The sequence below is a fragment of the Leuciscus leuciscus genome (assembly GCF_965113295.1).
Source record: "Leuciscus leuciscus genome assembly, chromosome: 25".
In the NCBI taxonomy this organism is placed as follows: domain Eukaryota; kingdom Metazoa; phylum Chordata; class Actinopteri; order Cypriniformes; family Leuciscidae; genus Leuciscus; species Leuciscus leuciscus.
In genome coordinates, this window is record NC_138724.1 from 26197399 (window position 1) to 26269487 (window position 72089).

At 42.8% G+C, this 72089-nt stretch overlaps 3 protein-coding genes and 1 long non-coding RNA gene across 10 annotated transcripts in view; 2 read left to right on the forward strand and 2 right to left on the reverse strand.

Moving 5' to 3' along the window:
- Positions 1-23501: 23501 nt before the first annotated feature.
- On the reverse strand, positions 23502-27081 carry LOC309490114 (N-acetylneuraminate-9-phosphate synthase-like; the record flags this gene model as incomplete). Its single annotated transcript, XM_082159140.1, has 6 exons — positions 23502-23909; positions 23996-24262; positions 24377-24531; positions 24995-25094; positions 26287-26502; positions 26950-27081. The coding sequence occupies 6 exons, from the start codon at positions 27079-27081 to the stop codon at positions 23721-23723; spliced, it is 1059 nt and encodes a 352-aa protein (XP_082015266.1). The 3' UTR covers positions 23502-23720.
- LOC309490129 lies at positions 24543-41151 on the forward strand. 2 transcript variants are annotated; one of them, XR_014202590.1, is made up of 4 exons: positions 24543-24936; positions 25017-25103; positions 40326-40454; positions 40946-41049. It is a non-coding gene; the product is annotated as an uncharacterized lncRNA (long non-coding RNA). The 2 variants fall into 2 exon arrangements; XR_014202591.1 differs by having other exon boundaries at positions 24548-24936; positions 41013-41151.
- Positions 36942-48966, reverse strand: LOC309490106 (N-acylneuraminate cytidylyltransferase B-like). Of its 4 annotated transcripts, none has more exons than XM_082159128.1 (8): positions 48608-48966; positions 48004-48146; positions 42666-42821; positions 42253-42386; positions 41236-41330; positions 40992-41163; positions 40280-40445; positions 36942-39578 (listed from the first exon to the last, which is right to left on the reverse strand). In XM_082159128.1, the coding sequence occupies exons 1-8, from the start codon at positions 48937-48939 to the stop codon at positions 39364-39366; spliced, it is 1413 nt and encodes a 470-aa protein (XP_082015254.1). In that variant the 5' UTR covers positions 48940-48966; the 3' UTR covers positions 36942-39363. The 4 variants fall into 4 exon arrangements, with proteins under 4 accessions (XP_082015254.1, XP_082015253.1, XP_082015252.1 ...); XM_082159127.1 differs by having other exon boundaries at positions 42253-42395; XM_082159126.1 differs by having other exon boundaries at positions 40992-41330.
- Positions 48967-70867: 21901 nt separating this feature from the next.
- The window catches only part of LOC309490108 (N-acylneuraminate cytidylyltransferase B-like), a gene marked incomplete at its 5' end in the record, with an annotated part of 6953 nt that continues 5731 nt past the window's right edge, over positions 70868-72089 (forward strand). The window contains 3 exons of one of the 3 annotated variants that reach the window (XM_082159132.1): positions 70868-70993; positions 71143-71358; positions 71626-71768. In XM_082159132.1, coding sequence (XP_082015258.1) covers positions 70992-70993; positions 71143-71358; positions 71626-71768 — 361 coding nt within the window. Of the gene's footprint in view, positions 70994-71026; positions 71359-71625; positions 71769-72089 lie in introns of those variants that run through there. The other 2 variants (XM_082159130.1, XM_082159131.1) reach the window with 2 other exon arrangements.

The following is a 72089-nucleotide window of genomic DNA, read 5'->3' on the forward strand; positions in this document are numbered from 1 at the left end:
AGGTCAATACTAACTGTCAAAAAGACTTCAAAACCCCTTTGATCTCTTTGATATCCCTTTGTTCTCTGATGACCCCTTTGATCCTATGCCAAAAGGGGCGGGTACCTGTCACCGGAAGGGGCGGGGCACCTGTCAATCAATCATTTTTGACAGGTGGCCCGTGGTATTCACTACTCACATCCTACGCATGCCCAAACAACAACACCCAAACACAGTGATGAAGTGGACACCGCCAGGAGGATGCAGGAGACAGGGAAGACCAAGGAAGACACGGAGACAGATGTTTCACGAAGACCTGAAGAATGTCAGTGTCCCATGGGAAGATGTGGAGAACTTGGCCACGGATCGAATACGTTGGAGGACACTTGTTTCCCAACGTGCCCAGCACAGCACTTGATGATGATGATGTTGTTAGTTTATCCATAACTGTGGGATATGTTTTCTGTAAAGAGTGTTGCATAATTAAATGTCAAAAGCATTTTTATATAATAAGTTCACTGATATGTGGGCATTTCTATGAATAAAAGTATGTCTTTAATAGCAAGCAATAATCATATGAACTCGTTTAAAAATAACATGCTTAACATGCAAACGGGACAGTTATCAGCAGTGTAACTGATCTGATTATGACAAAATAATCGAGTATCTGATGTCATGTGACAAGTCAGATAAGCTTTTCCACTCTTGCAAACAGAGGGAGATTATGAGGTGTGGAGACACATCATGTATCATTGGAACATGAACAGACAGGGACCAAATTGTAATAATTGTAATAAATACAATGAAATGAATATAAACTTTCTGACAGTGTGAGGGACATCCGACTACTTTCCAAGAAGGGGCGCAACTGATTTACAAATATTGCGATAAATATGTACGGGAATTGAGGCACTAGCCAATGACAGCACTAGGAGTAAAAGCTGCAAGATTGTGTACGAGTATACAAATACGTACGAGTATCGTACAAATCTTGTGAATTATTAAGGCTTTCGGACTATGTTTGTACTGATTGGGCTATGGGTTTGGTGAGAAAAGGTGTAAGAAACAACAAATGCTTGATAAAATGTTTGATTTAGGGTTAAAACCAACACATACATACCATTGTGAATATTTGCAGCTGTCCGTCTCCTCCGTTTACTTGTCATCAAACAATAATGGGCTGACTGAGTCCGAAAGGTCCTTTTGGTCTTTTCAGCTGAAAAAAGAGAAAATAAAATATCATTATGTATAATATATAGGATTATTTAAAAGAAAAAGTACTGATTTACCTTACAAATATTGGATGTTACATTATAAAGCATTGAAAGCATGATAAGTGTTGTGGTTACTGTGTATTTACAATAAGTGTATCACATTAAAACTACAAATAGTGTGGTAAAAGCATAGTAAGTTTTGTGATTACTGTCTTTTTACTACACTTATCATAGTAAAACGTCTCGGTTACGGATGTAACCCTCGTTCCCTGAGTGGGAACGGAGACGTTACGTCGGATGACGACGATTGGGGTTTCGCTTAGAAGCCTATCACCTTCGAGTATATAAAACGAGCCAATGGCAATGAAATGCCATGGGTCTGCGGAATTTGCATAGCGTAACTCCGCCCGCCGCAGGGGGTATATAAGGAAGTACGCTGGCAGAATGCAGATATGTCTTCGCTGAGGAGTCGAGACTGGACCCAGGCGTTTTTCAGCGGTACAGCGGAAGTGGCAGGAAGACGTAACGTCTCCGTTCCCACTCAGGGAACGAGGGTTACATCCGTAACCGAGACGTTCCCTTTCGTGGTCACTCTGAGTTACGTCGGATGACGACGATTGGGGTTCCAGTCTAATCACGCCACCTCGGTTGTCTTCCAGTGCCCTGCTTAAGTCTGAGCTCCCTGTTGTGTGACTAGCAACGAACGAAGAAGTCCTACTTAACACAGGGATACCAAGGAACACTGGGAAGCATATCTCCAGAGAGAGAGATATGCAATCATGCCCAGCCATTGATGGGGGGGACTTAGAATACACATATGACCCGGAGGGATGCATATGGAATAACGCTGGGGTGTCCAGCCCCAGGTGGAATATTTAAACCCCAGGGGAGGCAAGGTGGCTTGCCAAGGGAAAGACACACGCTCACGAAGAGACTTACAGTGGAATACACATGTGGGGGTCGCCCAGAGGGGGGACCATACACATGGAGGCACCTAGTCAAGCGCAAAAGCTGCGTTATGGCAAAATGGCATAAGTCAGGCGTTGACGTACCAGTGCTGGAGGAACTCAGAGCTTATCAGACTCACCTGAGAAGAAAGTCGCACGTATCCCGTCCGTGGAGAGGAATGGCGAGCAAGCGAAGACACCTGAGCAGAATCTAGCACCGGCTGGTTGAAGCGAGTACATTAGAAGAAACTGGCTCTACTCGGAGATTATAGAATCTCGCAAATGTGTTGGGTGTCGCCCAGCCTGCAGCTCTACAAATGTCTGTTAGCGAGGCGCCATGCGCTAGAGCCCAAGAGGAAGCCACACTACGAGTGGAGTGGGCTTTCACACCAAGGGGGCATTGACGACCTTGCTGCTGGTATGCCAAAGCAATGGTATCCACTATCCAGTGAGATAGCCTTTGCTTTGAGAGAGCCTTTCCCTTCAGCTTCCCACCATAACAGACAAAGAGCTGGTCTGAGGTCCTGAAACACCGCGTTCTGTCTACGTAAGCACGAAGGGCGCGTACTGGACAGAGCAGTGCCAAGGCTGGGTCTGCCTCCTCCAAGGGCAGCGCTTGCAGGTTCACTACCTGGTCTCGAAAGGGTGTGGTAGGAACCTTGGGCACGTATCCAAGCCGGGGTCTCAGGATCACGTGAGAGTTAGCCGGCCCGAATTCCAGGCACGCTTCGTCAACCGAAAATGCCTGCAGGTCCCCTACCCTCTTGATGGAGGCCAATGCAACCAGGAGCGCTGTCTTCATAGACAGGAACTTAAGCTCCACTGATTGCAAAGGCTCAAATGGAGCACTCTGCAGGGCAGTTAGAACCACTGAGAGGTCCCAAAAGGGTACGAGGGGAGGACGAGGAGGATTCAGTCTTCTCGCTCCTCTCAGGAACCTGACGATCAGGTCGTGCTTCCCCAGAGACTTACCATCAACTGCTTCGTGATGTGCGGCAATGGCGGCAACATACACCTTCAGGGTGGAGGGAGACAGCCTTCGCTCCAACCCTTCTTGCAGGAAGGAAAGCACGACACTGATGGGGCATTTCGTGGGTTCTTGATGTTTAGAAGAACACCAGTTGACGAAGAGGTTCCACTTCAACGCATAGAGATGTCTCGTGGACGATGCTCTAGCGGAAGTGATGGTAGCCACCACCGCAGGTGGTAGGGTACTCAAACCTGCCTCGTCCCGTCCAGGAGCCACACATGGAGGTTCCAGAGATCGGGACGAGGGTGCCAAAGGGTGCCCCGTCCCTGAGAAAGGAGGTCCTTCCTCAGAGGAATTGGCCAGGGAGGTGCTGTCGCGAGGAGTACTAGTTCGGAGAACCAGGTCCGGTTGTGCCAATACGGGGCAACCAAAATGACCTGCTCCTCGTCCTCCCTGATCTTGCGCAAGGTCTGCGCAAGAAGGCTCACTGGGGGAAACGCATACTTGCGTAGGCCCCGCGGCCAGCTGTGCGCCAGTGCATCCGTACCGAGCGTGCCCTCGGTCAGGGAATAATACAGGTCGCAGTGGGACGAGTCGTGGGAGGCAAACAGATCTACCTGTGCGTCCCCGAACTGATCCCAAATCAGCTGGACCGACTGGGGATGGAGTCTCCATTCTCCAGCGAGAGGCCGAAGCCGAGACAGCTCGTCGGCCGCCTGGTTCAAGTCTCCCGGGATATAAATGGCTCGAAGCGACCTCAGATGCTTCTGACTCCATATGAGGAGGTGGCGAGCGAGTTGCGACATACGGCGGGAGCGTAGACCACCTTGATGGTTGATGTACGCTACTGTCGCGGTATTGTCTGATCGGACTAGTACGTGCTGACCCCTGAGCAGCGCATGGAAGCGGTGCAGGGCGAGACGTACAGCCAGCAACTCGAGGCAATTGACATGCCAAAGGCGCTGGGGTCCTGTCCAGGAGCCCGCGGCAGCATGACCATTGCACATGGCGCCCCAGCCCGTGTTGGAGGCATCTGTTGATACAACAACATGCCGGGAAACTCGTTCTAAGGGCACTCCGGCCCGTAGAAAACTGAGGTTCGACCACGGGGTGAAGGTCTGACGGCAGGCTGGAGTCACTGGGACTTGGAGCGTGCCATGTTGCCATGCCCACCTCGGGACTCGATCGCGAAGCCAAAGCTGAAGCGGTCTCATATGAAGCAATCCCAGCGGCGTTACTGCGGCTGCGGATGCCATATGCCCCAGGAGCCTCTGAAAAAGTTTCAGTGGAACCGCACTCTTGCCCTCGAACTGACGAAGACAAGTCAGCAGTGACTGCGCGCGCTCGCTCGTAAGCTGCGCGCACATGACGACCGAGTCGATCTCCATACCGAGAAAAGAGATCCTCTGCACGGGGCAGAGTTTGCTCTTCTCCCAGTTGACCCGAAGGCCCAGACGGACTAAGTGCCGGAGCACTAGGTCCCTGTGTTCGCAAACCTGGTCTCGAGAGTGAGCTAGGATTAGCCAGTCGTCGAGATAGTTCAGGATGCGAACCCCGTGTTCCCGGAGGGGAACAAGGGCTGCCTCGACGACCTTCGTAAAGACGCGAGGAGACAGGGCTAGCCCGAAAGGGAGAACCGCGTACTGGTATGCCTGCCCCTCGAAAGCAAACCGTAGAAACGGTCTGTGTCGAGGTAAAATGGAGACATGGAAGTAGGCGTCCTTCAGGTCGATCGCTGCAAACCAATCCTGCGGCCGCACACACTGGAGGATGTGTTTGGCCGTTAGCATCTTGAACGGCAGCCTGTGAAGGGAGCGGTTCAAGACGCGCAGGTCGAGGATTGGCCGTAACCCACCGGACTTCTTGGGTACAATGAAGTAAGGGCTGTAGAAGCCGGACTTCATCTCGGCTGGAGGGACAATCTCGATCGCACCCTTCGCCAGTAGGGTAGCGACTTCCGCTCTCATGACAGGGGCATTGCCACCGACCATAGTGAAGCGGACTCCGCTGAAGCGGGGAGGAGATCGCGCGAACTGAATCGCGTAGCCGAGCCTGATGGTTCTCGCGACCCAGCGGGACAGTCTGGGAAGCTCTAGCCAGGCCTCCAGAAAGTGCACCAGCGGGGTCATACGAACCACAGACGTACCGTCGGTGGGGCAGCGAGGCGGAATGACCGGCACCGACGAGGGTGGCATAGCGGCCTGCCAGAGCGTCCTGCCAGAGGAGGCCAGGGGAGGGCGCGCGTCCCACGGGGGCGTGCTCTGGCAGGGGTCTGGCGACAGAGGGGGATGAGAGGAGCGTGGCCCGTGGGCGGCGCGTGCTGTCATCCCGCACCTCTGGAACAGAGGAGGGCGGCGGTGGCGGGACCCGAGGGTGGCGCGTACTGCGGCTCTCGGACTCTGTTGGCTCAGGATTGGGGGACTCAATTCTGTCTTTAACCACATTAGGGTACTGCTCGTCGTGGGACGAGCAGCGGGGAGTGGAGAACAAAAGATTCTCCCCCGGCCCTCCACCGGGGGAAGGAGTGGCCCTGCTCCCAGCTCCTGTACAGAAAAGAGTGCCAAACCTGAGCTGCCCGTCTCAGGAGCGCCGCTTAGCCTGGCGTTTAGCGGGCTGCGGGGCTGGAGAGGGCTGTGGCGCCTTCCTACGGCTTCCTCCACGACGCGGCCCAGATGAAGGCTGCTGCTGGGGCCGTGCGGGAGGGGCGGGAGCCGCGGGAGGGCGCCCTCGGCGGCGAGCAGGCTGAGGATTCTGTGCCGACGGCTGAGCAGCAGAGCGTCGGGGCAGAATGTGCTTAATCGCCTCAGTCTGCTTCTGAGCAGTCGAGAACTGTTGGGCAAAGTCCTCGACTGCACCGCCGAAAAGGCCGGCCTGGGATATGGGAGCGTCAAGCAGACGAGTCCGCTCGGGCTCACGCATATCAGCCAGGTTCAGCCAGAGATGTCTCTCCTGGACCACAGCTGTGGACATCACCAAACCCAGGGAGCGCGCGGTCACCTTCGTCGCCCGGAGAGCGAGGTCGGTGGCGGCGCGCAGCTCATCGGAGAGCCCTGGGTCTGTCCTACCCTCGTGCATGTCACGAAGCATCTTGGCCTGGTAGACCTGTAAGATGGCCATGGCATGCAAAGAGGCAGCTGCCTGTCCCGCCGCTCTGTAAGATTTCGCCACCATGGTGGACGAGAATCTACAGGCTTTGGACGGGTGCTTAGGATCACCACGTGATGAAGCGCGTGCCGGACACAGCTGCATCGCGACAGAACGTTCAACCGTGGGAATGCCAGTGTACCCACAAGCATCAGCTCTATCGAGGGGAGGAAAGGCGGAGAAAGCCGACGAACGATCGCGGGAAGACATGGGAGCCTTCCAGGACCGCGTGACTTCCTCATGCACTTCCGGGAAGAACGGTATTGGGGTTGGGCGGCGACGGGTGTCAGCGGCCGCTCCCAAAAACCAATCATCCAGCCGCGAGCGCACCGGATCGGGTGGCGGGGACCACTCCAGCCCAATGGCCGCGGCTGCCCGGGAAAGCATGGCAGTCAGCTCGGGATCAGACTCGGGCAATGCTGACACGCCCGAAGGCGGCAACACAGCCGAATCCTCACTTCCCGAGGACTCACGCCCACCTTGTGATGCCGCGATCGACATCGTATCCTCTTCTGGAGCGCCAAACGAAACGCGCGGGGCCTCCGTAGAGGGACCAGCGGTCTCAGTTTGAACACTCGCGGGTACCGATGCTGAAGAGGGGTGTGTGGACCGTGGACGTGTCGGCGGTATGTTCCGCACAGTCACCCTCAGGTCACCCTGGCCACCAGCCGAAGTACAGCCTCTCGGGGAGACCGTAGATCGGGGTGTGGATGAGGGGACTCTCGCTCTGACGAGCTCATTGAGTCTCGACCGCAGCATGGAGATGGTCATGTTCCCGCAATGGGAACATGAGTCATCCACAAACGCTGCTTCAGCGTGAGCAACGCCCAAACACGCTAAGCAGCGATTGTGCCCATCAGAAAAGAATATGTCGCGACCGCAACCAGAAGTGCACGGGCGAGGCATCTTTAAAAAGACGTGCCGCGTGCAATGCTCTTTTTGTGAGAGGAAAAACTCCGCGGATGTTGAAGCAAACAGGGAGAAACACACTATCTGTCAGATCACTGAACAGATCAGCAGGGTAGTGAGCACTCGCTGAAATCGCCGTCACACCAACACCGGAGAGTTCGCTCGTCTCGAAGGGATGAGAAGAATAACTCAGAATATTTGGCTTGCAGGAGTGGAGAAGTTCTCGGCTCCGAAGCGAAAACATATCTGCATTCTGCCAGCAAATTCCGCAGACCCATGGCATTTCATTGCCATTGGCTCGTTTTATATACTCGAAGGTGATAGGCTTCTAAGCGAAACCCCAATCGTCGTCATCCGACGTAACTCGGAGTGACCACGAAAGGGAACTAATGTTACTGTGGTAAAAGGATGGTAAGTGTTGTTTTTACTGTGCTTCTAATACAAATACAACTTTGGAACTAATTGTACTACTTTAAATCTGATATGAATATGATTAACTGATTTAAGGTATAGGCTTATATTATAGCACGTCACGTGACAGACCCTGTTAATCACCCTGTTTTGAATTAGAAAGCAATGAAACGCAAATCCTCCGTGGCGATGACAGATATAATGCAGTGACTGAACGTGAGCTAATCTGATTAATATCGACAAACAGAAAAGGCATTGTATCAAACATTATTAGAACAGCGTATTTACTACTTACCAACATCTGGCACACGTGAACTGATGCCAAATATCGCGATGAATCGGAACGAGACTTCTTCAGCGCGATTTCCTACTGATAAAATATAATTAAAAAAAATACATAAAAATACATAAACCATGATAACATAAGATCTCGTGAATAAATGTTGATTAAACAGCTTCTCTGCTGCAGCCCGACAGGCAGAAAGAATCGTGCTGTGATCACGAAAGATGCTTCACACTGAAATATATTAGTTTAAAAAACATCCTGATATCACGAAAATAACTAAATAAACGTGTCCGTGTCACGAATCAATAGACTAAATTACGTGTATAAAGAAGGTGTCGGGAAGGAGACCCAAACTTGTGACCTCTGAGAAGGACTGTACTTAGGGTTGATACAAAATCCTCAATCTCCCCAGGTTGTCCGGTCAGAACAATAATGAGGACGAATTTTACACTCTCATGCCACTCTTTAATGAAACAATTTGATATAGACGATGTGAGTTTTGTTCATGGTTTCTAAAATAAAACAGAAAAAAAAATTGACTCATGAATAATAAGTATTCATACACAATTGTAACAATAAATGCAATTGAGGTATGAAAAGAAGATTTCTAAATCACTACAATGAATATAATATAACAATAAACAATATATCTCAAAAGTGCAAAATACTACACAACTGGTACAAATGCAAATGGCACAATACTGTCTTGAATTGCACAGGCATAAATGATTAAACTGCCTGGTTGGCTGAAAACCACCAAACTCAGCGCTATAACATTTGGCCGAGAAGGGGTTAAATCTAGCCTGACTACGTCAGACTTCGTACTTCCGCTCAATTTCATTTCGCTTCTGTACTCAGTCTGAGACAGCGTCATAGCTTTCCGTTTTCCTCCGGCCTGAAAACAGCCGGGCCAATCAACGAACAGAGGGCGGGCTGAGAGCCGCGACGTAGACGCTGATTGTAACGTGGATGCATAGATTTACTTCACATAATCTGCAAAAGTCGTTCACAGCCATGTTCACTCCGGTATTTCGCTCGATGGTTTTTGTTTTCGCATCATACATGTGTTTACAGTGGAAGTTAGATGCGGCTGAGCATGCGCATAACACACGCCATAACCAAACGTTATGTGATTGGCTTACGGGTAACCAATGATTTTAAACTTCAGTCAAGCGCACCCCCACGAGAGAGAAAACACTTCTCTATTATGCCATTCCAGACTCTGTCTACGAAGCAAAGCGAAGTAGCAGAGTTTGGTATTACCAGGCTAGGTTAAATCGGCCACATCTGAAAACATGCAGAGAGCGCATGCTGGTGTCACGTGATCAAAGTTAAAGCCTACGATGCAAAAACACGGTATAAATCGCTCTAAACACCATCAAAGATATGGGAAAGTGTGAAACCATCATGTAGCCTAAATTTGGTTATTTAGCTCCAGGAATGCACACATCGATATAGGCAAAGTAAAGTGTAAGGAATCGTACACATACTACATTAATCTAAGCAAGGAACAGACAACAATATTTACATAGACTCACATTCTCATGGACGCATGAAGCAGAACTGAAGAATAAAGATATTTCCCCCTAGATATATCGGATCGGGAATGGAGCGAGTGTCTCCGATGAAAGTTACATGCATACTGACAACAATTCGGGGTTGCACTAGTGGAGACTGTCTGATTGGTGGAGAAAAAAAGGGGGATTGCTGATTGGCCTAACTGTTGCTGGGCACATGTAAAATAGAAAGTGACACTACAGTAAACTAGATAATAACTTATAATAACACAAACACAAGATAAAGTCAGAACCTTATTAACAACGTGACCATTTCAAGAACTGCCGTGAGACTGGGTTGTTGGAAATAATTCCTAATTTATATTAAAATGAGTGTATACTGAGAAGTCTGAACATAATTTACTCATATCTTTGCTTTTATAACCTTTTAATAAACACGCATCTGGAACGGAGAAAAAATGATACCCCTTAGCGCCTCTAGTGGACGTTTCACCCGAAAAGTGCAGGGAAACGTACCAGGAGGTACGTATTTCAGGTTCTGCAAAAATGTAGTCAGAGTAACGTATTTCCAATGAGCCAACTGACTCCATAAATGAAAAGGTTTTAACAGGGACGTGGGAACTATATTGTGAGAGGGGGGGCGGGATTCTTGAGGGGGGGGGGGGTGTTAGTGTAGGCCTAGTAGCCTGTGTTATGTATCCTGATTGACTTTATGATTAGTTAAACCTGTTTTGCACATGCATCCCCACAGAGTTAACCATTTCAGACAGTAGGCTACCGGACAGCCTCTGTCTCGTTCACTTCACGTCTGTGGGCGTTACGCACAGCTCAGTGTGGCCGCTCCAATTTACCTTCAATGAAATCTATGTCAAAACGCGTCAAAAGAGGCAATGCATTTACGCAGAGCAGGGTCATAAACGCGCAGAAAACGTGGCCATGTGTGTCTGGAGTTCAGCGAGCTCCACGGACCACTCCTTCAGTCTATCCACGGAGCGCTCTAAAGTCAACAGCGCTGAATGAATGATGATCTGCTTTTATGTCATTTTTCCTTTTTTATTCAGAATATTCACAAATGTGTTAGCTATGGCATGAAATATCTGATATTCCGATTGTCAAATATATGCAAGTGGAAGTGTATTGTTGTTTAAACACCTTTATAACGATCGCGTTAGTTGAGCTGTATGCGCGATGGGCGCCGCCGTGTTAGTTTGTGCCGCAGACGCAGTTCAGAGAATCGGATCTGTTGGATTTACAACACGTGTAAATTTCACATTCATCCACTTCTCCCGAAATACATAAAAGTAAGTGGCTGGTGAACTGGGAGAAGAATAGAGTAAACATTAAAGTTACTTACACAATGTGTATCTGATATGAATAAAACGTGTCGAATTATAATGGAAAGGATTATTATTACCTCCGAAAACAATACATTTAGAATTTGTAAAATACACACTGATGTCTATAGACATCAGTGTGTATTTTACAAATTCTAAATGTATTGTTTTTTATAGCCTACTTAGGCTATGTGAATTTATATGTCTGAAACCTAAAATAAACAGTATGTGGTTGAAAACACTGAAAAGTTGTGATATATGACAGCTCTGAGCGCGCCTGTCTCTGGCTAAATTCAACATTTGAATTTAGCAGTTGATCATGTGATGCACTGACCGTTCTGATCACACCGGTGTGAAACGCTCCAGGGACCAGCCTAGACTGATCACAACGGTGTGACCGTACATGCGAAAGGCTTAAAAACAAGAAATTTTATGACACAAAATGTTGAAATGTAGGCTTAAATCAAACACATTTAATTCAGATTCTGTATATAAAATGGAAACCAAAAACAACGAAAAAAACAGCTGGCTGACCCCTAGAGGGGTGGGGAAAAGGGGTGGTGGTGGTGGGGGGGGCGGCCGACCCCCCCGCCCCCCCTGTTCCAACGTCTATGGGTTTTAATGATATCTGTGCATCATTAAATGTGAGCGAATGTTTGACTATTCCTTTTAACTCTTTAATGAAAATAATGTGAAAGTCAGTTAGAATAATCAAATGTAACAATTTATTATGTCAGGTAAATGTATCATGCCAATTTCATAATCAATTCAAAGATAATCGATATAAAACATCAAATGCTCTGGAATAAAGATAAGAGATACAAACCCAACATTATACATGAAGCTGAGAGTCTTACTCTCAGCCTCACAGGCTAATCTGAAATACAGAAAGGCCCCGAACCCTTTGCTGCATTCCATTATATAGACAGAACCTTTTTCACATGGAAACGTGCTAACAATGGAAATTTGCATTCAGAGGTTACACCTTTTGGGGGTATGAGATAATTTGCCAGGAGACCACCTTCCTTTCTGTGCCAGTTATCTCTAAACTCTTAAAAACCTTATTACCTGTTGTTTTACTTATTTGGAAATGAGACATTTGTACCAGATGCACTGAGACATTCCAAATGATACTAAACATGTATAATACTCGATGATAATCATTCACATTAAACCATAGCCTATATTTTCTTTGGTGAATTCAGGTGATTTGAGTATGACTGTAACGATGAGGCAAGAACGAAGCAGAGAGAGAATCCACATGCAAGCATACTTTAATGAAACAAACAGGTAATGCAGGGCAAACAACAGAACATGGAACTCAGGACAGGAACAAGGAAAAGTTAACAGCAAACAGCTACAACGACCGACAACAACTGAAGCACAGAGGTTTAAATACACAGGCAAACAAGCTAAAGAAGGTAACAAGGGGGCGGGGCTAATTAGAAACACCTGGAGAGACTAATAAACAAGAAAAACTACAAAGGACTACGAAACATGGCACAGAACAGGAAATAACAAAAGTCCACACAAGACAAAGAGAACACAAGACAGGAATCATGACATAGCCCCCCACTTAAGGAGCGGATTCCAGACACTCCTCTATAGCGTTATTTCCCTGTCAAATGTCGAGAGCGCATTATTGTAGCGCGAAAGTACATTAATATAATGTGCGAGCGCGAATCTCTCTGCTCGCGCACGGGAACTGGGCGCGCGCTCTCAGATACACGCTGACGCTGCTCTTGTAATAATTTTCTCTGGGCTCGCTCAGATAATATGCCTGCACTTAAAACGTGTTCAGGGCAATCGCGAATCTCTCCTCTTCGCTTAAAGTAAGCGTGTATGTGCTTAGACTGTGTACCGTGCGTTCGCGCATGCCTAAGTAGCTCTTCTCTTCGATTTCTTTCTCTTTGCTCTTGGCATAAACGCTGTCAAAACGGCAACAACCAATCAGAAATAGGCTTCAACGACTGACCAATGAAAACGCGACATCGTACATGGAATCTTGTGAACAATAACAGTATCAAATTAACAATAAAGCTTTTAGCAATAAATAGTACTACCTATCACTGATTATATGTTTATTTATTTATTTTCATGATATTTAGTGGTGGACTGATTGACTTGCTGATGACTCTTAAAACATGTGTTTCCATTGCAGTCTTTTCCTGTAGCCACTACTGCTGGATTGTCCTCAGCAGAAGCCAGCACTAGCACTAATAAATCAAACAATGAGGTATCAAATGAACAATACTGCCAGTATATAGAGTTCTTTAATCATTTTTTTGTGTGTGTTTGTTTTTTTGTTTGTTTTTTTGCACCACTGTATGAACATACAGACAAACTCAGACTCATTTGTTGTGTGCAGATGGACAGGTCACTTAAAACAAATATAGCAATAATAATATTTATTTAGCAATAAAGAGACAATGTGTAGGGGAGCGCGGGGCACAACGTAACACGGGGCTAGTTGTAACACACTTGTTTTAAATACTTCCACACATGCTTAGATGACGAAACTTGGTGTATTTACTAGTTGCCATATCAACACTATAGAGAAACAATTGCGCCAATATATATATATATTTTCTTTGGAAGATATCCATAGACATTTCTTAAACCATAGCAAAAGTACATTTCTTAAGTTCATTTTTCATCTCTATTTTTTGTGTTTATTTAAAATTAGACAAATCTGATATTATTTGAATCTCCAATATGTTATTTAACAGTTGAGATAACTAGCAGAAGACACTCGCCGGGTTTAAATCCCAGTTGTGCAGGCGGGGCATGTTGTAACACTGCGTTACAATGTGCCCCTATTAGAAATATGCTGTTATATTCTATAGTTTTATTCATTTTACTGAGAAAACGTGAGAAAAAGGTGAATAAAGACTGAGAGTCAATGTTCAGAAAATATTAATTATTTATTTGTTTTGAACTATGTTGTATAGCTGTGTTTTCCTGTGTTTATAGTCAAAACTCAAAAATGAGTTTAGATTGAATTATTAAAAATTGCCATTATTTTATATGAAAACGTTTTTTAATTGTATTTTTTAAGAAAATATTTTAGTTTGTCTTGTATATTTTTTTTTATTAGATCAGATAACATTTTAAGCTGTCATATGTCATGTTACAATGTACCCCTCACATGTAACAATGTACCTATGGGGAATGTTGTCACATTTCACTTCCATTCTTTCGGGGTATATCCAGAAAAAAGTATATACTGTATTAATAAAACAAAACCACATAATTGTACTAGACATGTGGGAAAAAATAAATACTCTGAACCATAAGATTTACACAAACTGAGAAAGTCAAAAAGCGTTACTTTGTGCCCCGTTCTCCCCTACAGTTAGTAAAGAAATCAGCTAATGAAATTCATATTTATAGTTTCTACATATGACAATGTGAGTATATGAGTATTTTAACATCGAAAATAATATGCACTTTAGCTTTAAAGGGGTGGTTCGGGATTTTTGACTTCGGACCTCATTTTTAAGTCAGCCTGGTTGTTATTCAGAGCAGAGCAGAGAGATGGAGCAGAGTGGAGCAGGCAGTGCAGGCGGCCAGGGCGGAGCAGGCGGACAGGGTGGACCAGACAATTTGGGAGGCCACAGTTCAGGTTGCCAGGGCAGACAGGACAGTTCGGGTGGCCAGGGCGGACCGGACAGTTCGGGTGGTGCAACATTCTTGGGTGAATTCAGGTGAGCTGAGTATGACTGTAACGATGAGGCAAGGACGAAGTGGAGAGAGAATCCACATGCAAGCACTACTTTAATGAAACAAACAGGTAATCCAGTGCAAACAACAGAACATTGTAAGACTGAAAATACTGGTCGAGGCCTGGTCTATGGACCTCCCCCATGCGGCCTCACTTCCTCTTGGAAAACAACTAGGAACTCACACAAGAACATGGTTTAATGTGAATATTTAACATTGACTGTTATGTTTTTGGTGTCATTTGAAATGTCTCAAAGTGAGTGGTACAGATATCTCATATCCAGATAGATAAAATAGAAGGAAATAAGGTTTAGAGAAGTTTAGAGAAAACTGGTTTAGAGATAAGGCCAAATAAGGCAACCCCGCTTTCGTTGAATAGAAGCCATTTGAGGGTGGTCTCCCCCATCCCCCATGTCACCTGGTCAAGAGAGGATAAAGGAAGGTGTTCTCGCTCTCTCTGGGCGCTTCTTTGCTGGACGTGAATGGAATGGGTGGTCGGTCTCTCTCTCTCTCTCTCTCTCTCTCTCTCTCTCTCTGTTGCATGCTGGGAGTTGGGGATAGTGGTGGTGGTGAGAGCTGTTGTGTGAGGGTGAGAACTTTCTTGTTTTATTATTTACATTTTCTTTTTCCTTCCAGAAAATACATGGTCTAGGAAACAAATTGTAAATATAGTGGTGGTTGTGTGGCAGGTAGGGATGGGCATTCGATTAAATTTTCTTAGTCGATCGTCGGGAGAATTAACGATCGATTATCGACTATCGATTAATCATTAATATTTTTATATTGAAATTCATTATTTCTTTAACTTTTTATAAATTAAAAATGAAATGAAAATACAAAAATACAGTTTGTTTGTCCTCGATGAGATCTTTATTACAAGAAGATCAACTTGTGGCAGTGAAACTGGACATTCGGTAACTTAGACTTGAAGATTCCTGCGGTGCTCTAAACCAGCGGAACCTGCAGCTGCGAGCCGGCGTTCTTAAACAGAGACCCATGGCCACTTCATCCGTTTTCTGTGATCGGATAGCTATCCGGTCGTGAAAAGACCAAATCTAAATGCCCTCCGAAACGCATTCGAGACGGATTTAAATCCGATCGCTCACTTCAGGAGGGGATCTGAGACGCATTCCAGACGAAACTGGACAAGAGTAAATGCATCTGGTTGTTGAAACCACATATGTAAATTTGACTTATCCCAAAAATGATAAGAAATAAACGTGTGAGAGCGTGTTATAGGCTATATGTCATGTTATATCCAGATATGACGACGCTACTTCAACACGCATCACCACAGATGAGCATCTATTCATCAAGCCAAAGTCATCGCAAATCAAAGTCAAAGTCATTCATCAACACACAATCATCTTCATTAAAAGTAAAGAACCGAAATGATCTTACCAGGGCTGTTGCCGCAATATCTTGTTGCGGTCTTTGATTTAGAAATTTTCGCTGATGATCAATAAAATGCAGCTCATATCAGTTGCTTTCGATGACGTGCAACAATTTAAATATGCATATAGCGCGGGAATTCAAGATCGGATTTATATCCGTTTTGCAAAAACACATTTATGTGACCAGGTGTAAATGGAATCGTTTTGATAAATCAGATAGCTATCCGATCTGAGAAAACGCATGAAGTTCCCATAGAACTTCTGCACCAGTCTACTGATTTCTGTTGAGAAAGATAAGCATGTTGACATGATCTGGGATCAGACGCGACCGCAACCTGGTGACAGCCAGTCCAGCCGCCGAAAACACCCGCTCTGAGGGGACTGACGTTGCCGGGATGCACAGGTACCTCCGCGCTAAAATTAATTCCATTGCTTCAAGACTCACACTACGCAACGCAACCTGCATTAGTTTAATCGATAACAAATAAACGTGATCGACGAAATTCTTAACGATCAATTATCGATCGTCGATTAATCATGCCCATCCCTGGCAGGATGGCGTCTCTTGATGAGACGCCGTCATTATCACTCCGCAATGGTTTTAGATGTGTTCCTGAGGATAATGCCACAGTGGAGGATGTGTTAATTGCAGTTGGTGATCAAATTGGTCACGAGAACATTGTATCTGCATCTCGGATGAATCAGGCTGTTGTCGTTTTTTTGAAGGAACAAAATTTAGTGAATCGTTTGATAGTAAATGGCCTTACTGTTGAAGATGCTTTTGTGCAACTTTCTCCAATGTATATATCGACAACAAAGGTAACAATTTCAAATATCCCGCCTTTCGGATCCAATGACGTTTTGCAACGTGAGTTAGCGCGTTTTGGAAAAATTGTGAGTCCCTTTAAAACTGTTGCGCTTGGATGTAAACATCCGGCTCTGAAGCACGTTGCGTCTTTTAGACGGTACGTTTACATGGTTCTGGAATCGCCTGAAAATACACTGGATATTAAAGGTGGTATCAGTGATTTGAGGCCCAAAAATATTTTTGTCACATTTATCTAATCTTTCCTAACGATCCGCTAGCTGCCCGCACCATAAGCATGCCGTCAAAAAAACGCGTCTCTGTAGGCAGCCTAGGCTCAGGGGGAGGGTGTTGTGAGGTTTTGAGCCAGCTTTTTCTTCAGCTCTGACTTCGCGTGCAGCCGTGCACGAGCACAAAACCTCACAACACCCTCCCCCTGTCGGTGATTGGTTGGAACACTATTTGTTTTGGTTTTGAATGTTTGGCTAAACCATTTGTTTTTGTGTGCAGATCTCAGAGCCTAGGCTGCCTAGAGAGAGACGCGTTTTTTTGACGGCATGCTTATGGGGCGGGCAGCTAGCGGATCGTTAGGAAAGATTAGATGAATGTGATAAAAATATTTTTGGGCCTCAAATCACTGATACCACCTTTAATTTTCGTGTGAAACACGAGGGAAGATTATATATGGTGTATGCAACTTCTGGTAGCATAAGATGTTTCGAGTGTGGAGACATCGGACACAAGCGCCTGATGTGTCCACATAAGAAAACAGGTGCAGAAAACGCGACAGGAGCGGACGAGGGCGAAAACAATTGCGTTGATGCGGCCCAAGATGAGGTTGTTCCACTAGTCGAGGTGAGTGATGTGAATTCAGATGCTGTGTTACCGGCTGTTGACACTGGAAATGAGGATGTTGTAGCATTTGTAGCCCCAGAGATTAGCATAACTGATCTAGTTTCTGATGTTAACAAAGAAACTCATAGTGACTTGATGAATGAAGTTGAGTGGAATTTGTGGTGGAAAGGACATAAAATACTCAGTCATGGTACAAATTTAAGTAGAGGTGTGGGCATCTTTTTTTCTTCAAAAGTAAGGGCGGATATTATAAGTATAGAGGAACCAGTGAAGGGTCGATTGTTGGTGGTTAAAGCTCAAGTTCAAGAGATGCTTGTTTTTCTGATAAATATCTATGCACCAACTGTGGGACAGGAGCGCCTACAGTTTTTAGATATACTTAGTGAGAGTCTTAAAAAGTGTCTTAGTGAAGGATGTGTTGTTATTGGTGGAGATTGGAATTGCACTATTAATTTTACTATAGATCGTAATACTGAGGAACCTCATATACAGTCCTCAAGTGCATTGTCAAAACTCATTAAAGATTTCCAGCTATTGGATATGTGGAGAATTAAACACCCAAATGATAGACAGTATACATGGATTAAGGCTTTTAATAATCGAGTTAGTGCTGCCCGACTAGATAGATTCTATGTGTCAAAATCTTTTAACAGTAGAGTAATTGAGTGTTGCATTTGTCCTGTGGGGTTTTCTGATCATCATTTAATTATTATGACAATGAACATGTCAAATACACCTAGAAAATTTGTTTACTGGCATTTTAATGTAAAATTGCTGCAGGATGCAGTGTTTTGTGAAAATTTTGTTTTCTTTTGGAATGATTGGAAAAAGGAAAAGAGTTCTTTTGAAAACTTGAAACAGTGGTGGGATGTATAGGTAAGACTCAAATAAAAAAAAATTGTCAGCAGTATACAGTTAAAGCAACACTATGTAACTTTTCAACCTTCATAATATATTTCCAAGATCCTTGTGATGGTACATCAACTTACAATAGGTTGAATGACACGTCTGCCATAGCCTGACAGGGTCTGTATCGCTTTTACTGGCACTATGTAACTTCGGGGTTCGGGTAGTAACAAGAGCACAAAAAGAACTACAAAATTCGACTGCTTTATGGCATACGTCACTTCCCCCACCACTTCGTCAAATTTGGACGTGAGAGGCCAACCAGCGTTTGTTTTCGGCTTTCGTGCGTATGTTTTTGTCATGGGGGTTGTTTACACCTGGCCACTTCATGCATTTTCTCAGATCGGATAGCTATCCGATCGTGAAAAGTCCAGGTTTAAATGCTGTAGTAGTAGAATAAAGGATGTGATTGAAACACTTGAAAAGCAAATTAATTTAATGGAATTGCAGTTGGTTGATGCACACAATTCTGTATTATATAATGATTTGCAAACAAAAAAGAAAGAGCTTGGTCTAGTCTTAAATGAGAAAGTTAAAGGAGCCTTGATAAGGTCTCGTTTCATGTCATTAGCAGAAATGGATGCCCCAACTTCTTTCTTTTTTAATCTGGAATATAAGGCGGCTCAACAAAAACAAATGCCATGTCTTAAACTCCCTGATGGGAGGATAACGTCTAAGACTGTAGAAATGAGAACCCATGCTGTGGATTTCTATTCAAGCCTTTATGCTGCAGAGAACTGTGAAAATAGTGACTGTATGACACAGCTTCTTCAGGGTCTTCCTCAGCTGGACTCTGGTTCTAAAGCTGTCTTGGATGGTATAACATTTGAGGAAGTTACTGCTGCTGTGGGACAACTTAATTCAGGACGATCCCCTGGAATAGATGGACTGCCAGCAGACTATTATAAAAGTTTTTGGAACTGCATTGGGCACGATTATTTTGATGTTTTATGTGAATCGATAAGAGAAGGTGTTTTACCAACTTCCTGTCAATATGCGGTCTTATCACTGTTACCAAAAAAGGGTGATTTAGCCCTTTTAAAGAACTGGCGTCCTGTTGCCCTTCTTACAACAGAATATAAAATATTCTCAAAATGTCTGGCAAATAGATTAAAACATTTTTGGGGTTTGGTTATAAACAAGGATCAGTCATATTGCATTCCAAAACGGTCCATTATGGATAATTTGTTTTTAGTGCGAGACATTGTGGATATTTGTAATGATTTCAATGTGAATGTTGGGTTAATTGCCTTGGATCAAGAAAAGGCTTTTGATCGTGTGGATCACAAATATCTTTTTAATGTATTGAAGGTTTTTGGTTTTGGCGAAACATTTTTAAATTTGATACAGTTGTTATATAATGGTGCATCATGTATGGTGAAGATAGGGGGCACTTTGAGTCGGCCAATTCCTATTTTAAGGGGTATTAGGCAAGGCTTTCCGGTTGCAAGCAGCTCAGAGACTGTTGTATCACACGGATGCTTCATGGTTAAAGACGGCTTCTGCTCTTCTCAGGAGGGTCAGAGGTATGGGATTGGACAAACATCTGTTCTTAATGGAGCTCCAGAATGAGGAGCGTGTGAATTTGACTGTTTTCTATAAGTCAGTTCTGGAGGCATGGAAGGTGTTTACCATTTCCCATACACCGAACACACATGCAGGATTATGGCTTTTTGAAGAGCCACTTTTTCTTAATGACTTTATACCGTCAGGACTTGTGTCTGGACCCAGTTTGCGTGCATGTTTCACTGCGGCGGGATGCACAAAGCTGGGACATATTTTGACCAAGAGCTTAGAGGAATTGAGTGAAAGGACTGGAGTGACATCTCTGAGGCTGCTGAAACAAGCTACAACTGGAATTTTAAAGTCTTTGCATGCGGACCATAATATTTTTACAAATGACTCTATAGCAACTGATCAATGGAGAAAGGGGGTTCCTTATGTTTTCCCTTCTCTGAATGTGACTATTGCCGTGGGAGAATGGCAAGATGATGAGAATTGTCTTTTGTCTTTTGAAACCCCTCAGCTTGGAGTTTTTGAGGAAGTGGGGAAGAAAGCCCTCTATATCTCCTGCGTGAAGGCATCCAATGCTGGTCGCTTGCATGGACTTGCTTCCAATAAATGGACTGATTTTTTGGGAATTCTTTCCTCCCCTAGAGGCTGCTGGCGGTCCTTATACAAACGCCCCATTGACAAAAGAACGGGAGACCTTCAGTGGAGGATCGTTCATGGGGCGATAGCTACAAACAGATACGTGGTGCACATTGATCCTTCGGTAGGGGTGGGCTGTCCCTTCTGTAAAGAGGTTGAAACGGTTTTTCATCTATTTGTACAGTGTGCTCGGCTAAACGATTTGTTTTCATTTTTATCTCAATGGTTCATTGAAATTGGTGAAGCTTTCTCTTATGAAATGTTTATATATGGTCCAAGGTATACAGAAAAAAAGAAAAGTCAGTTGATTTTACTCAATTTTTTGTCTGGTACAGCAAAACTTGCTATATGGAAATCCAGAAAGAATAAGTTGTTAGGACAGGGTTCTCTGGATGCGTTGATGATTTTCAAAGGCTTGGTGGCGGCTCGGCTTAGAATAGAGCATGCCTATTATAAAATTGTTAATTGTGTAGAATGTACATTTGGGGGATAAATGAGGTCCTTTGCACAGTAGATGATGATGGTTTGATGCTTGCTTTTTAAAATGTTTCTCACTTTAACATGAATAGTATATATTATATTTGTTCTTGTTTTGTGAGTTTGTAATATTGTGAACACCTTTATTTCAATATTATTGTAAATAAAGGTCTCTCTCTCTCTCTCTCTCTCTCTCATTTGGTGTAACCAATGTATAACCATGTTCTAGATATTTGAATTGATTGTGGAATTCATCTCTGATATCTGAAACATTAAATTGTTACATGTGATTATTCTAACTGATTTTGACATTGTTCATTTAATGGTTAAAAGGAATAGTCATACATTCGCTCACTTTTAGTGAGGCACAGATGTTATTAATGGTGGCCAAAACCTACTAAAGTAAAACGATTGAATTAAGTTCCTGAAGGGCATCCAAGGGGGCTATTGAATATATCTTTTTGATTGTTGCGCGTGGGAATTACAGCAAAATCCTAGATATTTAGCCATTGCCTCAGCTTCTGATCTTCGGGACTGGCCACCTTTTGCCGGAGACCTGGTGAGGAACTCGAAGCAATATAGTTTCCTGATCTATAAACGGAAAAATATAAAGTAAGAATAAATAGAATAATCAAACGTTATAATGGCCATTTAAAAAGACTAAATGAGAAGAAAAGGTATTTGAAACCTTGCAAAGAAAAAAAGAGAAACAGCGAATTTACATCTTATCAGCCCTGAGGCAAAAAGCCTTTTCATATTCAAATGAATTGACATGAGAACAAGTAGAGATTTGACCATGCGTTAAGTTGTTCCAGAGACTCTTCAGAGACCGAAAACAATATAATTTGACTTGTATTGTTAAAGAATATTATATTATAACTTGAATTATAATAAACAATATAATACACTCGCCGAGCAGGACAATAATTTGAGAAGTGTGACTTTCGTCATTAAAATTGAATTTCTGAAACAGAATTTCATTTGTGTGCTACCCAGTGCCAAAAAGGGGAGGGGTATGCCTTTATTTTTCGCTAGAATTGGGCACAGGTAATAGCAAACCAAATTGTGCAACAACTAAAATGTAATCTAATCAGAGAAGTAAATTTACGAGGAGGGTAAAATGAAGTAAATTTACGAGGAGGGTGTGAAATGCTAAACAGCAGACAGAAGTACCACAGTTTTTTGCAGGTCAAAAAATATCTGTACAAACTAAAATGTGTGAACGACACCATAGACAGCAGATGCTAACCAGACAACCCACAGATCTGGCTGTAATGAGAGAAAGCAATGAGCATTGCACATGCAGCGGACTGAAGGCTGAACTGAAAAAGCAGCTTCAGGTGTCACAACACACTGAAACAACAGCAACAATTCAGACTTGGTCAATGAAACTCGGTTTCATTTGACATCTGGAATTAAAATGGCCACTGACATAATAATGGAACAAGTAAAAGAATTCCACACGTCTGAATTTAATGTTTTTGAAATATTGGAATTATCTGTGGTTCGCTCTCCTCTGTTTTCGGTCTCAGGCTTACTTCTGCAAATTCCTCGGAAGACGGATGCCAGGAGGGGCCGGAGCCCACCTGGAGCAAATCCAGGACAGCGGAATTGTTAGAGCATAACCTGAGACTCGGGAGATGGGTGAAAAGACACTACAAAAGGCCTTTTCACACGTCACACTATTACATTACTGCATAAATATGGCCTCCCAGTTTAGAACTGGATCGAAATTTGCAACACAATTGTTATAGATTAGATTCCACCCATCTCCTAGACATGAACACTGAACACACACCTCCATCACTACACCCTCACAACATCATCACCTGGAGTAGATAGAGTCTATCCAGGCTGAACAGTACACCGCATACGAAGATGTGTCATCTTCATACTAACAGATCCAGATAGCTTCTCACACACAGGATGGACAACATGGACCAAGGAAAAGTTAACAGCAAACAGCTACAACGCCCAACCAACAACAACTGAAGCACAGAGGTTTAAATACACAGACAAACAAGCTAAAGAAGATAACAAGGGGGCGGGGCTAATTAGAAACACCTGGAGAGACTAATAAACAAGAAAAACTACAAAGGACTACGAAACATGGCACAGAACAGGAAATAACAAAAGTCCACACAAGACAAAGAGAACACAAGACAGGAATCATGACAATGAGAGAGACAATGTGAGAGATGAGGGAATGAAATGTAGATTAGGATGACTCGGAGGTGAGACTTTTGTCTCAGATGGTGAGTTCAAATGGTAATTTCCAGCAAGATCCTGTCTTCTCAGGGTCTGGTCGCCCCTTAATCAGACTGTCCGGCATTTTCTAATTTCTCAAGTCTTACACAGGCATTATGTGGTTTGAACTAATTATAGGACAAAACATCTTGCTTTTGGGAAACATAGCTTGAGAGACCAATATGAACAAAGACCCAAGAGTCAAAGTTGAGCTGAAATCAATTGAGAGAGAGACATTTTACATTTTATTGGATAAAGTGTTTGTTCACAACAATGACAAAAGCAATAGTCTGTGAGACAGGTTACAACAGAGCAAACCTATGACAGGACATTAGGCACTTGCAAAATCAATACAAGATGCCATATTTAAATATTTTTGATGTCAAAACAATAAGAATGCAATTAAAAAATGTTTTTAATAATGACTGATAAGATGCATAGATAGATATCATCAGTCTTTTATCATGGCATCAGTAATGGTGGCATCTTCCTCCAGGTCCACATTGATTTTCTTGCCAACCAGTTTGAAGATGTTCTCTGGTCTCATGCCGTGCGGTTCGGCCACTTTTACTGTCAGCATGTCGAGAGTTAATGTCTCACCCTTCTTCAATGGTTTCCGGGCCACCACTGACTTACCCAACTGCAAGAAAGAACATAACCATTGATTGAATGACGTTTGATTATTTTTTGGTTTTATAATCTGACAGAATGAGCGTTTTATCTGACCTTGCTGTGACAGGAAGCCTCACAGGGCAGCATCTGTTTGACCGGTGAACCCATTGCCATCTCAACCGTCCTGATGGCTTTCACCAGCTCCGCCAGCTCCGCCGGCTCCAGTGATGCTGCGTGGTCACTGCCTTTCCAGCTCTTGTCCAGGGTCACATGACGCTCCAGGACCTTTGCCCCGAGTGCCACAGCGGCCACAGACACATGGATGCCCGCCTCATGTCCAGAGTAGCCGATGGGAATGTCCGGAAACTCCTTCTGGAACTCCTGCGTAGGAAAAAGGAAACCAAAAGATTCTAAGCAAAACCGAAACTACTCAGCTAAAAATACGTTAATAAACAATCATTTTATGAAGATGCGAGTAAAGTGATTGTGTCTTACAGGGATCAGGCTGAGGTTGACGTGCTCTATTGGCAGCGGATAAGCGCTGGTACACTGCAGGAACGTGAAATTGGGATTGTGCTGCTTGATGGTTTGGTAAACACAGCGCATGGTCTCCATAGATTGCATTCCACTAGAAATCACCATGGGACGACCTACACAAATACACCAAAACATCAGCTTCAAGACATGGCTGCTTCTGGGAGAAAATCAGGTCAAAGTTTTAGTCATTATCACATTACACACATGCCAATTTCTCTAGACTCAAAGAGAGCCAGCAACATGAAACTCCACACCAGGATTTCTAGGTTTCATTGGCTCTGCTCTCTGGCCAATCAGCACTGTCAATACCTATTTCTCAGTGCTCCAGAATAACTGACTTCAAGTGCACAAGAGAAGCTTCTCAGATTCAGTTCTCGGTTGGGCTTGTACTTTTCTCATTTGCGAGTCGCTGGATAGTGTCTGATAAATGTTGTGTAAATAGAGGAACACTGTGACCTTGGCAGTGAATCTGACAAATACATAGAACAAGTTTTCAGCAACAACACTTTTGAGATTATGTAAGGACAGCTTCTGGACTTTTCATTTGAAATGTGTGTCAACGTCAGTGAGTTTTACCTTTTTTGGCGGTTTTCTCCAGGTAAGGGATATTGTTGGTGTCAGCTGAGGCAACTTTAAAAAACGGCACATTGATTTCATGAAGAAATTCTACAGCCATCTGATTGAGGTAGGGAGAGGAAAAGTTATGAAATGCATTTCAATCTACTGGGTTTAATATGCACATATTCTCTTGATATATAATAACCCTTACGAAAAATAAGTTTATTCAAGTGTTCTTGTTTCTTTTAAACAAAAAATAAGAAAGTATACTTTCAGTCTACATTTTATATACTTCTCAAAAATATACTTTATGTACTTCTCAGGAAATATACTTAAAATTACACTTCAGTGTACTTGACTTATACTGAGAGAAAAGTCCTCAAGTATATTTGGCCTGTACTTGTAACCTACTCAATCTTTTGATCGATATATATTTAAAAGTATAATAAAGTATTCAAAGTATACTTGGCTTGTAGTTGTGTTAACCCTTTTGATCGAGTAGCCTTTTAAATATACTTTTTTTTTTACATAGTTTTTCATATACAGTCTTATGAAACTTACATTATTTGAAAATATTGATTAGAATATTGATATAAAACAGATAGGCTATGTTTCTAATTCTGCGTATCTGAATTTTTGTATAGGCTAGTCCACTGGTAGTGTACATAGGAATTTACTTTAATTCTACTTTACTCTTTCCCCACCATTGACTGAATTTTCCAGCTATCCATGTTTTCACTGTTATACGGTAGGGGGCGTTATGACACATCTTTTAGTACAGAATCTCTGGATCAAAATACAGGAGAAGGAGCTGAAACAAGTGATAGAAGATTACTCACTCAAATGTAAAATAACGTGATCATCAAACATTAAACAGTGTGTAAATCAAGTCTGCTTAATATTACCAAATGAAATTAAGCGTAACTTACAAGTATACTTGCGGTAAAACTACTAAACTAGTAGTTTACTGAGAGTAGGCCTACAATTCAGTGTGTACTTTCATAAACTAAAAAATTTACTACTTGTATTAAAATAGTAAAGTAAGTAGTTTACTATACTCTTACACTTATAGTACACTTAAACATATACTTTTATATACTAAAAGTGGTCCAATTTAGTCCCAAGCAGTATTGAAATAGTACACTTACAAGTTTACTACAAGTACACATTGATATTAGTATACTTACTACATAAAGTATACTTAAAAATATACTTGAACATTACTTAAGTAGCCTATACTTCATCAAATTAACTTGAAGTATACTTCTTTTTCGTAAGGGAAACGTTGAGACCCTCTTTCATTTGTTCACCTCATCCATCCCTGATGCAGTAAAGAAAATGCCAACTTCATTGGCGAACTGTTGCAGCTCTCTGTACTGCTGGTGACTGAACTCCAGATGGTGTTTATGAGCCCCGTAGGTCGGGCCCCAGGCGTGAGGGGACGTATAGAGACGCTCCAGAGCGAGCTTGGTGAATCTGTGTTCGATCTCGCTCTTTTGAAACTTGGCACAATCAGCTCCACAGTCCTGTGTGGAGTTAAAGTAGGAAGCAGAAGTGGATTTGGTTGACAACAAAAATGAGTTTCACCATTAAAAGTTAATTTAATGTGATACAATGTGTGAGTTATAGCTCAGGAGCTGTATTATAGAAACGTCCCCTCTTAATTATTGACCTGATATTTGAAAAAATTATATTTCCGGAGTGAAATTACCATGGTTACTAAACAGATGGGGTTCTAAGTTTGGGCCTGTTCACACAGAACACGTTTTTATAGTAAAAAACGCTGCAAATGGGCAAACATGTCCGTCGATCGTGTTTAAATTAAAAAACAAAGGGAAAGTAGCTCAGTGGAATGGAAAACTTGTTCTGTGTGAACATGGTTTTGCGGTTTCCCTGCTGTTGCAAGAAAGAACATACTCCCCCCCAGAATCAACACGGTATAAGACTAAACATCTGATAAAGCTGTACTTTACCTTGGCCATTCGGATCATTTTTTTGGCGATTTCTAAGTCTCCCTGATGGTTCTGTCCAATCTCCGCGATGATAAAACAGGGGTTGGAGCCCCCAATTTTTCTTCCAGGACAAAGTTCAAACTCTGCAGACATTGTATAGACTAATTGTTTAATAGATTTATGATTAAGAGAGCTGGAGATGTGATCACTAGCGTTCTGGCATCAAGCAAAGGGGCCGGAAAAAAGGTCACACTGCCATTTAAAGAAAAGAGCTCCACCCTAACCATTGCCAACTCCCACCCACAAAACGTATAACTCAAATTGCCTATATATATTTATACATTTATATAGATGTTAAACCGGATTAAGAAGCAAATAATTAATTCAGATGTCGTTGAATTTTGATCACGTAAGGCCATTATGTATTTAGCAGCAACTATTTAGCAGTGCCACATACACCAGGCCCACAGATGACTTCAGGACAATAACGAATTTAATAAAGTGCAATAAAAAATGTGCCTTAGTGTATTACTTAACAATGGCCTTTTATATCATATTAGATCAGAGTTTATGAGAAGGAATTAGAAATGAAAGAAATATTATAAACTTTTCTTCCAGGACAAAGTTCAAACTCTGCAGACATTTTATAAACGAATTGTTTAACAGATCAATGATTAAGAGGCTGGAGATGTGATCAATAGCGTTCTGGCATCAAGTAAAGGGGCCGAAAAGAATTTCACGCTGCCATAAGAAAAGAGCTCCATCCTAACCGTTGCCAACGGTTATATCTCAAATACGGTTATATCTTAAATATTTTTGTGAAGTATATAGTTTGTATTTTTTATTTTTTATTTAATTTTTTATCCTTTATTCTTTTAGTTGTATAGGGTAAATACTTATATATAGTATACTTATAGTTAAATCTGTCAGTAGGTTAGTTGTGTATAGGTTTATAGTGTTTTTTTACTTCATTGTTGTATGTCTGTATTTATGTAGCACTATGGTCCTGCGAGGCACGACATTTCGTTCCACTGTATGTCCCCACATGTAGCGGAATGACAATAAAGCTCAACTTGAACTTGAACTTGAACTTGAAATATATGTATACGTTTATATAGATGTTAAACCGGATTAAGAAGGATATAAAGAGACATTATTAGAAGAATTCAAAAAGTACACAAGGTTTTTTTTAAATATTGCTGCTTCAAACTGTTTTCAATAATCATGTAATTATTTATAGTCCTAGGCTACTTTAAACTGTAAATGTGAAATCTTCATTTAATGATAATTGCTGAAGCTTTTATCACTGTATAAGGTATTGTCACGTATCGAATTAGGTTAGAATAAAGTGTTGTCCTCCTAACAAGTTTAAATAACTTTTTGAACCTTTAAATATACGATAAAACAACACACACAAAAAATAAATTATAAAGCAAACAATTGTGTCAAACTAATTAAAGAACTATAGCCTAAAGAACAATAGGCAACACTTTACAATAAGGTCCCATTAGTTAATGTTAGTTAATGCATTAAGTACCTCAACAATGGGCAATAGCTACATTTGATATAGCCTAGTTATTATTCTTTAACGTTAATTAATATAAATACAACTGTTCATTGTTAGCTCAAGTCCATTAATATCAGCATATTTAAATTTAGATTTTAATAATGTACACTAAAAAATATCGCAAAACTCTGAAAGTAACCACAGCTGCTGTCAGAGAGAGAATGTGTATTTTCATCCAGCGCGGCACCACTCGTTCCGCCATGCTACTCATCTTAATTAAATAATAGCCTTTTAAAGTTTAATAATCTTATTAGGCTTTATCGCTGTTTTTCCATAACCAAATTGAAAACTGAAATTGAAATAAGATGCTTGTTATACCATTTTAGATGTTCTAGAAGTTTTATTCGCACTCATGCTCCTAAATACATTTTACAGTTCACACACATCTATTTTTAGTCTCGAATGCAAGGCTAAAAATAGATTAGCAGTGCGGGAAAATGCTCGCACTCAGTGCAGCAAGGGAAATCGAGTAGCGGGAAATATGTGTTTGCCGGAGGAGTATAACAGTTACAAGGACATTTTACTTGGGAAATTTAGCGGAGAATGTAGTAACAAGAAGAAATGTTTAATTTGGAAAAAGATTGCAACGACAGTTAACAGTCCGATCGTTGAGCGGAGCGTTAAGACGTACAGAAAAGATTTTAAAAACATGGTACAAGTCTAGATACCCTGTAACGTTACCAGCCGTGACACAGAAGCTTTGCTGAGACCCACTGTGTCACCAACAGCATTCAGAAAAGTTCCTGTTGCATAAAATATCAACGCAGTGCAAACCGGCGGCGCCATTCAGCGTCTGTCCGCGGCGCCCAGCAACGGCTGTCAGGACCTTGTTCAAAATCCTGCCGCGCCACAGAGCGCCATTTACATTTTCGTCTCATATTTGTCTCAAATCGTCGTTAATGTATATACTGACTTCACCCTGTCCTGCAATATACATTTCGTTTTACATTCATTTACAGAAATTAGCTGCGTGGTAAACTGCTGATGTTATCGGATTCCCTTTCAAGGGAACTCGCGTTGCGTCGAAATTACGCTATGGGAACGCTTTGCGTGATGACGTCTTGAAGCACATGTAAAATCAGTCCAATGGTGTGGCGGAACGTCAGAGGCGGGTGACGTCACGTACCAGGAAGCTATAAAAGCCGGCCCGAAACAGAAAACGAAAGCTTTCTGAGTCTTCAGTTGCGCTCTGTGTTGAATCTGTCCTTGTTATTTGGTGTTGTCTGTCTATATTATATATATATATATATTCAGTATGGCGAGCAAGCAGCAGTTTAGAGTGTGTGTCCATCCCTGCCCGCGTTATTTAACGGGAGGTGATACTCACACTCTTTGTGTTGTTTGTTTGGGTGAGGAGCATGCCCAGTCAGCACTCGAGGGTGGTGACTGTGTGCATTGCGAGGCGCTTCCATTGCGTACGCTCCGATCCCGCTTGGCTCGGTTCAATCCCGATCGCGTTCCCCAGGGCTTGGGTCCCGCCGCTGCCGAGGCACGGCGCCGATCTCAGACCTGGGGTTCACAAATGGATTTATCAGTGGATGTTGAGACGGGCTCTGCCTTATCTCAACATCCTTCTGATAGATCCAGTGCCTCTCATCAGGGTGTGGAAGCACGCGCTGCGGTTTCTTCCCCCCCGATGGAGGCACCAATACTGCAATTGTCCAGCTCTGAGGAGTTGGACGTTGTTAGTATTGAAGCTGAGTCTGAGGATTTGCCACCTCAGTCTCACGCTTTTGAGGAATTGCTCGATGTTGTCACGAGAGCAGTTCACAGATTATCTATTGAGTGGCCAGAGGATAGGCAGGACGTTCGTTCGAAAAGTAAGCTCGACGAACGCTTCCTGCCAGCTCGTACACAGCCTCAGCGAAGAAGCCTTCCGTTTTTCCCCGATCTCCACACTGAGGTGTCGAAATCGTGGGGAAAACCGGTTTCATACAGAGTGTATGCACCACAAACATCCCACTATTCTTCCATTCACAAATATAAAGAATATGGTTATGGGGAGATGCCGAAGGTGGAAGAGACGCTCGCGAGCTATCTCTCTCCAGCAACGGCATCTTCCCTGAAAGCTCCTTCACTTCCCTCTAAGCCAGTAAAATTCACATCATCTCTGGTTCATAAATCGTATGCAGCCGCTGGTCAAGCTGCAGCGTGTCTGCATACGATGTCTATTATGCAAGCCTATCAGGCAGAATTATTGGGGGATTTAGAGGAGGGCGGGGGAATTGGTCCTGACACAGTGGCTGAACTACGCAGAGCCACAGATCTGTCTCTCAGGGCCACCAAGGAGACCGCTAAATCAATCGGGCGGTCTATGGCAGCCCTGGTGGCCACTGAGAGGCATCTGTGGCTCAATTTGAGCGATATAAAAGAGAAAGAAAAGTACGTTCTCTTAGATGCTCCGGTTTCCACTGTTGGTTTATTTGGTGATGCAGTAAACAGTGCGGTAGCTAAATCTCAGGAAGCTGCTAAACAGGCAGCTGCATTACAAAAACTTCTCCCCCGCCGTTCTTTCATTGAGGCTGCTGAGCGGGAGCAGCCTCACTCCTCTAAAAAGAGCGCTGAACATCGTGCCACTCAAAAACAGAGTGTGTCCTCTCGTGCTCCCCCACAAAAATCTCGGGGCGCTCTCAAACCCAGCAGTCTTCGAGGGGTAAAACGGATCTGCGGACCGTTATTACCGCCAAGAAGGCTGCTGGGAAAAAGTCCTGATGTCTGAGGGCTCAGGACAAATGAGGGTAGTCCCCCCGAAGCAGAGCGGTTAACACCTCTTTTCACGGTGCCCGTCTCTCTTCGGTGCCCTCAGGGGACCGTTCTGCCAACCCTGCCACCTCTGGTGTTACAGGGCGCAGCGGTCTCCGGCGAGCACATATCTCAAGGTCCACCCGGAAACGTAGTGGCCTCGGGATGCCCGCCCCCTCTGAGGAGGGTGCTAGAGCAGTCTGTTTGGTCGTTCCCTGCCGGTGTGCCGTTACAGGGCGACGAACCGACTACTCAACAGCAGGAGAAAAATACGGTGCCGTCTCTCTTCGGTGCCCTCAGGGGACCGTTCTGCCAACCCTGCCGCCTCCGGTGTTACAGGGCGCAGCGGTCTCCGGCGAGCACATATCTCAAGGTCCATCCGGAAACGTAGTGGCCTCGGGATGCCCGCCCCCTCTGAGGAGGGTGCTGGAGCAGTCTGTTTGGTCGTTCCCTGCCGGTGCGCCGTTACAGGGCGACGAACCGACTACTCAACAGCAACAAAATCCAGAAACCAGTCTCGAGAGACTGGTACCTCTAGTAGAATATTTGACAGCGTGGAAGCTACTGTCAAATGTTTCTCGTTGGGTCCTGCAGACCGTGGAAAAAGGGTATTAGATACAATTCCATTAACGCCCACCGCGGTTTATGGGGGTCCTGCCCACAGTGGTGGGCCCCGAGCAGGTTCTGGTTGTGGAACATGAAGTAAACACTCTGTTAGAGAAAGGGGCCATAGAATATGTACCCCCCTCCAACAGGGAAACCGGGTTTTACAGCCGGTACTTCATAGTTCCAAAAAAGGACGGGGGATTGCGTCCCATTTTAGATCTTCGAGTTCTGTACGAGTACATGCAGCTCAAGTTCAAAATGTTAACCTTGAGACAAATCGTGCCACAGATCAGGTCCGAGGACTGGTTTGTCACGATAGACCTCAAGGACGCATTTCCATCCGTCCGTGTCATTGGAAGTTCCTGAGGTTTGCTTTCGGGGGCAAAGCATACCAATATCGAGTTCTTCCATTCGGCCTGGCTTTATCACCCCGCACTTTCACCAAATGCGTGGATGCAGCTCTGGCGCCTCTGCGCCTCCGGGGTATTCGCATCACGAACTACATCGACGATTGGTTGATTTTAGCTCAGTCGCATTAGATGGCGGTTCAACATCGAGATGTTGTTCTCGCCCATATGAAAGAGTTGGGGTTACGACTGAACGCCAAGAAGAGTGTGCTTTCTCCATTTTAGATGACCACTTTTTTAGGCGTGGTTTGGGATTCAGTGTCGATGCAGGCGCGCCTGTCATCGCCACGCTTCGATTCCATCCTGGCAGCTGTGAGAAGTGTAAAGCTAGGCCAGCTACTCACTGTCAAACAGTTCCAGAGACTGTTGGGTCTCATGGCAGCAGCTTCCAACGGGATACCTTTTGGACTGCTGCACATGAGGCCCCTGCAGTGGTGGCTCAGGACCAGAGGGTTTTTCCCCGAGGGGCAACCCATTTCGCACAATCAAGGTCACGCGGTGATGCCTACGTGCCTTGGTTATGTGGAAGAAACCTTGGTTCCTGTCCCAGGGCCCAGTGCTGGGAGCTCCTTGTCGTCGCAAACTGCTAACGACGGATGCTTCCCTCACGGGTTGGGGAGCGATCCTGAGGGTCGCTCATCTCAAGGTCTGTGGGAAGACCATCATCGTTCCTGGCATTCTATAGCCTAGAGATGTTAGCTGTCTTCCGGGCTCTGAGGAGCTTTATCACAGGTCTCAGGGGACACCATGTGTAGTACATACGGACAACACGTCGGTAGTCGCCTATATCAAGGGGGTTTGCGCTGGCATGCCATATCCTCTTGTGGTCCCAGGGGAAGTTGCTGTCACTCAAGGCAGCCTAGATCCCCGGGGTCCAGAATATAGGAGCAGACACTCTGTCGAGACAGGGGCCGAGGCCCGGGGAATGGTGGCTCCACCCCCGAGGTGGTGGAGCTGATATGGAAATTATAAGTGGATCTGTTTGCGTCTCGAGAGACGTCTCACTGTCCACTTTGGTTCTCCTTCACGCATCCAGCTCCTCTGGGACTGGATGCTATGGTACAGACGTGGCCGAGGCTACGTCTGTACGCCTTTCCCCCAGTTGCTCTGCTCCCGGGAGTTCTGGAAAGAGTTCGCAGGGACCGGGTCCATCTACTTCTTATAGCCCCGCACTGGCCGGGCAGAGTATGGTTTCCCGATATTGTGTCCCTCCTCGACGGGCATCCTCTGGAGTTACCCGTCAGGAGGGACCTTCTGTCCCAGGCAGAGGGCTCGATATTTCACCCTCGGCCAGAACTGTGGAACCTGTGGGCTTGGCCTCTGAGGGGGCCCAGCTCATAGAGTCAAGTCTCTCAACTGAGGTTGTTGAGACCATTCTACAGTCCAAGCTCCCTCCACGAGGAAACTTTATGCCCTGAACTGAAGAGTATTCACCTCTTTGTGTAGTGACCGTCGGTTGGATCCAGTCAACTGCCCAATTGGTACAGTTCTGGAGTTCCTGCAGGACCGGTTCACTGCTGGTCTGACCCCGTCCACTTTAAAGGTTTATGTGGCGGCCGTAGGTGCTTACCACAGTCCTTTGGGTGGAATGTCTGTGGGGAAAGACCCTTTGGTATCTCGTTTCCCTCGTGGCACTTGGAGGTCCTCCTCCCTTTCGAAATCGGACCAGGAGGCGAATAATTTGCTTTGCCCTGTTCGGGCGTTAGACGCGTATGTCCACAGAGCTGCCCTGTGGCGTAAAAGTGACTTTTGCTCCCCTAACAAGGGAGGTCCAGTGTCTAAGCAAAGGATGAGCAAGTGGGTGGTTGAGACTATCTCACTGGCTTATGAGGCGGCTGGACAGCCTTCTCCTTTGGCTGTCCGGTCGCTCTCTACTAGGAGTATGGCGGCCTCTAAGGCCCTTATATCAGGAGTACCGTTACAGGACGTCTGTGATGCGGCAGGCTGGTCCTCACCGCACACCTTCGTCAGGTTCTACTCTCTGGATTTAGACTCTACTCCAGGGTCTCATGTTTTGTCTTCTTATTGCTGCTCACATGATTACACACAGGACAGACATTTGTAGCTATGGAGGCGTTGGTATAGACGTTCCCATAGCGTCATTTCGACGCAACGCGAGTTCCCTTGAAAGGGAACGCCTCGGTTACGACTGTAACCTCGGTTCCCTGAAGAGGGAACGAGCGTTGCGTCGCCTTGCCATATCTCCTTCATGCCTGTCAGCGCGACTTCAGACTTTACGAAGCTTTCGTTTTCTGTTTCGGGCCGGCTTTTATAGCTTCCTGGTACGTGACGTCACCCGCCTCTGACGTTCCGCCACACCATTGGACTGATTTTACATGTGCTTCAAGACGTCATCACGCAAAGCGTTCCCATAGCGTCATTTCGACGCAACGCTCGTTCCCTCTTCAGGGAACCGAGGTTACAGTCGTAACCGAGGCGTTTTCCGGTGATATTCTCAATTCATTCAGTTAACGGACGCTCTGAGGTAAAGTGTTCAGACTGCAGACTTTAGTTTGCAACGATTGTATTTAATACAATACACACGGCACGGCGCTTCTCGTCCGGTGTGCGACCCCCTTTAGACCTAAGTTAGGGGGTAAGGTGTATAATTATTTTGGTCTAAATTAAGTCAGTCTATTTTGTGAAACAGTCTAACTTGCATTAGTCTATGAGCAAATTTTAGACTTGTCTAACACTTTAGTTCGGTCTAAAATAGCTTTGTGAAACCGGCCCCGGATCTATTTTGAATTAATAAAACACCAGTGCGTGTCTATGAGCAAAGAGTTGTGTTCTACTTTATCTTTTTTCTTGACCTATCTCTCTATTTACTCATTTCTTCAAATTCAATATTCATTTGCTTATTGCATATCATTTTATGGTTTAATGTTTAATTTTCTGCCGTGTTATAAGGAAATGTCTTATCAATGTTATCAAGGAGAGTGTTGTGCAGACATATAGTTTTAAGTCACTTATAAGTTATTAGTTATTAGCCGTGGGGAATCCACGTGTACCAGTTCTGGGCCGGCACTATGTTCCCTGTTCCCAGAGGCTACACGACATGCAAATGTTCTACTTCTAATCAAACACACCTAATTATCGTCTCAAACTTAGGGAAACATTGTATATTTGTACTGTTGCTGTGTCACTGTGGGTGGGCAAACACTGCAGCAAAAAATGGCAGCCCACTGTTCCGGATGTGTGTTTGTTCACTACTCACTGGTCCGAGTGTGTGTGCACTCATTTGGATGGATTAGAGAACAATTTCTGAGTATGGGTTACCACACTTGGCCTTCACATGACGTTATGAGTACTGTGAAGTAAAAGTACAAAAGAAACTGAAACTTAATTAAAACCATTACATTTAGAATACGTAACTCAATTCTCTTACATTTGAAACAGGAACCCTTTTAAATTCTAAAAATAACAGATCTCCCCCTAATGATCTTGTGCAAAAAATATAATATAAAAAAAACCCATGTAATTTCAAATTTTTTACTCTCCTTACAGAGTTTTAAGCAATGCATGCTGGGAAATAGAAATCTGTTGTAACACATTCTGTTTGAGTTATACTTAACATGATCAGTTATTGAGTGCACAGCTCAAGTATACTAATTATATCATCATACTTCCCCAGTTGATTGATTGCATTAAGAATTGCACAAAAAAAATGTTGTTACATTTAAATGTGCAGATGTGCATTCATTTGCACTAATTTGCATACTTTTGAAGCGGGTGGATTGGAATGCACCGCTGCTTCAATGTATATGTAATGAGTGATTATAATCAAGGTATTAATCAATATTTTTCCTTCTAAATATCAAATGAGTTGAATGACTTCTCTGGAGATTTTACTTTGTTATAGAAGTTACCAGTGTGATCAAATGTTCTTTTCTGTATTCTTATTTTCTTATTCTTATTCTTTCTTATTCTTATTCTTATCTGTATTTTCTGAAATGTTCTTTTCATGTATTCTTTAATGTCAGTATTTGATATCTGAATGCAGTAACCGTGCTTGCTCATTTAGCCCGGCTTCCAGAAATGAAATAGGGACTTGTTTTGTGTTTGAGAAAGGTCTGCAACGTGTTAAAACAAATAGGGGTGATTGAAGTCTATAGTTTAAGGGACCATTTCTCAGTTAAAGCCTATATTTTCCATTTAGACTAAAGTGTCCATCCTGAGAGAAAGAACTTGTTATCTTGATGTTTTGAGATGAGACTCCTGTTTATAGTTAGAGCCTGGCCAAATCCAACCTTGGAAAAGCTGTGTGTCGGTGTGTGTGTTAGTCTTCCTGGTTACAGGTTAAGGAACCACTGGCATTATTGAAGATTGACTGAGTTGTTGATCTGGACATGCTGGCACCCAGCAACCCAAATCTGCGACCTGGAAGGTCACAACGTGCCTGACTTCAGGGTCCGAGTGTCAGCTGCATAATCTATGGAGATATGCTTCAGTGTTCAGTCTATCTGTATATGTGTGGAAAATTACTATGTTTATCTATTTCTCGGGTCAACAGCCCGTAGAGGAAAAAAAACAAACATTTTAATTAATAAAATGTTTAAAATTGAATAAATGATAGCCTATATGAACAAACCCCTCTGGATTATTTTTATTTTATTTTTTTAATTTTCAAAACCAGGTTGCTGCTGGAAGAGGTGTTTGTGAGGCCAGCAGGGGGGCGTCATTGTGGTCATTAAAAATCCCATGGCATTTCTCGTAAAGAGTAGGGGTGTAACCCCGGTGTCCTGGCCACATTCCACCCATTGGCCCTTACCAATCATGGCCTCCTAATAATCCCCTTACATTGAATTGGCTCTATCACTCTCTCTCCTCTCTCCACCTATAGCTGGTGTGTGGTGAGCGCACTGGCGCCGTTGTACTGTGGCTGCCGTCGCATCATCCAAGTTGATTCTGCACACTGGTGGTGGTTGAGGACAGATCCCCTGATATGATTGTAAAGCGCTTTGGTGTACAGTAGTACATATGAAAGCGCTATATAAATGCCTCATTCTATTCTATTCTATTTTGGCCAGGATGCCGGGGTTACACCCATACTCTTTTTCGAAGGACATCCTGGGATTTTCAATGACCACAGAGTCATTAAAAATTCCAAAGTGTCATTAAAAGATTCCAAAGTCCATCCACCACAAACAGTATTTTATGGTTGATAGGGAATCATTTTAGAGCTCAAACATCTGTTATACAAATTTGACTTTTATTGTGGATTAAACGTTCATCGTCAACAAGGTCGCCATGTGTCTTTTATGGGCCAGTTTTATCTCGTTTCCATATTAACGATATAGCATTTGCTATTACTACTTTAGAAAACAAAACTGTACTTTACACATGTCTTATAGGCATATCACAGTGATCATTACAGCCCTAATTCAACCACTGGAACTGATATTATTATTAGGGTATTTTTAATGCCCTAAAAATGTGTGTCCAGCCAAGACTAAACTGTTAAACCAGTCAATTTTATTCAATGAAACAAGTTCATTTCAATCAAATATTTCTGAACGTTCATTTACGCTTAAGACAAAACACTACAGGCAAAAAGGTTTTTATGTAGTTAAAAAAAATTGTAAAAAAAAATTCTTAGTATTTGAAACTCAAAAGATTTTGTAGTTGTTTTATTTATTTATTTTTCTTTACGTGTACATATCTGTTAAAGCTGTTTTCTCAAAATGAGTTTTTCTTTTGCACTGAACCATAAATCCACTTCAGCAGCACTTACATACATTTGTATTCCTATTGCTCCATTTAAAAAAAAAAATTCCAGAGGGGTTTGTTCATATATCATTTGTTCAATTTTAAACATTTTATTAATTAAAACGTTTTTTTTTCTGTTGACAGAATTTTCTGATTTACGAAGTGATATCAAAAGAGATATTAAAAAATACCTTCTGTAAAAACCTTCAACTCTAGTATCAACAAAATTTTGAACCTGGCTTTATCCAACATTCAGATTTCTGTTCTGGAAAGTATGCAAATTAGTGCAAATGAATGCACATCTGCACATTTAAACGTAACATTTCAGAAAGCTTGTATTACAAAAATGTTTTGCAATTATTAATGCAATCAATCAACTGGGGAAGTATGATGATATTATTAGTATACTTGAGCTGTGCACTCAATAACTGATTATGTTAAGTATAACTCAAACAGAATGTGTTACAACAGATTTCTATTTCCCAGCATGCATTGCTTAAAACTCTGTAAGGAGAGTAAAAAATTTGAAATGACGAGTAGATTCACGTCTGAAGGTGTTAAACTGTGACATCTACACGTTTCCCAAAGTGGACCAACGTGATTATTTCACGTCTTGTCGTGATACCGGGTTGAACACACACACATCCAGAACAGTGGGCTGCCATTTTTTGCTGCAGTGTTTGCCCACCCTGTTCAACAGTACAAATATCCAATGTTTTCCTAAGTTTGAGACGATAAATCAAGTGTGTTTGATTAGAAGTAGAACATTTGCATGTCGTGTAGCCTCTGGGAACAGGGAACATAGTTCCGGCCCAGATCTGGTACACGTGGATTCCCCACGGCTAATAACTAATAACTTATAAGTGACTTAAAACTATATGTCTGCACAACACTCTCCTTGATAACATTGACAGGACATTTCCTAATTACATAGCAGAATATTAAACATGAAACCATAAAATGATATGCAATAAGCAAATGAATATTGAATTTGAAGAAATGAGTAAATATATATAGAGAGAGATCAAGTAAAAAGATAAAGTAGAACACAACTGTTTGCTCATAGACACGCACTGGTGTTTTATTCATTCAAATTAGATCTGGGGCCGGTTTCACAAAGCTATTTTAGACCGATCTATAGTGTTAGACAAGTCTAAAATTTGCTCATAGACTAATCTAATGCAAGTTAGACTGTTTCACAAAAATAAAGACTGACTTAATTTAGACCAAAAAAATTATACACCTTACAGGCTAACTTAGGTCTAAAGGGGGTCGCACACCGGACGAGAAAGTAGAACACAACTGTTCGCTCACAGACACGCACTGGTGTTTTATTCATTCAAATTAGATCCGATGTCATGTTAAACACAAACTGACTGTTTAAAACTGAAACTGAAATGCTCTTTAAAAATGAACCCTGTCAATGTGATCCTGGTTCACGTGTGACGAGCTCTTTTTCTTCAGCGTCAGAATGTACTCGGCAAACTCTCGAACGGCTTCGTGGCCGGCGGTTCTCTGACAGGTGTATTTCGCTGCGATGAGATCTGCCACAGGTGCGTCACATGGGACGGCATTCAGCCCCACCTGAGACAGGATCTCTACGTCTTCAGCTTCTGAACCTGTGAGGGAAAACATCACAGACTGCTCAATTAAAAAAATATTATTTTGTATCTGGTTCCAGGTTTATTTACACCATTCGTTTGGACGTTCCGTGTCTTCCAGTTTAAAACATTGCAAAATGCTCTAGATCGAAGCTTTATGATACATAGATTATTAAAATCTAGATTATTAATTAATAAAGAGCTACAATTTATTTTAGTAATTTCACAAGTAAATATTACCATAGTTATACCATACAATACAAGGCAGAGTAAAATGCATTTATTTATTTTTTAGATTATGTGTTGAGGTCTTTTAAATATACAGGAGCTCATAATGAAAATACATTATACAGTACATCTAATATAGTCAGAGTTAAAATCTTGCTTTAAAAATCAATTATAATAAATGCTTCAATATACAATAAAAATAAGAATTGTATATTTGATTTCATGATAACTTTGATGGATTTTGCAACATCGACATTGAACTGAACTGAATCAACATTAAACTGAGTTGAATAATGACACTATTGTCTTTCTAGCAGAATTGGAATTTGTCTCATATTTGATGAAGTCTTCCTCATTAATTCAGTTTTTTTCCTGTTTATTACTGTGATGCTGCTTTGAAACAATCTGTATTGCATATAAAGTATTATATAAATAAATGTTACTTTACCTGCTTAAAACTGGTTTCGCTGGATTTTGAACATGACACTCACCCATGAAGGCCACTTCATCCCAGCTCAGTTTCTTCTCTTTCATCAGCCGCTCCACATCAAACCCTTTGTGCTGTTCTTCAATCCTGAGGCCACATCCGGCCTGCTGGGACACTTTCTCCAGGAGACCCCTGGACAGCGGCTCGTTCACGCTGGATATGAGGATCACCTGATGAAAGTTAGGAAACATGAAATCAAAATGATCCCTGTTTACTTTCTTAATACATGTTCTTCTGCTCTTAACGTTGCATGCTATTGACAATAATAGATGTATGAACAAATGAAATGGTTTGTGAATGGCCATAGGTGTTGCTACTCTATAAAAAGGGGAAAGTAACGGCAGCTGTGGTTGCCAGAACTTTCTTTTTTTTTTTTCAGTGTATGGTCTCCCATTTATTATGCATATCCCACAATTTGCATAAAAATCACTGATAAAAATAGGTGGATGGAAACATAGCTACTGTAAATTATAAGATAATTTTTGTAATGTTTTTACATCCAAAGTCTGTTCATTTTAAAGTATTTTAATGTAAAATTATACTTAAAATGTCCTGTTATATTTACAGTTTTTACTATAGTAAAGGAACTTCCCATTAATAAATGATCAGGTGTTTACCATAGTATTTTTACAGTATTATACTGCCAAAATTGTTTTATTTATTTTTACAGTGTAAAGGTACTCTGCCCCATTATTTGTCCCAGGCTACAACTGTACCTCTATATCTTCTCTCTTTAGCATCTGTACGCCTGCCACGTCTCGAGCACTAAAGGCCACAAGATCCTCTCCAGAAACTGACATGTATATCTTACTGCTCGTCAAACAGCCAGACACTTTACACAGAAACAGCCTGACCGCCGCTTTCTCCTCTCGGCCGAAGTAGCCAAACCTGCAGAACAGGGCAGCATTTATATCTGCATTATTGTGTTTTGTCACAAACAGAGTTTGATGAAATCCCCACCTCAGAACTCTCTGCTCAGCGACAGGCCAGTCGATGTCCACGTCGATATCAACGCTGTGCTCAGGCAGCATTTCATAGTAAGCGATCTTGCCCAGCTAAAACACAGAACAGATCAAAATAACTGAAGCAGAGCGATTGAGGTCATGAGCTCTCATGGAGAGGTTTCACACATGGGACATGTATTTTTTTAAATATTGACTTTTTCTCCCATTAAAGCTGATGCCAAGTATTTATGAACATCTTTACATCAGATTTATTTTTATGCATTTATTTTATGTCTGAAGCACTTCAACATAAATCATACACATACAATACAGTAGCCTAGTTTGTTATAGTTATTCATATGTAGCGATGATCACTGGTGCGCTTTACAACCGCATTAATTCATAACCAAACTATATGAGATAGGTCATGTGTATATATATATACAGTATATACAAGATAAACATAACATTACAATTTACAATTGCACAAAACAAGAGGCTGTGAATGCACAAGCCAACGTATAGTCATGATGAAGGTGTAACTTCATTATTTTACAGTATTGTTTTAATTATTATTTAATGTAGCCTATATGACAGACTTGCTCTGCAAATGTTACTTTTCGAAGTGATTCCAATCATATTTCAAGCAATTCAAACCATCATGGCAAACAGCGCGCATCTGAAGTGTCTCAGCTGAAGGAAATGATTTATCGGCTTTAATATATTGGCCAAATTTTCTTATTGGGTCGATAACTATAACATTAGATATGATCATATATCGGCCGATACAGATATACAGATATACTGATATATTTCTAAAAAAAGGTAATAAAAATGAACAAATAAATAACTGTAAATGTCATAAGTGGTGTACCAAATGAATGGGGACAAGGGGCTTTTCAGGCACTAATAATTAAAAAACATGTACAATTTACATTATGTCTTTACATGGTGTTTCAAGGCTAATTAAAATCTTTTCCATGACTAAGAAGTCAAGGAACAGGTTTTCCACCATATTTTGATAACTACCCACCTGTTTAAGGCCGTTTTCCAGGTCCTTTCTCTTATAAAAGTAGAAAGAGCCATTTTCATAGAGTTCCCCAGGCCAGTCTTGGCGTCGAGGTCTGTACGCCACATCGATGTTCGGAGAAGTCGGATTCTTACCCTCTAATAAACCTTCAGATGTAGTTCAAGCTTTTATGACTGTCACTAAACAAAAAACCTTTTCATAGAAACAGGTTTATGGGACATAGAGATTATAATATGATATCAAAGTATATTTAATGTGACACTTTTGGTTTTACAACATGCTGTTAAAACAGTGATCATAAAGGATTTTGCATGAACACCAAATGGAAAGTCCTTATTTGCCTTATATTCATACAAAGCAAAAATCTGTAATTGTCTCCTTATTGGAGCTTGTGAGATGTTTTCGTGATACTGTACCTTTCTTGTCCACCTCCACCCACCGAAACTGGTGTCTGCGCACCACTGAAAACACATAATCAAACCCCTGTCCCGTGATCATCTGTAGGGCTTCTCTGATATGATGAGGGTGCAGACATGGAGACGTAGCCTGAATATGACAGACGATGTCCACCTCTAAAACACAGCAACAAAACAAATGACAAATACAGTAAAGATGGAGGCCTTTCTGGGCCGTAAACAGTTTTGGTAACACTTTACAATAAGGTTTCATTTGTTAACATGAACTTAGAATGAACAATACTTTTACAGCATTTATTGATTAATGCACTGTTGATTTTTATTATCTAACATTAACAAAGATTGTATCAAATGTAGGTAACACTTTATTTTACAGTGTCCTTGTTACACACATTACATGTTATTACTATAGTAATAACTTTAAATTATGCATAATTACATGCAACTAAACCTACAACAAACCTAATTCTAACCCTAACCCTATAGTCAGTACACTTAGTTAATTAATATTACTCAGTACTTAAATGTATAATTACACTGTACCAAGGACAGATGTTAACAAAAGAAACCTTATTGTAAAGAGTTATCATTAAAGGAACTGTATGTAAGAAATGTATTTCAATTAATCATAAAATGGCCCTGATATGTCACTAGACATTAAGAAATCATGTTCATTTCAAAAACTTATATCACTGACAACAGTAGTCCGGCCAGGATATTGTCATTTAAAAAGTGAAGTTGCAACCCTCAACTGATGTTGATGTTGTCATGTTGTGTTTTGGCCTGATGCTCCACCCTCCACCTATCTACCAATCACAAAGTTAGTAATGTTTCGGCATCGGGGTTGCCAGCTCTGCTCTAGTTACAACAGCTACGTAGCAGCCTACGTTCCTGCTGGATCCTGCAGCCTATCTGGCAACCTCGAGACAGGGGGAGGGGGAGGGGATACACCGCTCTACAGTAATTTGAAAGTGATTGCAGTACCAGTTTTGGCCACAATCTTACATACGGCTCCTTTAATAAAGGCAAACCCTTAAATATTTTACATCTTTTAATTGTTTGTAATTGCGATATATTCAGAATCAGAATCAGAATCAGAAAGAGCTTTATTGCCAAGTGTGCTTGCACCCACAAGGAATTTTTCTTGGTACTGAAGCTTCCAGTGCACATATACAAATACAAATACAACAAGAAACATAGTAATACAAATTCTAAGAATAAAATATATAAAAAAAATAAAAAATAAAAATAGTATAGAAAGTCAAAAAAGGGGTCACAGTTGGGTTTAGTCTGAATAAACATTTACAGATTATGAACATATTTACAGTATGTTGAGTAATATGAATTATAATATAAATATAAATATCACCTGAGTTAGAGAATATTACACTAGACAGTGGGAGTCTAGTGCATGTTACAGATTATGAACATATTTACAGTATTTTGAGTAGTATGAATAATATAAATATAAATATCACCTGACTTAGAGAATAGAATATTGCACTAGACAGTGGGAGTATTGCACTTACAGGCATATGCATTGGGGGGCATGTTAAGTGTTCAGAAGGGAAATGGCCTGTGGAAAGAAACTGTTCCTGTGCCTGGATGTTCTTGTGGCCAGTGATCTGTGTCGCCGTCCTGACGGTAACAGTTCAAACAGGGGGTGTCCAGGGTGAGTGGAGTCTGTGATGATTTTACCTGCTCTCTTCCTCACTCTGGAAGAGTACAGGTCCTGGAGGGTTGGCAAGGGGGCACCAATAATCCTCTCTGCAGTCCGGACTGTCCGTTGTAGTCTCCTGATGTCCGATTTGGTAGCTGAACCAAACCAGACAGTGATGGAAGTACTTAAAACAGACTCAATGACAGCTGAGTAGAACTGGATCAGCAGCTCCTGTGGCAGATTGAACTTCTTCAGCTGGCGAAGGAAGTACAGTCTCTGCTGGGCCTTTTTCACAATGGAGTCAATGTGATTTGCCCACTTCAGGTCCTGAGAGATGGTAGAGCCCAGGAACCTGAATGACTCCACTGCTTCCACAGTGCTGTTCATGATGGTAAGAGGGGGGAGTGCTGGGGATTTTCTCCTGAAGTCCACAATCATCTCCACTGTTTTGAGCGTGTTCAGCTCAAGGTTGTTATAGCTGCACCAGACAGCCAGCTGTTCAACCCCCAGTCTGTAAGCAGACTCGTCACCATTTTGGATGAGACCGATGACGGTGGTGTCGTCTGCAAATTTCAGGAGCTTGACAGAGGGGTCTTTAGAAGTGCAGTCATTAGTGTACAGGGAGAAGAGCAGTGGGGAGAGAACGCACCCTTGGGGGGCGCCAGTGCTGATGGTGAGGGTCCTGGATGTGAGCTTCCCCAGTCTCACTCGCTGCTGCCGGTCCGTCAGGAAGCTGGAGATCCACTGACAGATTGAGGATGGCATGGAGAGCTGAGTCAGTTTGGCTGTGAGAAGATCAGGGATGATGGTATTGAAGGCCGAACTGAAGTCCACAAATAAGATCCGTGCATAAGTCCCAGGTCTGTCAAGATGTTGCAGGATATAGTGCAGTCCCATGTTGACTGCATCATCCACAGACCTGTTTGCTCTGTAAGCAAACTGAAAGGGATCCAGCAGGGGTCCAGTGATGTCCTTCAGATAGGCCAGCACCAGTCTTTCAAACGACTTCATGACCACAGACGTGAGAGCGACAGGTCTGTAGTCATTAAGTCCAGTGATTTTAGGTTTTTTGGGAACCGGAATGATAGTGGAGCGTTTGAAGCAGCAGGGAACTTCACACTGCTCCAATGATCTGTTGAAGATCTGCGTGAAGACTGGGGCCAGTTGGTCAGCGCAGGCTTTTAGACAAGCAGATGAGATGCCGTCTGGGCCTGAAGCTTTCCTAGTCTTCTGTTTTTTGAAGACTCGGCTCACGTCCTCCACACAGACCTTAAGCTCAGGTTGGATGGCAGAAGGGGGGAGGAGAGGGGTTGCAGGAGGTGATGGTGGATGTGTGAAGTGCACATCAGAGCGGGTGTGAGGTGTGAGTCTGGGCTTCTCAAACCTGCAATAAAATGCATTGAGAGTGTCGGCCAGTTGTTGATTCTCCACAGATGGGGGGGATGGTGATTTGTAGTTGGTGATGTTCCTCAGGCCTCTCCAGACTGATGCCGGGTCGTTGGCTGAAAACTGGGTTTTCAGCTTTTCAGAGTAGCTTCTTTTAGCAACTCTGATCTCCTTTGTCAGTCTGTTTCTGGCCTGGTTATACAAGATTTTATCCCCACTTCTGTAAGCATCCTCTTTGGCATGACGAAGCTGTTTGAGTTTCCCAGTAAACCATGGTTTATCATTAGTGAATGATAAGAATGTCCTGGTAGGAATGCATGTATCCTCACAGAAACTGATATATGATGTTACAGTATCTGTGAGCTCATCCAGATCGGTGGCTGCAGCTTCAAAAACAGTCCAATCAGTGCAATCGAAGCAGGCCTGTAGATCCTGCTCTGCTTCATTGGTCCATCTTTTTACAGTCCTTATTACAGGTTTAGCTGATTTCAGTTTCTGCCTGTAGGTCGGTATAAGATGAACCAAACAGTGATCAGAGAGCCCCAAAGCTGCCCGTGGGACGGAGTGATACGCATTCTTTATCGTGGTGTAACAGTGGTCCAATATATTACTGTCTCTGGTAGGACATGTAACATGCTGTCTGTATTTTGGCAGTTCACGGGAGAGATTTGCTTTGTTAAAATCCCCAAGAATGATTAAAAGAGAGTCTGGGTACCTTTGTTCCATTTCAGCTATATGTTCAGCCAGCTGTTGTATCGCCGCGCTCACACACGCGTCTGGAGGAATGTAAACATTCGCGAGAATGAATGAGGAAAACTCCCGTGGCGAGTAGAAAGGTTTACAGTTCATGAAATGCACCTCTAAGTTAGGAGAGCACATCTTCTTCAGTGTTGTTACATCTGAACACCAACTTTCGTTAATGTAGAAACACAATCCACCACCTCTCGTTTTCCCCGTTAGTTCCGCGATGCGATCCGCTCGGAACAGCTGAAAGCCCGGCAGATGTAGTGCGTTGTCCGGTATGGCTTCACTCAGCCAGGTTTCAGTGAAGCACAGAGCAGCGGAGTTTAAAAAATCCTTGTTAGTGCGGGTGAGGAGAAGAAGTTCGTCCATTTTGTTAGGAAGAGATCGGAGATTTGCAAGATGAATACTAGGGAGTGCAGTGCGGAGGCCGCGCTCGCGGAGTTTCACCAGCGCGCCAGCGCGCTTCCCGCGTTTGCGTCTGACCGCGCGTTTGAACAACACCGCTGCCCCTCCGACGAGAATGTCCAGTAAAACGTCTGAGTAATCAAAATCTGTAGAAAAGTTGTCTGGTGTGTGTTTCCTAATGTCCAGTAGTTCGTCTTTGGTGAAACTGATAGGAAAAGAATGACTAAACGCAGAACAAACCAACAAAAACAACACAATAACTGGAGAGCTCCACACCGAGGCAGCCATCCGCGGCGCCATCTTGTTCGTTAATCGAACCTTCCAGGTCTCCCTCTTTATATTACACACATTTATACTGCTTATAAAACATCTCAATATTTCAACAACGTGCCTTGTTATAATTCACACTTTTTGCTTACTAAAAACATTTACAATGAAATATATTTGCATGGAATATTAATTTTCCCCAAAATTATTTAAAGTACATAAATTTCCTTGCAAAATACACTATACAAGTTCAAATTAATTCTGCAGTGCTCAACCACACACACACACACGTTGTGTTTTCATGTTTTACAGGGACTTTCTATAGAAATAATGTTTTCTATACTGTACAAACTGTATATTCTCTCCCAATACACATACCCTATCCATAAACCAACCCATCACCGAAATCTTTCAGCATGTTTACATTTAAAAAAAACGTCACTTATTTATAAGCTGTTTCCCTCATGCATGGGGACCAAACCATGTCCAAGGATTTGGGATATTGCCATCCTTGTATATATATGGTTAACGGGAACTCTCCATAGACTTAATGGTTTTTATTCTGTACAAACTGTACACATTTGTACACACACACACACACACACACACACACACACACACACACACACACACACACACACACACATTATTAGCTTATATTTTTATCTCCTACATTCCTCAGTTCAAAACACATATGCAGGACAATTATAGCATAGGCTAAATGACAAAACATATATATATTATATAAAAGGCTTCATTTTATCTCATAAAAGGCTCTACAAGTCATAGGCTACTCGCAATGCAAAACCTGTCAGCAAGTTAGATAATTTTTTAAGCATAAAATGAAAGTAAGATGATGCTGAAGGTCTGTCTCACCGGGTCTCTGTCGGATGAACTCCTGGATGGTCGCCAGAGAGCTGGAATCATCTTTGGAAACTCCAGGACTGCGACGATGAACTTTCGCACCCCAGACTTTTGCGACGCGCTCAATTTCATTATGATCTGTGGAAACCCACACACTGCCACACAACATCAGTCATTAGAATAATAAATAACTCCATTTTACTTACAAAATAATTTTTTATTAAATCAAATTAAAACTATTTTAATAGAAATCTTAGAAGATGGAAGATCGCCGCGGAATAATAACAATAAAAGAGTATAGGCTTATAAAATAAAATAAAAAGTCAGAATTGTGAGAAATGGGCTAAACAATTGCTTTAAAAAAAGAGTTAGAATTGCGAGATAATAAGCCCCAATTAGCCTGTATTGTTTATTCGTCGCGGAAATGTCTGACCTAAAAGCAGCCTGGTAAATTATCTCATTTTATTTTTAAACATGACGACAAACTTAGGCAATATCCACCACAAACATTTAATTTATCTCCCAGTTTAAGTTGGTTTCATTCACACATTGAAGAACAAAAATCCTATTAAAGCCATAATATTAAAATAGTTAAGAAAAGCTCAAATGTAGTTGCCTGTCAACGACCCCTGAGTCCAAGGCAGCTCTCAGCACCCATCCGATGAGAGGAACACCGGCCAGATTCTTGATGTTCTTCAGAGGGATTCCTTTACTGCCACCCCGGGCCAGAATCAGAGCCGCCCGGTGAGGGAGTCCAGAGGACGGGGAACCGACACCCGAACTCACCTGAGCCTGTGCCTGAGCCTGTGCGAACCCGTGGCTCTCCATCGCCCTGAGACGCAGAGGGAACGGAGAAGTGAGATTCACACTCACAAGATGCGGATTGGACACAATTTTTTGAGAATAATTGTTTTTACACGTTAGATTACTAGTTTGATTGAAAAGCATAAACGATCGGAGGCGTTTCCTATAAACACTCACATAGATCGTCTTTATCTGCCAGATATTCAACACTCAGCCGAGCAACCGCTGCTACTTTTACATCTCTCGTATCACTCCGCGATCTCTGACTTCAGTTAACCAGAGACGTAGCCTGAGTTACAGCATGAGTTGTGTTTTAAAACAGTCACAGGCAGTGGACATTAAACCCTTGATAGAAGCTGAAGAGTATCCAGATAAAACAAAAAAACTAAAATATCGCTAGGAAGAAAAACAAACATGTAAGTGACACAAAGAGCGGAATGAGAGCGAACGGCAAATAAAAGAAGACAAGTAACTTGGATTGTTTAATAATTAAGTTGGCTTGAGAAAGCCAACTTAAAATCCCTTAAGCCTTAGACTCAATTAAACTACCATTCTATGTACTAATAAACTTATCTATCTATCTATCTATCTATCTATCTATCTATCTATCTATCTATCTATCTATCTATCTATCTATCTTCAAACTATTTCAATCTATCTATCTATGTTTTCTTTTTTTCTAACTAATCTTTCTTTCTTTCTACCTAATCTTTCTCTCTTTCTTTCTCTTTCTTTCTTTCTTTCTTTCTTTCTTTCTTTCTTTCTTTCTTTCTAACTATATCTATCTATCTATCTATCTATCTATCTATCTATCTATCTATCTATCTATCTATCTATCTATCTATCTATCTTTCTTTCTACTAATCTTTCTTTCTTTCTTCCTTTCTAGCCTATCTATCTATCTTCAAACTATTTATATCTATCTATCTATCAATCTATCTATCTATCTATCTATCTATCTATCTATCTATCTATCTATCTATCTATCTATCTATCTATCTATCTATCTATCTTTCTTTCTTCCTTTCTAACCTACAGTATCTATCTTCAAACTATTTCTATCTATCTATCTATCTATCTATCTATCTATCTATCTATCTATCTATCTATCTATCTATCTATCTATCTTTCTTTCTTACGAATCTCTATCTATCTATCTATCTATCTATCTATCTATCTATCTATCTATCTTTATTTCCTTTAGCTAATCTTTCTTTCTTTCTATCAATCTATCATCTATTTCTCATCTATCTATCTATCTATCTATCTATCTATCTATCTATCTATCTATCTACTATTTCTAATCTGTCTATCTATCTTGATCGTTCTATCTATCATTTATATATCTACTATTTATCTTTCTTTCTAACTAATCATCCTTTTTTTCTTTCTAACAAATCTTTCTTTCGTTCGTTCTTTCTAACTAATCTACCTTTCTTTCTTTCTAACTAATGTTTCTTTCTTTCTAACTAATCTATCTTTCTAACTAATCTATCTTTCTTTCTTTGTTTCTAACTAATCTATCTTTCTTTCTTTCTTTCTTTCTTTCTTTCTAACCAATCTTTCTTTCTTTCTTTCTAACTAATCTATCTTTATTTCTTTCTAACTAATCTATCTGTCTTTCTTTCTTTCTACATTTACATTTACATTTAGTCATTTAGCAGACGCTTTTGTCCAAAGCGACTTACAAATTGGGACTAAATTAAGCAAGTCATCGTGAAGAGGCAAAAAACAATGCAAGAAGTGCTCAAAATATGAAGTTCAGGCATTATTCAGAGTAGCATAAGCCAGATAAGCGAGAATTTACAGGAATATATATATATATATATATATATATATAAAAAAAATTTTTTTTTTTTTATGAGGTTAAGTGCTCACGGAAGAGAAGAGTTTTCAGCTCTTTTTTGAATGTTGTCATGGATTCTGCATTCCGGATGCCGGAGGGGAGATCATTCCACCAGCATGGAACTGTGAATGAGAATGTTCTGGAAAGTGATTTTTTGGCTCTCTGTGATGGCTCTCTGTTTTTGGCTCTCCACGAGACGTCGCTCGTTGACCGATCGAAGGCTTCTGGTAGGGATGTAGACTTGTAGGAGTGAGTGAAAGTAGGAGGGAGCTGAGCCTGTGACAGATCTGTAAGCAAGCGTCAGTGCCTTGAACTTGATGCGGGCAGAGAGAGGTAGCCAGTGCAGTGAGATGAACAAAGGAGTGACGTGGGCCCTGTTGGGTTCGTTGAAGACAAGACGAGCTGCAGCGTTCTGAATCATTTGTAGGTTTAGTTGCACATGATGGAAGTCCAGCCAGAAGAGCATTGCAGTAGTCAAGCCTAGTAATGACCAGGGCCTGGACGAGAAGTTGTGTTGCATGCTCAGTTAGGAAAGGCCTGATCTTCCTGATGTTGTGCAGTGCAAACCTGCATGATCGAGTTGTCTTTGAAATGTGATCTGTGAAGGTCAGCTGGTCATCAACTGTTACTCCAAGATTTCTGACCGACCTTGATGGGGGGATTGATGGTGAGTCTAGCTGGATAGTGAAGTCGTGTTGCAGAGACAGATTGGCAGGGAGGACGAGAAGCTCAGTCTTTGCCAGGTTGAGCTGCAGGTGATGTTCCTTCATCCATGTCGAGATGTCCGCCAGACAGCTTGACTAATCTAATTCTAACTAATCTTTCTTTATTTCTTTCTAACTAATATATCTATCTATCTTTCTTTCTTTCTTTCTTTCTTTCTAACTAATCTTTCTTTCTTTCTAACTAATCTTTCTTTCTTTGTTTCGAACTAATCGCAACGTCACGCCCGGGAAACGACCTCGGAGTGAGGCAGTGAGGGAACTATGAAAAGGACTGTTGTCAGGAACGGCCGGTCCTCTTCCGGAGGACTGGACCCCCACCAATACCGAACTGCTCACCGTTACGGGTGAAAGGACAGTAATGCCTGGAAAGAAGCTGTTGTCTGTGGTGGTGGGTATGAGCCAGAGGAGCCACGAGTTCTGGCTCGCCAATATCAGAGATGAGTGTATTGTGGGCTTAGACTTTTTGGCCCACTGGGGAGCATGTGTCGATGTGCCGGGGGCCGCCCTATGCCTAGGTAACGAGACCGTGCCGCTCCGACCACCACCCGAGAGCTGCAGAGACCCAGTGTGAGCCCCCGGGGAGTATTGCAGCTCAAACCAGTGCATCTCAGTCACTACCACCGTACGCTCCATCCGCCCCCACGTCACCCGAAACTGTTGCTGCTGTTGAGGAGTTGGGGCGGCGAAGCAGTGAGCATCTGAGCGCACCACAGCAGGAGCGGTTACAACGCCTATTGGGAGACTTTGTGGACATTTTTGCAGCCCGAGAGAAGGACTGTACCTGAACAGCTCTGGTGCAGCATCACAATGACACTGGCCCCGCTGCCCTCATTCGTTTGCGCCCCCATAGACTGCCTCTCGCCAAACGCCAGGCTGCTGAAGAAATGATCAGAGAAATGGCAGTTAATGGCATTATCTCTCCTCACTGGAATCGGCCATGGAGCCGTGCTCACTAGCTGCATCAGCTCCGGGAACCAGACTTGGTTCCTCCAGAGCGGCGCCACGAGGAGCACAGAGTAGACGTTCTCCCTGATTCGCTTGATCACCTGAGGTAACAGTGCGATCTGGGAAAAAGCATAAAGCGGGCGGCCGGGCCATATGTGGGCCAGCGCGTCCCTCTCTTTTGTGAAAAATGTTGGGCAGTGCGCGTTCTCTGGCGATGCAAAGAGATCGATTTCCGCTCTGCCGAAGGTGTCCCATAGTAACTGGACTACCTGGGAGTGCAGGGACCATTCCCCTGGGGGAACATTGTCTCTGGACAGCATGTCCGGACCCACATTCCGACAGCCTGGCACATGCACTGCTCTTAGCGAGCGCAGATTGTGCTGAGACCACACAAGGAGGCGTTCCGCCAATGCGTGAAGGCTCTGTGATTTGAGACCGCCCTGGCGGTTTACGTAAGACACCACCACCACCGCCGCTGGACGGACTAAGACATTGTGGCCCTTCAAGAAGGGGAGATAATATCCCAAGGCGTTCTCGACCGCTCTCATCTCCAGACAGTTTATGTGCAAGCGCCCTTCCTGGGCTGCCCACAGGCCAAAAACCAGCCTGGGTCGAGATTACTTTTCGTTTCGAGACCGTTCCCAGATCCACGCCTGACTGATACCAGTCTGCCGCCTTCCAGGGCTCCAGTGCTGTAACACAGTTCTTAGTCACCCTGAGGCGAATATGGCCGGAGGTCCATGCTCGAGGCGGGACCCGCGTTTTCAGCCAGTGCTGGAGAGGGTGCATGTAAAGCAAGCCCAGTCGAAGCACTGCCGAGGCCGAAGCCATAAGACCCAGCATCCTCTGAAAACTTTTGAGAGGAAAAATGCTGTCGACCGTGAAAGACACTGCTGAGCGTTGTATTCGCAGCGTGCGCTGTGACGTCAGCCGCGCTATCACTGACACAGAGTCTAAATCTGTCCCCAGAAAGGAAAATTCCTGGCTGGGAGACAGTGAGCTCTTGGTCCAGTTGATTTGGAGACCCAAATCTTGTAAATGGCTGAGTAATAAAGCTCTGTGGGCTATCAGCTCTGCCTCTGACTGCGCTAGAATTAGCCGGTCGTCCAAATAGTTCAATATTCGCATTCCCCATTGTCTCAGGGGAGCGAGCGCCGCGTCCATGCACTTCGTGAATGTAAGAGGTGCCGAAGATAGACCGAACGGCAGGACGGTGTGCAGATAGCTCTGGCCCTCAAAGGCGAATCGCAAGAAAAGCCTGTGATGGGGCGTTATCTGAATCTGAAAATAGGCATCCTTCAGATCCACTGAGATAAACCAGTCTCTCGGGCGAATTTGCGTGAGAATTTGTCTGGTCGTGAGCACTTTGAACGATTTCTGCATGAGGGCTTTGTTCAAACGCCCGAGATCTAGGATGGGCCTGAGACCGCCATCCCTTTTTTTTTCTTTTTTTTTGGACAAGGAAATACCTGCTGTAGAAACCTGACTCGCTCTGAATCAGAGGGATGGTTTCTATAGCCCCTTTTCTCAGCAGTTTCACAATCATGGCTTGAAGCGTGGGGGTCTGCGAGCGAACTGCAGTAAATAGCTTCGCTTTATAGTGTTCAGTACCCAATCTGACATGACCGGGATTATTTCCCATGCCTTTATACTTAAAGCTAGAGGGAGAATGGTATCTGGGCTCTGGTCGCTGTGTTTTTGCTAGAGGGCGCGCGCTCTCTACACACAGAACACATTTTGTGTTTAATGATGGGCTTTCTGCACACAGAACGCGTTTCGCGTTTATTGGTTGGGGGCTCTAAGTGAGTGTGTGTCACAGAGCGACCCGTGTTTGTGAGTAGGAGTGAGCACTGTACAGCGGGCACATTTCCTACATTTAAAACACACGTGGCGTGAGCCGGTTTCATTGATATGGGCCGTGAATGAGTGTGTAACACTGAATGGGCCGTGCTTATGTGCAGGGGTGAGCACTGGGAAGCGGGCACAAATCCTACATTTATAACACCTTCGGCGTGAGCCGGATTACATAGAACACGTTTTGTGTTTATAGATGGGGGCTCTGAGTGAGCGTGTGTCACTGAGCGACCAGTGTTTATGGGTAGGGGTGAGCACTGAACCATGGGCACATTTCCTACATTGAAACACATGCGGCGTGAGACGGTTTTATTAGAGGGAGCCCTAAGTGAGTGTGTGTCACTGAACGGGCGGTGTTTATGGGTAGGGGTGAACACTGAATAGTGGGCACTTCCCTTACACTTGAAACACACGCGGCCTGAGCCGGTTTTGTTGATGTGTGCCGTGAATGAGTGAGTGTCACTGAACGGGCCGTGCTTATGTGTAGGGGTGAGCACTGGGAAGTGGGCACAATTCCTACATTTATAACACCTTCGGCGTGAGCCGGATAACAGACATAATGCTCCTTAGAGATTTATCTGGGTTGCCGTGAAAACGGTGTCAGGGCACAGGCGAGCGGGTTGTATAACGGGCTCGTTGGCTGCAAAATACACTCCTCCAGTCACCTATGCTGTGGGAACTGTGAGAGCGAAACGTTTCCAGTCACCTGGCGGGGCCAGCGTGAGTTCGTTTACTTTGGTTAAAAAAGAAAAACTCAGCGCAGCCGAGATTCGAACTCAGGTCTCTGGTGCGAAAGTCTCAGATTCCACCACTGAGCCACAGAAGGGGTGTGAATTGCGAGGGGCGGGTTCGCTTTCTGAACGTAAGAAAGCTGGCCCCGAGCTCTGTGTTTAAACACTCATAGTACTCGAGCCCCGCCTTTGAACGGGAGGGCGCGAGCCCGGAGAAGAGCGCAGTATAATTTATATCTGCCGCCAGAGCCGGGATTGGAACACGGGTCTCTGGCGCGAAAGCCTTAGATTTCGCCACGAGGGGGAAATGACAAAAGCTTTTCGTAGTGTGAGCAGATAAGAGGGCGCCAAGTGAGTCACGCGGCAGGGCCGGCGTGGGCAAATGCTTTTAATACTCGAGCCCCGCCATATGAACGGGAGGGCGCGAGGGGCGCGTCGCTTTCTGTACGTAAGAAAGCTGGCCGCGAGCTCTTGTGTTTAAAGGCTCATAGTGCTCGAGCCCCGCCAATGAGCGGGAGGGCGCGAGAGGCGGGACTATCCTCTTCTGCATTGTCCCCGTCTAACTCGTCGAGCACGGTGGGAGCGGTGGTGGAAACTGGCGTTGGCCAGCCGTGAGCAAATTGAGGGACTCGGGAGCGATGCACACGGGGAGTTAGCCGGCATGCTATCGCTCACAGGGATGACCTCCGGCGTTCTCTGTGGACGGCGCTTTTTAAGGCGCGACCCAGAAGAGAGAAGCGGAGGCACTTGGAGAAACGAGGCATTTGAAACAACGCCTCTGCTCTTTTAGGGGGGCGTGTGTCGCGGGGCGAACACACACAATGCAATAATAATAATAAGGAATGGATATAGACGCCTGTTACGTCCCTGTGTTGCGTGTGTTTTGTTTTTGTTTCTTTCCCCGCTTTTCTTGTCTACTTTCACTTCATAGGTACCTGTGATTGGTCCGGTAATCTGTCAATCATCATCAGCGCTGACGTCATCAATCATCTCTGTCGCCAATGAGAAAAGACCACCTCGGATAAAAGAGAACGCCAGACGTTTCTTTCCCACGCCTGGCTTTCTGTTGATATCTTGCACAAATTACCTTGCTCTTGTTCTGTAACCCTTTTTGTTTTTGTGTTGCTTGATTTTAGTGTATGATTCCATTCTTCTTGTACTCGTTTCTTTTTGTTTTATGTAACTTGAGTATACAGTGTTCCACTGTGTGTTACTAGTCCTGAAAGAGGCGGACAGGTAAGAATGTCACGTGACATACACTGCAACACGTAGGGTTTTTGAGCTGTCTAGTACACTAGGTTAGGGGCGAGTGCCACCCCATGTACTTTTGGTTATGGGTAGTTAGTGGAGACTAGATAGGGCGTCCTGGACGCTGAAGATCTTTGTTTTCTTTATTTATTTTCTTAGTTAGGATTAGAGGTTATCTACAAGTTAGACTTCGTTTGGTTTTGTTACTTTATTTTCTTTGGCGCCGTCCACGTCCCCTCTTCCTCTTCTGTGGTATTGACCAGCTTACAGAAATTCTGTATCCACTGTAAATATAAATTGAACATCTTACAGAAACTCTGTATCCACTGTATATATTTATATTCTTTATTGTGTTTGTCTTAGGCTATTTCACCTTTTGCCTATAACCTTTTGTACAGAATAAAGGTGTTGGCTTTTTGTACCGTCCTTCGGATGAGACGTTAAACCGAGGTCCTGACTCTCTGTGGTCATTAAAAATCCCAGGATGTCCTTCGAAAAAGAGTAGGGGTGTAACCCCGGCATCCTGGCCAAATTTGCCCCTTGGCCCCTGTCGATCATGGCCTCCTAATCATCCCCATATACTGATTGGCTTCATCACCGTCTCCTCTCCACCAGTAAGCTAGTGTGTGGTGAGCGTTCAGGCGCAATATGGCTGCCGTCGCATCATCCAAGTGGATGCTGCACATTGGTGGTGGTTGAGGAGATTCCCCCCTTCTATGTAAAGCGCTTTGAGGTCTCAGAAAAAGCGCTATATAAATGTAACAAATTATTAATTATTAATTACAGATACTGGATTGGTGGATGTTGTTTTTTTTTGCACAACACGTGGGCTATATATGTTTCTCTTTAATGTCAATTTTAAATGTTGGACCCCCGAACTCCTAGACTATATCGGGGGTCGTAACAGCGCCGGATAGCGCAGCAGGAAAGGCGGCTGAAGCGGCGAGAAAATGGCCGGCTTCTGTCTGCGAAGCAGATGGCTCGTCCTGCTGAAAAGCTTGTCGACGGCGCAGGCTTCTCCAGAGAACAGCGATGTGATGTGAACACTTCGCTGAAGAGATGAAAAATCAAAGAACAACCTATCTGGACTCGGCTTACATAGACAAGGATGTGACGTGCACGGGAGCCCGCGCCCTCATTGGTGCTTACGTCACGAGCTGTCCCTCAAGAGGTTGCAGCAGTTGCTGCAGGGCAACCAATAGGCGCGCAAGCCGTCTCGTCTAGGTCTGCTTGTGCAGCAATGTGTTTTAAATTAATGCAAAAATTAAGGATAATTTTTTGGCTTCAGTATTCTTGAGAAAAGGGATTTTCCCATAGCGTAAACTAGCTTACGCAACACGAGAGTACTCTCGTAAGAGAACTAGAGATTCTTTGTGCATTCCAGTGAATTATTAATGGAATATATATCGTAAATTAAATTTGGCAGAACAGACCACAAATGTGCAGTATATATTGTCCTTTTTCATTCTTTTACAGCGGATTGCAGAGGGAAAGAAGAAAAGAATCATGAGGAAAAGAATAAAGCAGCGACTGAAAAGAGCTCTTGCCATAGATATTCTTGTTATAACGTGTCACGTTAAAATACCAAGTATAACGTTATTTTCATGATGTCTGAAAATAAATCATTAAGGAAAATTGACAGCTCATCCAGTCAAACTGACAGATCAGCTTTATTTGTAGGGCAACCTATGATTTGACTGATTGGTTTCAGCCTTTTTGAATGGAACCTGAAGTGCCACCCATAATTCAAAACGCAGTAAGGTCGTCAGGAATAAGGTGGATACTGCGTCAGACTAAACTGGGAAGGGTCACAGCACTTACATATTGTTGTCCTATTGTTAATTTAACTGATTCTATTGCTCTCCTCATTTGTAAGTCGCTTTGGATAAAAGTGTCTGCTAAATGATTAAATGAAAATGTAATAATAATAGGATAATAAAAATCTTATCGTGTCCTCACAGAACCATTGGGTTCCTCCGGATGCTGCATGGCTTTAACATAAGAGATATGAAAGCTTTAGCATAAGTTCTGCTGGGAAGACTCAATTACTACGTCACCTATTGCCTTCACTTCTATCCAATCATATTCTTATGCTCATGTATAAAAGCTCGGTACTTACACATGTTTGAGTTCGCAGATACTGAAGCGACGATTACCCCCATCCTCCCCACCACCACCAGGATGGTCCTGTCCATACCTCCCGGGGGGGGTCTGCTGCGCCCCTGCCTCCATCTTTAGGCAGGAATTGCAGATCCGATACTCTCGGATTATACACTACGGACGGGGCCTACGCCAAATGACTTTGTAGATTATCAGATTGCTGAGCTGTCAATAAATGTACGGTTTATTGAAATAATTCTCCCGAGTCTTTCTGGTAGAACTTTCAGTAACCAACTAAATGTTAAAAAGATCTTACAATAACCCTTTTATAGAATTCGAGTTCCTCTAATTTCCCCCAAAGCACTTCGAGGTCTCATGGTAATGAAAAGGTGACTCCAGAACCTCTGAACTGAATACAAAGTGCTTAAAGGATCCCATAAGTTCCAGCAAGAACCGCAAAGATTGTCAATGCTCCACCAGTAACCCTACTATAGGAGAAAGAGCTCTGAGGCACTTAAATTAAATTTTTAAGTTCATTGAATATCCAACAGGATATTTGAGGCACCTTTAGATTTTACAGTGTAGGCACTTATTTAAAGACTATAGCTATAGTAACCTCGGTTCTCTCTAGAAGAGGGAACGAGTATTGCGTAAGTTAGCTTATGCTACGGGTGAAGTCATCTTTTCTCGAGATATGAAGCCAAAAAATTATCCTTAATTTGTATTCATTGTCAACACAGTGCAGCAGCTAGCAGACCTAGAGCAGGCTATCTAGCGTGCTCATTGGCTGCTCCGCGGCAACTGCAGCAGCCTACCAGTGAGCCTGGCGTGACGTCAATGGCGCCCTCACGCGTCACAGCCCGCCAGAATGGGAGTGGCTTAGCGTATAAAAGGAAGGCTCGGAGGCTGATACCCTGGTTTTCGTCGACTGAAGCGAAATGAGCTCGTGGCGCGAGCACAGGCGAGCGAGTTGTGTAACTGACTCGTTGGCTGCGGTGAACACTACTGCAGTAGCCTTTTCTAAGGGGACTGGCAGAGGTAAAGTTGTGTGTTTTGACAGCGGGCCGCGGTGGGACCCAACCGTCTTTTCCTCCCTGCGCATGCAAGGAGGACTTCGCAGGCTCGGGCTTCAGCGAGATCTTAGGCCGGGGGCCCCGAGGGGGAGGCGGTCTGTGCTGGCTGGATGAGCGCGACCTAGGGCGGCCGCCCTGTCGTTGCTGCGAAGGCGGAGGTCGAGACGAGCGCTGTGTAGAGCTGCGTGCAGGAGGCTGTGCCTGAGAGCGGCCTGCAGCGGAACTCGAGCGGCGAGGCAGGAAGAGGTTTATGGCCTGCGACGCTTTCTGTACCTCCGAAAAACGATCCACGATGCCGCTTACAGCAGGGCCGAAGAGGCCGGTGGGGGAGAGTGGGGCGTTGAGGAAGACGGACCACTCAGACTCACCCATGTCGGCGAGCGTTAGCCACAGATGGCGCTCGGTGACTGTAAGCAAGGCCATGGATCTCCCGATGGCTTGGGCCGCGGTCTTGGTAGCGCGAAGGGAGAGGTCCGTCACGCTGCGCAAGTCCGTGAAGGCGGTGTGACTCAGGCCTTTCTCGTCCATTTCGCGGAGGAGATCGGCCTGGAGGATCTGGAGAACCGCCATTGTGTGCAGGGCGGAAGCAGCCTGTCCAGCGGCAGAGAAGGCGCGGCTGACGAGTGCTGACGTAGTCCTGCAGGCTTTTGACGGGAGGGCAGACTTTGAGCGCCATCTCGCGGATGGGGGGCAAAGGTGCGCTGCGACCGCCTGTTCCACCGGGGGAATCTGGTTATACCCCTTCTCTGTGGCTCCGTCCACGTGAGAGAGAGTCGAGGAGACTGAGGAGCGGAGTCTCGCGGAGAAAAGAGCGTTCCAGGATTTGGAAAGCTCAGCGTGGAGCTCGGGCAGGAAGGGTGCTGACCTAGAGGCAGGCGCTTGGCGGCGGCTAGGCAGAAAACACCCGTCGAGCCTGTTAGGCGTGGGCGCCTTCGGTGGTGACCATTCGAGGCCTAAGTGCTCGACAGCCTTAGTGAGGAGGCGGAGAAGCTCGTCGTCCACACTGGCGCGAGCCCGGCCAGATTCCTGGGTCGAAGAGGAGGTGGAGCGGTGAGATCCGGACCACTCTTCGCTGTCCGAAGCCAGGATAGAGCAGCTGTCAATGATGGAGTCCTCATCCGCTTCATCCCCTGAGGCGCCGGCAGTGCGGGCAGGAGCCGGCAGCTGAGTGTCGGGAAGCGGGGGCGGAGAGGGAGAGAGCGAGGTTCACGGGAGAGGCTCCGGCGAAAACCTGGCTGGCGCATCAGACTCCGGTCTCTGTGAGCAGCGTTTCTTCTTACGCGGCCCAGGGACAGGCGGAGTGGCAGCATCAGCGTCGAACAAGGCGAGTCGAGCCCGCAGGGTCGACATCGGCAGTTCTTCGCAAAGCTCGCAGCCGCCCAAAGACATGGCGGTGGCTGCATGGTCACGTCCCAGGCAGAGAGCGCAGATAAGGTGGCGGTCCCTGTCGCTGAGATGGGCTCGGCACGAGCCGCAGGAAATACGAGGCATTTTGCAACAAACGCCTCGGCTCTTTTAGTAGAAGTGTGTCGCGGCGGCGAACACACAGCAGAAGCGCTAGTAAAAGAATACTTGTCGCCGGATAGCGAAGCAGGCACAGAAGGCTGAAGTCGGCGAAGACGGCCGGCTTCCTCAGACGCTTTCCTCGGCTTGCAGGCGTTTGTTTCGACGGCGGCGGCTTCTCTCAGAGTGCAGCGATGCGGAGAGCTTCGCTGAAGAGACGAAAATCAGGGTATCAGCCTCCGAGCCTTCCTTTTATACCCTAAGCCACTCCCATTCTGGCGGGCTGTGGCGCGGGCTGTGGCGCGTGAGGGTAGGCTCACTGGTAGGCTGCTGCAGTTGCCGCGGAGCAGCCAATGAGCGCGCTAGATAGCCTGCTCTAGGTCTGCTAGCTGCTGCACTGCGTTGACAATGAATAAAAATTAAGGATAATTTTTTGGCTTCATATCTCGAGAAAAGATTACTTTACCCGTAGCGTAAACTAACATATGCAATACGAGAGAACCTCTCGTAAGAGAACATGTGGTTTTGTGAATGTCCGGTCTGTGTCATTGCATTTACACAGTTTTGACCAGCAGGTGTCACCACTGTGCTGAGTTTCACGCGAATTCGAAACAACTAGTTTTGTAATGTTGTCAGGTCCAAATAACCACACACTCACTCAAATTTCCTTGTGCAATTGTTATGTATTTTATATACATTAAGTGAAGAATGAGAATCATCCAGTTTTATTTGCCAGAATCTTTGATTAGCATCCAGGACTGAGAATATCTTTGCATTTGGCAGGCTGGACACCACTTCTTCCACCCTCATAAGAGGGTAATGTTCACACTTTATTGCATCCACATATAGCCTACGTAGCCTACCTTGTTCTGTTTCACCACTGTTACCATGCTGTTCACCCACTCTGTTGGTTCTGTTTATGCTTTCCATCTCTTCAACTATTTTGTCCTACAGGAACCTTTCTTGGTGGATGAATCACTGGGGGCCGTTTTGATGTGGTGCTCAATTGGCAAGCAACCAAGGCTAGAAAACAGGTCTTCAAACAAAGTCTTTTAATGTGTCATCTTTAGTCTTTATTTCATTTAGGTACTCTTTTCATCATCCCTAAATTTTCACAGGTTGCGCGTTCGTTGCCGTCAACCATTTGAAATTGAATATTGTGCTTTTGGTTTCTGTAGGTGAAGGTAAGTTGAACTTGTCCCACAGGTGACATCTTGTGGCAGAATATGTAGTTAAGTGAAAGGTGATTTTTTTTTAATTTTTTTTTTTTTGAGTCTCTAATGACTTGAACACATTGTGTATTACAGTACATGCATCCCTTGTGTCTAATTTAAATGTAACGCTCTTGTTGCACATTTGTCTTTTTCACTTTGTTTCAGTGTTTGCACGTTTTTCATTGTTTGTGCTGTTTGTGTTTGCACATCAATGGTTCCAACAAAGAAATAATATTTGTTCACCTTGTTCTATTGCCTGTATTTTCTTGGTGGAGACCTGCATTTTTCACAAAAGTGGTTTCTTTTGTTGAATGCCTTACAAGTTTGTCCATTAGCTGGGCACTTTTTGTATTCATGTTGGTAACCACATCTTGAACATTTCACATATGCTTTGTGGTGACTTTCCATTGCATGCGGTTTACTTTTTTTTTGTTCACTTTGCACTATTTTGCCTCCTCTTGTCTGTGTTTTTGACACTGCTTATTTTGTTCACATCTATTTCTTCAACTAACATTTTTATCTGATTTGACATTTTTCTAATGCGGGGTCTGCCTCTCGCAACAATCTTCAGGGCCGTGCACAGATATTTTGAGGGGCAGTGGGCAGTGCTCACAGTTCATTTATAATGAAACCATCATGATATTAATCATATCAAATAATAAAATATCATATTTATTTGTTACTACTGTAAACCTATTGTAAATTATTATGGGATCTCATTCAATGCTTTCAGAATCTTACTTACTTTTTTACTTTAATTGTTTAATTTGGACGATGGGGAATTGTTTTAATTTGGACTCTTTGCTCTTTGAAACCGTGACCATAGACCTGCATTATATGACTGACAGACAAGAACGGTTTGACCTAAAAATGTCAAAATTTAAACTACTGCGGAAAAAAAAGACACCTACTGTACATCTTGGATGCACTTGAGGTAAGCTAAAACATACCAAAATGTTATTTCAAAGTGAACTATCCCTTTAATAAAATATAATAAATACGATGCATGTTATAGATACTGTTAGGGGGTAACAGTTTAGGACCCAAGGACCAGATATGATGAAAGAAGACCCGGAGTCAGAATTATAATAAATTGAAGTAAAGTTTTAGATAGTTTGGAGATAGTTTGCAGTTTCATCAGCAGAAGTCAGCTTTAAGACTCACACAAGAGTTCGTAGGCTGCCCCGCTTACAGTTACAAAGATCACCGCAGTTATACCATACACACTAACACACACACACACACACACACACAGCAGTTATACCCTACACCAAGGTCTAAGCTACGTCCTTTTGCTTCAGGTTGCAGTTTCTGATTGGCTAAGAAATAGATAAACATAGTAATTTTCCACACATATACAGATAGACTGAACACTGAAGCATATCTCCATAGATTATGCAGCTGACACTCGGACCCTGAAGTCAGGCACGTCGTGATCTTCCAGGTCACAGATTTGGGTTGCTGGGCGCTAACATGTCCAGATCAACAACTCAGTCAATCTCCAATAATGCTGCTTGTTCCTTAACCTGTAACCAAGAAGACTAACACACACACCGACACACAGCTTTTCCAAGGTTGGATTTGGCCAGGCTCTAACTATAAACAGGAGAGTCGTCTCAAAGCATCAAGATAATGCGTTCTTTCTCTCAAGGAGAGCTACACGTTTAGTCTAACTGAAAAGTAAGGCTTTAACAAAGAAATGGTCCCTTAAACTATTGGCTTCAATGACCCCTATATGTTTTAACACATTGAAGACCTTTCTCAAACACAAAACAAGTCCCTATTTCATTCATTTCTGGAAGCCGGGCTAAATGAGCAAACACTGTTACTGTAAGGACTGATTTTCCTGCTGTAAGAATTGAGAAATTACAAAACGCTGGACAGTCTGTTTCAAGAGTTACCAGACCCTGAGAGGACAAAAGGACCTCTCTGGAAATTACCATTTGAACTCACCATCGAGACGAAAGTCTCACCTCCGAGTCATCCTAATCTACATCTCTTTCCCTGTCCCCTCACCCCCTATCTCTCATGCTCAGATGATCACCTGAATTCACCCAAGAAAATGTATTGTTTAATGTGAATGATTATCACAGAGTATTTTTCATGTTTGGTATCATTTAAATCTCGTTTAATTATAAAAAATAAAAAAAACATTTTTAATACATGTCTTTAATAATTTTTTTGTGTACAATTATTACAATTATACAATGTATATACTTCTAAGGTAATAAAAACAAATGTTCATTAAGTAAGGTCTTTATACACCACTGAAAACATAGTTCTGTCAACAGATCCTCGTAAATATTACACAATGCACCTTTAAAAGTCATTTAGCAACTCATTTGAACTTATACGATTACGATTTCATTTATTAAGTTATGTTGATTTATTAAGAACAGCAGCATGTGGGCCTGAAAAAACAACTGTTGTCCTCAAATTTTACAGAGGAGGACTCTTTTCCATTAATTTGATACAAGGCATGCTGGAGAAACTCCCAGGCGGGGAAACACTGCTTTGTGTATTTAACATCAAAATAAAATAAAAAATAGCTTTGAAACTCAGTCTCGATGGTGTGGCCTGGAACAATGGCAAAGGTCTGACATGTCCCCCTCGTCTCATCCTATGAGGCACAGAATATGCAGCAATGCTCCAGTCATCCCATTTTGTGAATATTCAACCATGTTGGTCCCCACCTGTTGATTACACACAATCAATTAGAGTGTTGCAATATAACTAACATGCAAGTTAAGCTTTTTCTGTGGAAGTAGGCTATAATTTTTTTTTTATTCCAAACATTACCAAATATGACTAAATGTGGCAAACAAACAAAATGTCTATTTAAATTCAGTATTTGCAAACTGAATGATAGTAATAATAGAGTACTTTGGACTAGTAATATTGTCAACATTTAGGCAATAAAAGTCAAAATATTACTGTAATGTTGATAGTGTCTTTAACATTAAAACTCACAAACCAGCAAAGCTGCTCGTTAATCTCCTGACTGGCAGCGCTGATGATCGCCACGCTTAGATAATGTTACACAATAAAATGAAAGGTGACATGCATGGTAGGGTATCATGTAAGTCTACATTTTTAAAGTTTTAAATAGGCCTATTGACGATCATTCTTAATAATTTTCTTCTCAAAACTGGCGCCTGTCAATTTGACAATATTCCAGGCGGTAATTCCGTTACACTATAGCCTAGGCCTAGCCTACTAACCAGGGGTGCGTTTCCCGTAGGCCTACAACTATATAGCTCGCTGTTTAACTACCATAGTACGATGCATCGTTGGAGAAATCAACTAGCTACACTGCAAAAAATGCTTTTCTTACTAAGTATTTTTGTCTTGTTTCCAGTCCAAATATCTAAAAATTCTTAAATCAAGATGCATTTACTAGATGAGTAAAATGACATAAGATATTATGTCCTGTTTTAAGGGGGATTTAATCAAAATTAAGTGAGTTTTTGCTTAAAACAAGCAGAATTATCTGCCAGTGGGGTAAGGAAAATAATCTTGTTTCAAGTTTTTTATTATTTTAGTCATCTTAAAACAAGATTATTTTCCTTACCCCACTGGCAGATAATTCTGCTTGTTTTAAGCAAAAACTCACTTAATTTTGATTAAATCCCCCTTAAAACAGGACATAATATCTTATGTCATTTTACTCATCTAGTAAATACATCTTGATTTAAGAATTTTTAGATATTTGGACTGGAAACAAGAAAAAAATACTTAGTAAGAAAAGCATTTTTTGCAGTGTACATTTGTATGTATTCTAAATAAATAACACGGGTTGTACTGAATGTCAGCTTGCTTATTTGGCTAAAGATAAGGATTTATTAAATCTACATCTCATGTAAACTAGAAACTATGCTTCTAACGACAGCTCGAGAGCTGTCGTTCCAACCACACAAGTTGTTTGCGAACGTTCGTTGGAACGATGGTTTCGGGAAACACCAAATCGTTGAACTATGCTGATAACGACGGAACTTGCGACCATAGTTGACTAACGATGCTTTCGGGAAACGCACCCCAGAATGTGACGGCGCGTATTGTGATGTTATTCCTCAGTAAAAAAAATTTGGAACAATCCTGGTTCCGACAGAGACATTACAGAAGACACACGTAGAGGAGACTATGCTGGGCATATGATATGCCAGCAGACTTTCCACACACAAACGTTACATTAGCCTCGAGACTAATTTTCCGCAGATTTTACTATGGGGCCCCGTTTGTAAAGCGTCTCACGCTGAAAATAACAGCAACATTTTGTCACATTTAGCTTCAAACAATGTTTAAAAAACTGGTATGAATTTTTGACGGTCACTTTTTACCACATTTACAACAATATTTGTCAACTTAGAGATAGTTTAAATAGTTAAATCTAAATATTAAATGTTACACCTAAATGCTAAATCTAAATGTTGAATCTAAATGTTAAATCTAAATCTAAATCTAAATGTTAAATCTAAATCTAAATGTTAAATCTAAACGTTAAATCTAAATGTTAAATCTAAATCTAAATGTTAAATCTAAATGTTAAATCTAAATCTAAATGTTAAATCTAAATCTGAATCTAAATGTTGAATCTAAATGTTTCGGGTGAAACTAAATATTTAACTAATATGCAAATTCAAAATGCCGGTAACCGGAAGTGCCAAAATAAAAGCTCGAGTGTGTGTTTATAGCATGGTTTATAGTGTCAAATAACGAATAAAAACCATCTCATAATAATAACTATAATATAACGATAATAACTACCTAAAATAATAAACACGTTTGGAGAAACTGTAGTTTCGTGATGAGAGTGATGACATGACATTAAGTCAAAGTGAGCCCCCTCGTGGCTGGCTATAATGGCTGCAGGTCATAAGTCCCGCACTTTTCATAAAAGTGACACTAGCCTACTCTTCAAATACAGTTTCTCCAAATGTGTTTATTATTTTAGGTAGTTATTATCACGATAATCCATGTCCAAGAGACCATTTCCTCGGATGAGATGGTTTTTATTCGTTGTTTGACACTTCGTTTAGCTTTTATTTTGGCACTTCCGGTTACCGGCATTTTGATTTTGCATATTAGTTAAATATTTTGTTTCACCCGAAACATTTAGATTCAACATTTAGATTTAGATTTAACATTTAGATTTAGATTCAACATTTAGATTTAGATTTAACATTTAGATTTAGATTTAGATTTAACATTTAGATTTAACATTTAGATTTAGATTTAACATTTAGATTAAAATATTTCTAAGTTGACAAATATTGTTGTAAATGTGGTAAAAAGTGACCGTCAAAAATTCATACCAGTTAAATACAACATTGTTTGAAGCTAAATATGACAAAATGTTGCTGTTATTTTCAGCGTGAGCCGCTTTACAAACAGCGCCCCATATTTTATGTGCGAGCCCTGTGAGGGACTAAAAACATACTGCGCTTACGGATTTCATTCAAAACGCTTTCCTTACTTTAAATACACAACGTCCACAATGAATACGATAATTACGTGATGAATTTACTATGTAAACTGCATATTTCAAAAAGGCTGCTGATATAGGCCTAGCTGGTTTACAATTAAGGATTTAACGATGCAGCATTTTGTCAAAAAAATCTAACCGCTCGCTGTGGCTATATTTACGTTTCACAGAATAAATACGTTACCCCTCACACTTCCATATCAAAGACTGTATGTTGAACAGTGAAATTAGCTTGCTGTTACCACAACTTTTAAAAAATATAGGTAGGCCTAAACATTAATATTAAATTACCATAAAACACTGCCTGCTCCGAGTGGCGTGCTCCTCGAGTCTGAAGTGAAGATCCAGAAAGTTCCGCAAAGAATAAACCAGTTGCTGGGTCAAAATAACCCAACCAGCTGTTTATTTGTGAATAACCCCCTTACAACTCTGACCCAGCATGAGCAACCCAATAATGTGTTTACAGTACCCCCCAAACAACCCAACATTTTGACCCAGCACAATCAACCCAACAATTTGTTTACAGAAACAACCCAGCATTTTTTTGAGTGTATAATTAATGATCCACAGATATCATTAAAACCTTTTCATTTATGGAGTCAGATGAAATAACGAGAGAATACATATTCAAATGTATTGCATTTAATCAAAACATACTTTGCCTCGAGAAAAGGACAGTAACACGTTAAGACCTTCCGCGCTGATGCCTCCATTGGGCCGATACAGCGCGAGCTTACAATTTGCATCATTGACTTGTGACTGCAACCATTCATATGTATTACAGTGTTGTCCCATGAGTTGGCCGTGTGTTGTGAATAGCGTATGCTATGTGTGTCTCTGTTAGACCATGATCATGGGATCAGCTTTACCATCCTATGTGTGTGAAGCTATCTGGATCTGTTAGTGTGACGATGGACAATAGATCTTTAGTGAAGTGACACTTTTGGACTCTATGCCATCTTTATCTTCTTATGTGTAATCTTCAGCCTGGATAGACTTGATCTATTCCAGGTGATGATGTTGTGAGGGTGTAGTGATGGAGGTGTGTGTTCAGTGTTCATGTCTAGGAGATGGGTGGAATATAATCTATAACAATTGTGTTGCAAATTTAGTTCCAGTTCTAAACTGGGAGGCCATATTTATGCAGTGATGTACAATTGTGAGATGTGAATGGCCTCTTGAAGTGTCTTTTCACCCATCTCCCGAGTCTCAGGTTATGTTCTAACAATTCCGCTGTCCTGGCTTTGATCCAGGTGGGGTCCAGCCCATCCTGGCATCCGTCCTCCGAGGAATTTGCAGAAGTAAACCTGAGACAGAAACAAATGCAGAGAGAAACACAGTTAATTCTGATATTTTCAACAACTTCAAATTCAGACATGTGGAATTATTTTACTTGTTCCATTATCATGTCCATTGCAATTTTAATTCCAGTTGTCACATGAAACCGAGTTTCATTGACCAGGTCTGAATTATTGCTGTTGTTCCAGTGCATTTTGTGACACCTGAAGCTGCTCTTGCAGTGTAGCCTTCACAGTCTGCTGTGTCATATGAGATTAATCTGAGTTTTTATCACTAGTAGTGTCATGAGTTCCAGTGGGTCAATGCTCATGGCTTTACTTCAAGTTGCTCTCATTACAGCCAGATCTGTGGGTTGCCTGCTTAGGATTTGCTATGGTGTCGTTCACACATTTAGTTTGTCTAAAGGAGGGTCTGCGGTCTGGGGTGACGGGATGGGGGGCTTCTATGATATTAGACTGCGTAAAGATAATAAATTTCAAACCTGAACCAAACATATTTTTATTCAAAGATCAACAGTTTGTCATTAGTCTTTAGTCTGCCACAAAAAAACAACATTAAAATCATGAACTCAAATCATGTCGTAAAAAAAAAAAATAATAAAAAAATGACTGTTGTAAGTAACAGTGCGTAAATCAGACCTTTCAGTATAACACTAATAAGCTTAAACGAAAATAACGAAATAATTGTGTAGTGAAGTATTTTTTCAACAATCAATCACTCCTTTACGCGTGCATCTGTCCCCTCGGAGACAAAAAGGTCGTATTGTCTTTGTGCATAGCCTAGATTAATTAGATAAATGAATAGAAACAATAAAACTTTAAATTCACACAGCTAGGTTGTGGAGGCCCGACGTCAGCATTCGCTGACGACTCAACCTCCGCAGAGAGTTTTTAATGTTTATCAGACAATAACAACTCAAGATTTTGTATTAGTATAATTTTCGGGACAATTAGGGCCAGATTCGGGATTCGGGACAACATTTTATTTCGGGACTGTCCCGCATTTTTCCATTACGCACCGCTGTTTGTTGTTAGGATGACTAAAAGTTCACCGGTCAAGCTCAATGTCAAAATGATTAAAGGCGGGCCTTTTTGAATTAAAAATATGCTATAATTTCCTTGATTCAGAGAATGCATGCATAATTAAAAATAAAATAATATTTGCAAATAGTTCAAATTATTTCAATAAGCCTTTCTTTTTCTTTATTCCCTTAAATCGCTTTTATAATTAATTAATTAATTCCTTTAAATAAAAATACCCAATTTTAGTTTAGGCTAAAGCCCCGATCCACTGACCTTAGAGCCGCCCCTGATGATACCAGTTACGTTTAACAGTCATATAGGGATAATAAGCTATTCATTGTGGAGAGTGCATGGTGAAATTAACGTCTTACATAAGAAAAGAAAAAAAAAAGAAAAAGAAAAAAACGTTTGCTGATATCTTCGCATCTATGCGTCCGTTGTTAAAATTTCCCACGATCAAAGAGGACACTAGAGATGATCGGTTCACGTGCCGCTAGGTTTACAAACGCCAAAACGGTATTTATTGTTTGAATTTCGTAATAAAATTGACAGAATCTGAGAGCTGAGATTCTTTTATATCATAAAGTAACCTGCTCTGTCTAGTCTGTCGGTCTCCGTGTCCTCTTTGCGTCGCGATTTTTCTGTGCGATGGATGTGTAGCGTGAGAGCGTGTGAAAAGTGTCAAATGCGTGAGTCTCACGGTGAATGCGTGAGAGTTGGCAGCTCTGCCTGAATGAATCTGGCTGCCTGCAAGTAAGCTATAGCCTACTTCACGTAGACCTTTTTTTTTTTACCAGGGCCGCTACAACATAGCCTGAGTAGCAAAACAAAATGAACACCGCAAAATATACAATATTAGTTTATATATAGGCTAGTACTATAAATTAAGCAATTAGAATCGATTATTAGAAACAATAATTATTATTAAACAATCCAAGTTAGCCTGCTTGTTTTTGCTTTATCTGGATACTCTTCAGCTTCTATCAAGGGTTTAATGTCCACTGCCTGTGACTGTTTTAAAACACAACTCATGCTGTAACTCAGGCTACGTCTCTGGTTAACTGAAGTCAGAGATCGCGGAGTGATACGAGAGATGTAAAAGTAGCAGCGGTTGCTCGGCTGAGTGTTGAATATCTGGCAGATAAAGACGATCTATGTGAGTGTTTATAGGAAACGCCTCCGATCGTTTATGCTTTTTAATCAAACTAGTAATCTAACGTGTAAAAACAATTATTCTCAAAAAATTGTGTCCAATCCGCATCTTGTGAGTGTGAATCTCACTTCTCCGTTCCCTCTGCGTCTCAGGGCGATGGAGAGCCACGGGTTCGCACAGGCTCAGGCACAGGCTCAGGTGAGTTCGGGTGTCGGTTCCCCGTCCTCTGGACTCCCTCACCGGGCGGCTCTGATTCTGGCCCGGGGTGGCAGTAAAGGAATCCCTCTGAAGAACATCAAGAATCTGGCCGGTGTTCCTCTCATCGGATGGGTGCTGAGAGCTGCCTTGGACTCAGGAGTCGTTGACAGGCAACTACATTTGAATATTTTCTTAAATATTTTAATATTATGGCTTTAATATGATTTTTGGTGTTCATTATACTTTTTTATTATTTTGTATGAAACAAACTAAAATTAAACTGGGGAATAAATGAAATAGGCTATTGGCCACGTTTATTTAGCTTGTTCTAAATTGTGTCTGTTAACTAAGATAAAAATAGCCTTTTAGTTCTTAATTTGTCTTTTGTAAGTAAAATGGAGTTATTTATTATTCTAATGACTGATGTTGTGTGGCAGTGTGTGGGTTTCCACAGATCATGATGAAATTGAGCGCGTCGCAAAAGTCTGGGGTGCGAAAGTTCATCGTCGCAGTCCTGGAGTTTCCAAAGATGATTCCAGCTCTCTGGCGACCATCCAGGAGTTCATCCGACAGAGACCCGGTGAGACAGACCTTCAGCATCATCTTACTTTCATTTTATGCCTACAAAATGATCTAACTAGCTATAATTTCCTGCATATGTGTTTTAAACTGAGGAATGTAGAAGATACAAATATAAGCTAATAATGTGTGTGTGTGTGTGTGTGTGTGTGTGTGTGTGTGTGTGTGTGTGTGTGTGTGTGTGTGTGTGTGTGTGTGTGTGTGTGTGTGTACAAATGTGTACAGTTTGTACAGAATAAAAACCATTAAGTCTATGGAGAGTTCCCGTAAACCACATATATATACAAGGATTGCAATATCCCAAATCCTTGGACATGGTTTG

Excerpts from the sequence above, each read along its gene's own strand:
- LOC309490106 (XM_082159125.1), bottom strand. The coding sequence starts at position 48,939 with ATGCTTTTCAATCAAACTAGTAATCTAACGTGTAAAAACAATTATTCT. Across the intron at positions 42,396-42,665 it reads GGTGGAGGTGGACAAGAAAG|GTTTATTAGAGGGTAAGAAT; the intron begins GTACAGTATCAC and ends CTACATCTGAAG. Across the intron at positions 40,446-40,991 it reads TAAAGAGAGAAGATATAGAG|GTGATCCTCATATCCAGCGT; the intron begins GTACAGTTGTAG and ends AACTTTCATCAG.